At 45.3% G+C, this 72089-nt stretch overlaps 3 protein-coding genes across 3 annotated transcripts; 2 read left to right on the top strand and 1 right to left on the bottom strand.

The window, feature by feature from the left end:
* The first annotated feature begins 37268 nt into the window (after window positions 1–37268).
* On the top strand, window positions 37269–41666 carry LOC109779349 (plant intracellular Ras-group-related LRR protein 4). The gene is made up of 4 exons (XM_020337967.4): window positions 37269–37558; window positions 37719–38591; window positions 39040–39953; window positions 40050–41666. Exons 2-4 carry the CDS (start codon window positions 37940–37942, stop codon window positions 40197–40199), a joined length of 1716 nt encoding a protein of 571 aa, XP_020193556.1. The 5' UTR covers window positions 37269–37558; window positions 37719–37939; the 3' UTR covers window positions 40200–41666.
* LOC109779346 (uncharacterized) lies at window positions 40647–41551 on the top strand. Its single transcript, XM_020337964.1, has 2 exons — window positions 40647–40685; window positions 40970–41551. The coding sequence occupies exons 1-2, from the start codon at window positions 40647–40649 to the stop codon at window positions 41549–41551; spliced, it is 621 nt and encodes a 206-aa protein (XP_020193553.1).
* Window positions 41667–50379: 8713 nt separating the features above from the next.
* On the bottom strand, window positions 50380–52100 carry LOC109779350 (probable histone H2A variant 2). Its single transcript, XM_020337968.4, has 3 exons — window positions 51949–52100; window positions 51719–51862; window positions 50380–50910 (listed from the first exon to the last, which is right to left on the bottom strand). Exons 2-3 carry the CDS (start codon window positions 51839–51841, stop codon window positions 50614–50616), a joined length of 420 nt encoding a protein of 139 aa, XP_020193557.1. The 5' UTR covers window positions 51842–51862; window positions 51949–52100; the 3' UTR covers window positions 50380–50613.
* Between the last annotated feature and the right edge of the window lie 19989 nt (window positions 52101–72089).

Below are 72089 nucleotides of genomic sequence, written 5' to 3'. Positions count from 1 at the left end.
TTCGGCTGCGGTGTGAGGATGCCGTCGCCGCAGAATAATAGGGGGTGTGGGTGAGTGGAGGGATGGCCTGGCCAGCGGTGGGAGTAGTAGGGGGCGGTGAGGCCTCCACGGCATCGCAGCCAGCCATGGGAGGGAGGAGCACGAGGCATGACCGGCGCTAGTTTGGGCGGCTGGAGCAAGAAGACCAGAGGTTGAAGAAGCACTACGGTCGTTGGATGGACATCGTACAGTCACTGGAGCTAGAATCGTGCATATTGACTAAGTTTACAAAGCCCTCCGTCCCCGTCAACTTAGTAGGCCCACAAGTCAACCTCCCACTACACTGGGTCCCAGCTAGCAGGGGAGTATTCGTTTTTTTTGTGCGTAATAAGGAGGCACTTCCGGTGGGTCCAAGTTGACAGCGGGGGGAACATTTTTTTTTTGCGAAATACGGTGGCCCGTCCGGTGGGTCCCAGCAGTCAGGGGGAAAACGTTTTTTCACCAAATACGGTGGCCCGTCCGGTGGGTCCCTGCTGTCAGGTGGAGGAATAATTATTTTCCGCGTAATAAGGAGGCACTTCCTTGCGGCTGCCGTGGACCCAGCTGTCAGCCTCTCCACGACAGTACTCTTCCGATGGAAGTCGTTCCTTGACCACGTTGACCACGCCGCGCCGAGAGCACCAGGGCGGTGGACGACGGCGAGGCCTAGGAAGGGGACGACGCGGAGCCGGGGAAGACGCGGCAGTGGATGCCCACGCGGAGAGGAGGACGAGGGTTCACTGGTTCGGCTGCGGTGTGAGGCTGTCGTCACCGCAGAATAACACGGGTGTGGGTGAGTAGAGGGATGCCCTAGCCAGTGGTGGGAGTAGTAGGGGGCGGTGAGGCCTGCACGGGAGGAGGGAGCAGGCGGTCCCGCCGGCGCTGGATTTGGCGGCTGGAGCAAGAAGATCAGAGATTGAAGAAACACGACAGTCGTTGGATTGACATCCAACGGTTACGTCTGCTAGAATCGTTTGTTGACGTATATAATAACTAAAAAAATCTTGCATACGCGTCAACTTAATAGGCCCATAGTTAGACCATTCCGTCTTTTTTTAATAATTTATATATAGCTCATTGCGACTTCTTATGCAATTTATTGCAGTCTGTTTTTTTTGGTTGGCCAGGGCCAATTTCGCATATTTCTGTGGGTTCCAAACTATCTTTAATACGAAAATGTCGAGCCAGATTTAAAGTACTTTGAAGATATATTTAAATTAGGTTAATGCCCAGTGAAATAGGAATCTGAAAATATGAAAAAATTCAGAAATTATAAAGTAATTGCCAATTTATCATCTGTTTTTATATTTACAACCAATTTCATATTACTTTCAGGATTTGCAGGCGTCTTGAAAGAGCTGCAGCCCATCAGCGCGTAGAAAAATAAATAGGCCTTGATTGGGTATTCTTCAGAAAAAATAAACTGGGCTCATTTTCACAAACAAAAAATACCTGGGCTGGTCACATGGTGAACATAAAATATAAGGCTGGGCTAGACGGGCCACAGCCCATATCAAACCCTGCTCCGTCTCAACAATAACAAAAAAATACTGCTCGAGCAGCTACGTCCCAGGTGTCAGCCGATCTTGTGCTGTTCTCTTGTCTATTGACTATATACGCTCACAATGCCGTGGGTCCCAGATGTCAGGAAAACAATAGGAGGAAGCATTTTATTTTTCCATACGCTGACATGGTGGGCCCGTACTGTCATCCTCTCCACATACTTCTGCCGATTCCAGTTGTTTGTTGACCATGTTGACAACGCGAGAGGGCGGCGCCGCGGCGAGCGCACCAAAGCGCGCGGAGGACGACGGCGAGGCCTCGGACGTCGGCGTTAACGATTTAGGAGACGGTGGGGCGGCAATGCATGCGCTGAGGCGCAGCCAGCCATGGGAGGCGGAAGCAGGCGGCCCCGTCGGCGCTGGTTTGGTTTTGGCGGCTGGAGGAAGACAAGACTGAAGAAACACGACAAAATGTAAAAGCAGCTGGAGTACTTAACAACCTTAACTGAAACCAGCAGGGGCACTTAACAACCATAGCTGAAAGCAGTATGAGTACTTATACAGGTTCAACCGTACAAAGCACGCCTCGAACAGTGCTACTTTGCCTACAGTTAACCAAGGGTGAGGTCTCCAAGCCCCAGGACAAGGCCCAGGCGCCACCCCGCGCATCCACAACCTTCTGAAAGCGGCTTCATCTCGCAATGTGGTCAATAAACAGGATATTCGCTTTAGAGCCATTGAAAAGCAGGAACATAATCTTCTTTCCTATTCTCCAAGATGGACGGGCCTTCATTATTTGAGACCACCCATGAATAAGTATCTTTTCGCCTCCAAGGCGAATGGAGTAGGTCAACATAAACATCATGTTGTGACCAAGCGCAAGTCTGACCCGGCCATGGTCAGGCATCTGTATAGGAACAATAGAACTGGGCAGTTTCTGTTTCAAGAAGATCACAGCTGTAAAAATGTGTATAAGCAATAGTTTATGAACAACATATATAACAGAAAATAGCTCGTACCATAAGTTTCTCGACACAGTTGGACCTGTTCAACGAGTGCAGCAGTGGCACACATATCCCACGTGGCCTTCCACCATTGAAACGCCCCACAAGGACATCAAGACAATCAATAAAGTGTAGGAACTTGTGGATGTCGTCCCAGTCAACTTCAGTGCCATCAGTAACAGCCGAGTTGTTACAGAATAACAAACGAGCAGCCTGCTTAACTCTGAAAAAACCTACACGTGCCACCAATTATAAGAAAATATTAGTTAGAAGTAGCATCTTCGTGAGAGATTCGTTGCTACTTCTAAAGTTAAATTGTGATTAGTTAAACAGAATAGATGGATTAAGAAGTAATCGAGGCAACAAGCAAGAACCAGATACAAAACTAACATGGATGAACAATTGGAATGACGTCGGGGTGGAAGATCGCAGTGAAGATGAGACCAGGTTCTGCTATTTCCATCAACATTCGTGCTCCAACTTTCAGTCTGTAACACTTGAGAAAGTTTATCCAAGTTCGGCCATAAAAAAAGCAGCGATCTTCTTGGTTCATGAACCCAACTCGGAACTTATATCCATGGCTTGTCTTCACTGTGACCATTAAACTGGTGTATTCAGTTATGGCAAGGCCGAGCATCTTGAGTACATGTGTTCTGGCAGAGCAAATAATGCACTGCAGGAAAAATAATATGAGAACACAATGTATTCCCTATCCAAATCTAGAAATAACTTCCTCCTTCACGTCAGTGTTGACCATCGTACTGGTAGTACCTTTTATCCAAATATAGCAATCCTAATTTCCAAATTAGTCGACGGGATGTTCAAAAAAAAACCACCCTCCCGGATAGAAAAGAGGATTCTAAGAACATACTATGCGCATTTTAAAATCCCGTGTTAGGATGAGAAGGAACAAGTGTGGCGTCTCGCCGAGGGCGCAGAAACCTGTAGGGTCCTCGCACTTTGGGCACTGCAAATGAAACACACTAGATTCAGTAGGAAGAAAAATGCATCAACGGCGGCGGCTGCCATCCTAGGATTACCCGCGACCAAGGGACTCGGATTTATCGGGGATGGATGAAGAATTCGTACCTGGTTCTCCATGAGAAAACCCTATGCAATCGCCGAGAAGGGGTTTTCTCTGAACAAGCAGACGAGGGAGAAGGGGATTCAGGCCCAGTGAAATATTGCCGCTTCGTCCGTCCAGCTTACTACTAAAGCTGTAAAGGGGCGGTTTGTGATTTGACGGCTCATTGGGCATTACTGCAGCACTACGACTGGGGTGTGTCTACCGTGCAATTGTGCACTCTAATTTGTGCATATGGCACGTGGACCCCGTTGCCGGATGCCCCACATATCAGCGAAAGGAAGTAGAAAGACAGGAGTAACTAGTTACACATACTCCCTCTGTAAAGAAATATACAAATCTTTTATATCACAACTTTATACATAAGAAAAATCAAGGGGAATATATATAACATATATAATTATAAAAAATAGAGTTGTTTTTAACACAGTATAGACGAGTTGCTGATGATGGTGTGCCTGCCATCCTACAATATAGGTCGTCCGATTTATATCTGACGGATAGGAAGGAAACTATGGAAATTTTGCAAAAAGGTACCCGCACACCTCTCCACATTTGCAAATAAGGCCTTCCCTCGTTCATCCTTTTCTCTCACAAGAAAAAATACTCATACAAATGCATCTTGATGTTACGTGCAACGCACGGGCATTATGGGGGTTCAGCTGAGAATATAATACTCAGACAGGCTCATGGTTCTGGACTTTGGGCCGCAGGCCCACCCTGCATGTTTGGGGGTCCATGTGTTCTACCTCAGCGCTTTTCATATTGCAAGCGATCGGTACGGCGCTGGTTTTAGATGTTGTCGCAAGGCGAATACACAAAATTGAATAAAGCACGGCAGCTGTTGGAATGAAGTCGAACGACAGTTCCTAACCAGCAATGAGAGTTGCAATTCTATCAACGATATACCATGTGATAAATAATATGGTCGTATTACTTATACACACAGGACACTTGTTTCACCATGCCAGATTATTACATCAAAATCTCTCGTAGGATAGATCAGTTCGGCAGTTGCGTGCTGCTACTGAAGAATTTCAAAGTTGATTTGGACCAGCTCTCCTTGCCGAGAAAGTTCGATTTTGAGATCATCCCCTACCGCAAGATATGATTTAGATTTGAACCCTGACCATCCTTTAGCATCAATCATCATGCGACCATCCTTTGTACTTACGGTATATTGAGCAGGTTCATGCACACCAAGGTTGCGCATGGTAAGAGAAACTTGGTCGTTGTCGCCCGGATTGTTGAACGACTCCCTCGTTGCTCTAGGCATTCTCTGTTTGCAAAGAAGAAGACATACCCAAACAGTTAGATCAACACAGTGAATCATGCGAAACAACATGGAAAGAAAAAAGAACGAAACACTTGGGGAGCCAATGCTTACCAAGAAGGTAGACATGTCGGTTTTTGTAAGGACTTTGGTATATGAAGTGCGAACTGCAGCCCAGTCTGTTGCCGGTGCAACTGCTCGTTCGGTTGCCGTTGCACGGGCCGGAGCAGATGCAAGTGCAAGTGTTGGTGCAGGTGCCAAAGCCGCTGCTGCTGCCGGAGATGGTGATCCTTGTAGAGCTGGTGCCGGTGTCGGAGCAGGTGCTGGTGTCGATGCCCGACCCTCCGGTAGATCAGCCTGATCTGCTGACGCGGTTGGTGCCCAATCCTTAGTTGGATCAGACTAAGCTGCTGCCGCTGCCAGTGCTAGAGCAACTGTCGGTGCTCGATCTGTTGCTGAAGGTGGTACCGATGTGCAAGATAGTGGCGATCGTGTCTGGTCTGCTATGATCAGCTTTCTAACTTGACTAGGCTTCGTGACCGTGATCCGGTTTTTTTCTTCATTTCTTTTAAACGTGAGAAGGACTAATTGTGGCGTTTTTGTTAAACTAAACTGCAGTTCATCATAGGGATTCAGCTTGTACTGAGACAACAGATTGATCCAATTTTTTCCAGTAATATAAGTGATGGACAGTGCCTTCGTTGTTGACACGACATAAGAAGTGAAACCTGCAAAAATAGCCGTCGTAGAGCAAACCAAACGGTTTATTCTGTGATGAATGTCACATGGCAAAACCTGCATCGTAAAATTGCAGGAAAAGAAAGAAAACATGACATTAAATCAATAAGATTTAGACAGTAAGTCAATAAGATTTACTTGATGTGATACGAGTGAATCCTTACCAGGAAATCACTATGTTGAAGTACTAAACAGAAGATTGATCGTCCAACTACGGGTGGCATGCAGGGGCCCCGCTTACTCCCACAAGCAGGACAGTCCAAAGGTCGTGACAAATCGTATGGACCGAACATCCATGGGACTGGAAATCCTGGTGGGTGCGATAAACCCTACAATGCATACAGATATTGGAGTGTAACCATAATTGATAACCGTCCTCACAAAAAAGATGATTTGGATACTTCAAAATATACAGACTGAATTGAGTGGACAGACATTAACATAGACCGTTCTCAGGACTGACCACACACCAAAAGCGGCAGTACTAATAAAAAATACAGGGTTCACAAACACAAATCAAGTACTGAACAATAGTACTTACTACAGACAAGCAAAGTTGCACTAATTAAACTCTGCAGACTATTCCTTGCCACCGACCTACGGGATGAACCCCGCATAACTGACTAGGCCATGGACTTCGTGAGAGATGTCTACATGCACCATCACCATCTCGTCAACCTTGGAGAACCTAACAGAGTGGTCTTTCCACTCATAAACATGATCATGAAGACAGGCCGCATCAGATTTGTTGGGAAGCTTTACAAGAACCACGCCCTTCGTAATCGAAGGCACAGCCAGGAAATTGTTGTGGTCAAGTACAGCCTCGAGAACATGCCTGGCAACAATGCTACAGGAAAACACTAGTTCAGGACACGTGGCGACAAGGACACAGCAGTTGGATAGTTTAGCAGTAGAACTCATCCTCAGGTCTTCCAGTTCACACGGCATGACTTTGAGAACTTCATCTCCACCGCGGACCTGGTTCTAATTCAAACAGAAACCATATTTTATTACTACCTCCGTTCAGAAATATAAGATGATTTTCGATATTATACTCCATATATGACTACATATACGCACAGAAATGAGTGAACAAAGACACTAGAACATGTCTTCAAGGCATGAGAGCAGAGGGATTACTTGCAATATCCATAACACAAGTTACTGAGGCAAATATACCCTCTTCAAAGGTAGCATTGATGTTCATAAAGTACTCCCTCCGTCCCAAAATTCTTGTCTTAGATTTGTCTAGCTACGGATGTATCAAGTCACATTTTAGTATTAGATACATCTGTATCTAGACAAATCTAAGACAAGAAATTTGGGACAGAGGGAGTAGTTGAAAGTAATCTATAAGAAATCAGTGTCAACCTCTCGCATGTTTTGGTCAAAAGAGGAATTTACAACCGTCATTTGGCACACAAAAATCACATGCAAGATCACCCAGAAAGTTGTACTACTAGTAATAGTACTGTGTGTTAGATGAAAAAACACGATCAAGATCGAGAAAAATATTGTCAAGAAGAGATATTACCTGGACTTGCTTAATGAGGGATCCCGGAGAGGGGGGCTTGGACAGGGCGATGGCTTTGAGCTTGTCTACGGTAGTCTCGGCGGGGTGCTTGTGCTTCTTCGTACCATGAGCCTCGACGGTTTTGGCCAGAGCCATAGACATCACTTCGGCCGATGCTCCAGCGTCCATCAAGAAACTGTCAAATAGAAATAAAAGAAAAGAAACCATAATCACAAACCCAAAAGAACAAAAGAGAGGGAGTTATAGGATCAATCTCGGGGTTGCAAGACCGGGCCTTGGCCAGAACCAACACCATTGATTCACTCACCTTTCCTTCTTTGGGAGAGAGGAACAATGGCAGAAGCAGGTCGGGGTTTTCTTGAAGAAATGAGGAACAACATGAGGAAGAAGCGAGTTGGGTAGAGAGGAAGTTGAGAGAGAAGAGTGAAATGATGGTTGCTTCGTCCGTCCAACTTACTACTGGAAAGGAGGGGTTTTGTGATTTGACGGCTCATTGGGCATTACTGCGGCGCTTCGATCGGGGTAGTCTACTGTCACTCTACTACGGAGTAATTTAGTGCATGGCTGGTGGACCCCGATGTTGGCTGTCCCACACGTCGGCAAAAGTGAGTAATTTAGTGCATGGCTGGAGGAGGATCCGCACAGTAGAGCGTGTCCACTGTTTTCTGAAGAAAAAAATGATTACAGCAAGCGTTCCACTCTTACGATGGAGGAGTGCGAAACACGGCCGCCACTTGAACATACACAGTGCTCCTACTACTAGGCATGTGCAGTGGTTCATACGTCAGTACTACATAATCTTGTTGCTAGTGTAGTAAGATATGACGACAACAAATGATGTTGTGCGCATGTCAACTATATGAACAGTAATGTAGTAACATAGTACCGCTTTCTCGTCTGTCCGGTCGAGAATGAACGGTGAGATCAATGTTAACAGAACTAGGTCTACAGCGCACGGAGAGTACGGTGCTACAGTACTCCACGAAACATGAACCATATGAAGCACGAGTAGTGTTAGGCAGGGTGTATGAAGGGTGCACGGGATGGGAGCAAAAGTTCCCTTCTCGACCCACTTTTGGGTGTTTGGCAGAGTGCATGAAGGGTGCATGAGTCCACACTAGTAGGTTAACACAAATACACGAAGAGGAAACAACTATATTGAGATGAGAATGCAACCAAACACACCTGCACGCTTTGTGCTACAGTGACCGATCTGCACCGTCTGAGTTTGATCCAACGGTCATGTTGTGCACTGCGACCAAGCCAGAGAGGAAAACGAGAACACTTAATGTCTTTTTGCTAATTAATAGCATTGCATGCAATGAACTAACCACTTCATGTCATGTTTATTAGTCTCAAGTCATTGAAAGCATGTGCGGCCCACGTCTCTTATTGGTTGATATGTCACAAAACAAGAAACGGGGAGGGAGTTAATGTACCGTGCCTAAGTGTTTTGGGATTATTTGGTTTTCATAAGGTGACTTACGCACCTAGACAGAGGAGTATATTGAGATGAGAATGCAACCAAACACACCCACACGCTTTGTGCTACAGTGACTGATCTGCACCGTCTGAGTTTGATCCAACGGTCATGTTGCACCGAGACATGGACATGCCCATGCAGAGGGCGCCTAAACACCACCGAAGTCCCTCTGCTTCTCAAGGCGCACGACGTTGGTGATGCAGGGGGCGAAACGGCTGAAAGGCAATGCAATCTACGGGAAGGCGGAGGGAGCCAGCCGAGGAGCGGGGAATCTTTTAGTTTTCACCATGGTAAAACACCAGTCGACGACTTCTCACATCAGCAAGCAGTGGGTTTTACAGGCGGAGTCATCGTGACTAATTGCTGTTGTGCCTGCTCCCGTCAATCAAAAAATTAAAAATCCTGCCGCGCCTGCTCCCGTCAATCAAAAAATTAAAAATCCTGACGCACTCAAACACCAGAGCAACGCCGCGGTGGATATTTAAATTTACCTGTCGGCAAGTAGATAAAAAAAGGGGTGAAAAAACAAATGTGGCGGCGGCCTAGCTAATCGGTCGAACTAGCCCAACTAGCTAGCCACCGTGCTTCACTGATGTACTCGGCGGGAAAAGTGGTCTTTCGTGATTTGACGACTCATTTACTTGCTTCGGCGAAAACGCGCGGTAGGGCATCCCACGTCAGGAAGAATATATGTGTGCACCACCCGGGAGGACCTCGAAACCGTGCGGTAGGGTGTGCCATGTCTCGGCACGAAGGAAAAATGTGCATGTAAAAATTTACTGTATCAGACGTATTACCTATGGTTCGACCTCGGGACCCAGCCAGTCGGTCGAAAACACCGCACTAGCCACACAACTTTACCATGCTAACATGGCACGAAGGATAGGTGTGGTTAGCTCCATCTCAACCAGCCACAACGTCTCTTGTTCTAGGCGATTCTTCTATTTTCCAAGCTTTTTTTTAGTTGTAATAACACCACGGCAAGCTAGCACCGCTCTTCGTGTGTGCCCGTGCAAAGGTTAGACGATGGAGAGAAAAGAGAGATCGCAGACCTGGGACCCACCAGTAAGTGAGTCAACGGTCATGCACGTGTTAACGAGGCACTCCCTCTACTCTACTCAACGTAATACTGTATAAAATCAAGTTATGGCATAAAGCCAACAACCGTTGTTGTTTCAGGCTATCGACTTACGCTTTGTAGTCCAGGTTGCCAGTTCGAATCTCGTCTTTCAGATTTGTTAGTTTTAGGTCCAAATTTGATTAATGACAAGTGGGACCCCCGTGTGTTGTTCCGATATTTCAGTGTAGGATGGTTTTTTTGAACAAACACTTTGTGCGGTTAGACAAGTAACGGCACAAGTTACACGTATTTTGCAGGTTTACGAACAAAAATGACAGCGGCATAGAATATCACATCCACCCCGCAGCTTAGATGCTATGGTGATACGAGTTTTTACACCATTGGAAGTGAGATCCAATGGCTTGGGAGCAGTCTTTGTAATTATGCACAATTTCCAAACTCTCCAAAGGTTTTTTGCAAATAAAACATTCAGGCCTCGTGTGTGCCGCTGCATCTTGGATCCAACGGCTGCCCGTTGCTCATATTAGGTGCTCCCCGTAGCTTAATTACCCGCTACGGTGATATGAGCATCTAGGTCGTATGATCAGTGATCAGATGGCACATGCGTAGTACTTGAACTTTCTGCGCCATTCCCAAACTCTCTCAACCGTATATTGCAAAAACATTCAAACCTCCTACTGTGGGCCGTTAGATCTCCGTGAACTTGTATCACCATAGAATCTACGGTGCGGGAGCACCTCATATTCTCCCATGCGAGAAAACATAAGGTGCTCTCGCAGCTTGGATGCTACGGTGATACGAGCTTCGAGGTCGTTTGATCTGAGATCCAATGGCACCTGAGCAGTCTTTGTGCTTGTAAGCAGTGGCCGAACTCTTTGGGGGCTTTTCTGCAAAAAACCATTCGAACCATCGAGGAGGTGTTGGGTCACAAATCCAACGGCTCCGAAGAGCTTGTATCACGAAAGCATCTAAGGTGTGGTAGCACATGATATTCTTACATACAGGAGAATATGATGTCCTCCTTCATCTTAGATGCTACGGTGATACGAGCTTCGAGGTCGTTGGATATGGGATCCAAGGGCATCTGAGTAGTTTTTGTACAAATTGTGTGCAATTCTCAAACTCATCAAGGTTTCCTGTAAAAATATTAAGACATCATGTGAGCTGCTATATCTCAGATCTACAAGCTCCAAGCAACTCGTATCGGCATATAGCATCTAAGGTATGGGGCACATGATATTCTCCCGGGGAGGAGGGGTGGGGGTGCACAACCAATCGGTGGTTGGGAGGGTGGGGACAAATATAATCTAAACAACCCTAAACAGAGCTTCGCAATTTTATCTAAGGTCGAGGGGGTGACCCCCAACAATCATAACTCTGCCTAATTAAACACAACATTTGCATGTACTGTAGTACTAGACTTATTCATGTTTCAGTTTCATGTTCGTTTTAAATACTGAATTGAGGACCATGCATGTCTTACATTTTACTCCCTTCGTTCCTAAATATTAGTCTTTTTAGAGATTTCAAGTGGACCGGCACATATGGATGTATATAGACATATTTTAGAGTGTAGATTCACTCATTTTGCTCCGTATGTAGTCGCTTGTTGAAATCTCTAAAAGACTAATATTTAGGAACAGAAGGAGTATTTTTGAATTCGTGTCATACATGCATGGTTTGGAAAAATAGATGCACTATACTTATTGGATTGTTGTTCTGTTCGTGTGTGGGTGTCTCTCTGTGTGTGTGTGTGTGTGTTCATATGCTTGATACATACAAAGTTTTCTCACCTCCATATTGTTCATCTTTTAAATTTGAATTTGCATTGAAAAACTTACCAGGGATACCATGAAATGTGAAATCCACGTTGAGATCACTATATCACAAACTCACTCTAATTCAACAACTCCTCATAAATCAATTACCACGTTGAGATTAGTATTTGCAAGGAAAATACGGGCATTGTAATACACATAGATTCGTTCGGCAATTTAAAAGGTTCCTTTCGTATTCTCGAATGGTAGGACCCAACGGTGTACCAGCCAGACCTTGGCTCGTGTTGATCCTAAAAAAATAAAAAAATAAAAAAATCGGGCTCGTGTCCTTCTGGTGGCGTGCGTGGTACGCACATTAGGCAACCCCAACCAGTCGAGCCTCCGCGTTTTGAGTCGAAATATCTGGCGGCCAGAATTCCAGCCCTAGGAAATTCCCCTCATGTCCCCGGTCCATAATGACTACCGATGAACAACGGAGGGATGCTTTAGTAACTAGACAGCATTACCTACCATGCCGAGCACGGTTCAATTCCCTCGGTCGCCGCTCGCCAAGGTCACGTGTCAACTGCATTGCCTAGTACTACTACTACTACACCAGGATGAGCACAGAATTGAGCCCGTTTGTTCGTGCCTAGTACTTGAGTTAATATATCAGGCAATGCACTGGTACGGAGGGATTATCCTTTTGCTCTGCATATATAACTTGTCTGAAGTCTAACTAAGCAAAATGTTTGACCAAATCCTTTCTTAAGAAATACAACAGGACAGATGTATGGCTTGAAAATTTACTGCATGATGCAGGTTATGATATTGTTTCGAATCCTGGATCTTAAATTTCAGAAAATCCAAAAGTGACCATAAATTCTTGAAACTGAGCATGGTCACGTGATATGGCACAAATATTACTTCGTAATTTTTTTCTTCAATTTGAGACAAGCTGCTTATGACAAGTTGCACAAATGAAGAGCCAAGGTATTTTGGAACAAAGACCTGTCACGTTTAGGCGAACGCTTTCACTATTGAAACCGTGGGCGTTTACGTGCCGCCACGAGTCGTGCTTCTCATCGGCAGGTGTCGTCCGAGCAAGCGTGTGAGTCGACGGGAGGCGTGCGAGCAGACCGCTGCGCCGGCTGACAGGGAGGCGTGCGAGCAGACCGCTGTGCAGGCTCACCGGGAGGCGAGCCCTTTGACCAGGCTCCGCCGCCCACCTTCGTCCCAACTGCTCCCACTTTTAATGTCGCCGGCGCCGCAGTTTAAAATCAACCCCGCACTACCCGGTATCGCTATCTTCCTCTCCGATTCTCCTGCCGTCTACCTCCAACCAGCCTAACCTAAACGTACGCCATGCCGCATCACGATGGTCTGCCCTTAGTCTTCCAGTTTCCTGAGGAAGACACCCAGCCGGAGTCTCAAGAACATAAGGCGCTTTGGGACGAGCTTGAACTGGCCTTGCGGGAAGACGCCGCGCCTGTCCCCGCTCCCGTTCCGGCTCCCGTCGCCCCGACTGCGCCAGCGCCCATACCCGTGGCATTGATGAGCTGGGAGCCGCACATTGTCGCCGAGCTTGATGCCACGGGGTTCCACGAGGTCCCCGTCGACTTTCATGCGCCCGTGCACCTGCCATCGCATGCGCCTGCGCGTGCACTGACGCGCACGCCTGTGCCGGTGCCCGTGCACCTGCCAGCGCCTGCGCCTGCGCGTGCACTGACGTGCGCGCCCATGCTGATGCCCGTGCACACGAATGTCTCCGCCGCGTCGTTGACAGCACCTGTCCCCGCGCGGGTGCCAGCGCCTCCCTCAGCGGCATGGATGGCCGTCGTCGACCGCTTCCTTGCACCATCGCCAGTTGCCTCCTCCCGCCAGTTGACTCACTCCGAAGTCCAGAACATTTTGGCCTTCCTTGAAGCTAGGCCAACGCCCAGGAGTACGCCAACAACGGTGCAAGGTGCCGCCGTCGCCGTCGGTCAGTGGCGCGACGACACACAGAGCACGGCAGAGGAGCCGCTTCCCACAGCAAGACGCCGCCGCCGCGTAATCTAAATTTGCGAAAAAACGTTCGGATTGCCATGCTTAAAATCCGAACGTTTATCATTTCCGTTTATTTTAGACCGATCGTCGTATAATTTAAAGTCGGAGTCAGACTGAACGAAATCTATGGTTTGATCGATTGAATGTTCTGCTAGAGCCGTATCAAATTAAATATAAAACGTCATCAAGCCACATGTATTCCTTGTCATCCAACGACCTAGACTGCTTCAATGTCGAGCGCTCAACACGTTTAGCGTGCAGTTAATTTCATGCCAAAAATAGTGCTAATCACATAATAACACGCAAATAATATCCTACTTAATATCCACATGCACTTAATATACTTCCAAATTAACGTGCATTGCACGTACACACTGACTAGTGCTGCTAGCACGTGAAACTGGTGCCGTAACTTGTGAACGCGTCCAGATATGGTCAACGGCAACATCGCCCGCGAGTTCTTCGTGTTTGCCCATGCGTCTAAACGCAGAAGGGGAGGAGAGAGAGAGAGCACACATGGAACCCACCAGTAAGTGAAGGCGAATAGTACTAAAAATAATATTACATGTTATCAATTAAATAGGCTGTGGTAATATAAAAACATTATGTGAACAAAGGGAGGTACAACAAACATTGATGTTCTACGTATGTTGCCTATTGACGTGCGGCTTGAAGGCCCTGGTCGCATGTTCGATCCTCGTCCTTTATTTTTTAATTTGTATATGGGTCCAAATTTGTTTCATGACATGTGGGCCCATCGGTGTGTAGTTTGTAACACTTTAATTTGTGGGTCGAAATTTGTTCCATTCCAAGTGGACTATCGGTGTGTAGTTTTGTAGCTTATTTATAATAACTAAAGAGAACAACAGAGTTTTTTGCAATAATACCATGGTGCGTTGTTGAAGGCGAGAAAGGACGCGAGAGAGCAATGACGGAGCCAGAGGGAAATCAACTAGGGGAGTTGCGGGGGTTGCAATGGTGTTTTGAGTAGTTGTGGGCCGAATACTACGAAAATATAATCTAAACCGACCGGAATAAATGCCTACACAAATTAATCCAAGGTTGGAGTGCCCCTCGCAATGTAAATAGCTCCGGCTTTGCGAGGGATGGAGAGGTAGCTTCAATGTGTGGAAGATACGGCGTGAGAAAGCGAGGTCATCGAGAGACATATAGATAGAGAGACAAAGTGAGTGTGGTCCGACATTCATTGAACAAATATATATGCTCTGGAGAGATATTGTCTGATTGAGCTTTTGGCAAGGGTGAGGGCTGTAAGATAGAGCTTGAGAGATGATCCAGTCACAGACGTGCAGATATATTTTGTGCGTGGGAGGAAGCAAGGTCAATCGATCACATAGGGTCGTCGTGCGATCGAAAGAGTGAGACGGGTTGGAGAGAGTGACCTAGATAGACAATGTGCGTGAGAGAGTATACAATGTGAATATGTCGAATTGGGCTCAAACATGGTGATATATCGTTTTTGTCCGAGAAAGAGCGAGGTCAATCGAGACATACAAAGAGAGAGAGAGCGGGCGTGGCCCGCCATGAGGTCGAAAGAGTGGGGGCGGCTTCGATGGACTGACCTAGATAGACAATCTGCGTGAGAGAGTATAGAGTGTGTCGATCGAGGCCCGGACAGGGAGATATATCATTTGTGTATGAAAGAAAATGAGGTTAAATGAGACTCAGATAAAGAGAGCAAGGTTGAGCGAGTGTGGCCTGCCGTGCGGAAGAAAGAGTGAGACAGTCTCGAGGGAGTGACCTAGATAGACAACGTGCGTGCGTGCGCACAAGAGGTTGGGGGCTAGATAGGCAATGCATGTATTAAGCGCGAGAGGGTGAGAGGGAGAGGGGGAGAGAGAGAGATCGGCATGGGGTGCAATGGCGGGTGTGTGAGGTAAATACATTTCGTAACAGAGTGGGAAAAGGGGGTTGTGTAGTTGAGAGAGTTAGAGATCGAAACATGGAGAGAAAGAATGGATGTGTGTTGGAAACCGATAGCTTCCTAAGGTGGTTAGGAGAGGAATATTGACCGATACAGGAAGTATGTAGCGTGTGTGCGGGGGGGGGGGGGGGGCTAAAAACAACATTTGAATGTAGATAGTACGAGACTTAATATCGATGTTTCAATTCGGTGTACATTGTAAGATTTGAGCTGAGGACCATGCATATGGGTAATTATTTCGAATTCGTGCCATATTAGGTTTCGAAAAGTTGACATTGACTCGATTTGTTGTGCTATTTTGTAGGTCATATGTTTGAATCCATCCAAAAGTTTTCTCACTACCATGGTGTTCATCATATACATATGAATTTGTATTTAAAAAGTAGCATGGATACAGTGAAATGTGAAATCCACGTTAGGATTGGAGATCGCTATGTGACACATACTCTAATTCAAATAACTAATTATGTGACACACACTCTAATCCACGTTAGCGTGGATACCGTTTAATTTTTTTTCAAATAACTCCTCATTAATTAATTTATAGTATATCGTTCCGAATGACTAATTATTGCAAGAAAAACACGGGCATGGTAATACATACAGATTCGTTTGCAAATGAAAGAAGATTCGTTTGCATTCTCAAATGTAGGCTCACCAGGCAGACCAGGGTCGTGTCGTGGTGGTCGCGTGTGTCGGACGAACACTTAGCACCCAGCCACCCACCCCCTCCCTCCCTCCCCCCCTCCCCCCCCCCCCCAAAAAGGACGACGACAAAATAAGTTCGCGCTTCCACGTTTCGGATTGAAATATCTGGCGGCCCCAATTCCAGCCCTGCAAAATCTCCCTTCTCCACCGTCCCCTTTCGCGCCCAGATTGCTCAAATCCCTAATTCGCCGCCAACCCAAGCAAAGTTAGAATCGCCCCGCGTCTCGTCTCTTTCCCCACCTCTGTGCCGGACGACAACGACGAAGACGACGGTCGTGCTTCACCACCGCACCGGAGCTACCTCATCTACGCCCTCGTCCACCGCACCGGGTGGTCCACCGACAACGCCGGCCGCCGCAACCGACGTGCCTCACAGACACCGACTTCCACCGCATCAGGTGCGCTTCACCGACGCCGTCTCCCAACTCACCGGGGCTACTTCACCGAGCACATCGTCGCGCCTCCGCCCCCGAGGCCGTTGGGGCTTCACCAACGGTCTCGTCCATCGCATCGTAGCGCTCCGCTGCCACTCAAGATCTGCATCCGTGCGCAGCCAGCCAGCGCATCACCCTCAATGGCTCTGAAGTGACCCGCACTCTAGCTAGGCGAGCATGCCCAAACGCCGGCCCGAACTAGGTATCCACACATCACTCCCTTGTGCACTGTTCCGACGATGTTTGGATATCCTTTCACTGTTCTCTTAGCTTACACGCCTATCCAACTCTGACTTTAACTCTTATTTCTTCTAGAGATATCTGAAACAAGCAAATCCATTTTTTAGCGAAGCATGACGTCGCTACAGAATCTGGTACACATCCTGCACCCGTATAACCTTGTAAGTATATGTCCTCCGGTGCAACAGCAAGGTCGATTCCTCTTATTTGATCAGCCATTCGCCATGTCAAAAATGTAGAGGGGGATGCAAGGCCTGCACATCCAAGCAAGTGGTAACATGGACTTGTACATGGAACATCCCAAGCGCAAGCAAAGCTGCAGTGAGCCTGTACAACGAGCTAGCGTAAGTCCCTGCATTTCATTTAATTCGTACTGGCATTCGTGTATGATTTGTGTGCAGTGGCGGATCCACGAATTCAAGTTACCAGGGCGAACATTTAACTTAAAAAATACGAAGGCACTTGCACACCGGAAATCAACATAACTTGAGAAATGTGAAGCTACATGCACTTTGAAAACCAGCTAATGATCCAAAGTAGTTCAGATTATAAACACTAAATGATGCAAGCACCAAAAAACACAAAATGCAACATGGTGTACAAGGATTACAAACATGGTCTGTACCTGCTTGAATTATTCGTTCTCTGGCTGAAAATGTCGAAGTGTAATTGCACCTATAACCAGTGCGCAAACTGCATATCAATATATCTATCCTGCACAAGTATGCCAATAGTTTCAAACAACATATTAGAAAAGTATTTATGCTACGTTGTCATGATACGGGGACTTTCTGGTAGATGGCCTCGATGTTTCCTCAAGCCATGAAAATGCACTATAATTTGCTTGTCATCAATGCCTGCAAATCTCTATGTCTCTCTCAACATAGCAGATCATCATTAGACACTAAATCCTTCAATGGGAGCTTGCAAAATGCTTGCATTAGATGCCTCATTAGACACTATATGTTCATCACCAAGAGCATGTAAAATGTTTGCATCAAATCCTTCATTACCAGTCTGTTCATTAGGCACTTCAGGCTCAAGAACAACATGAGCTTGGATGTTTGCACCGGAAACTTGATTAGATTCATCAGATTCAGTCAGTTCAGTATTGATTGGGGGAGTTATAAAATAAGTAGAAATTGGTTTCATTTTCTCATAGATTCCCTACATACAAGCAGTTTTACAACACCGTCAGGTTTAACTATTGGCCAGAAATTAAAGAGTTGAATTAGATATAATCAGGGATGTGATGTACCTGCTCGTTGCGCATGCTACTCTTGCAAGCTGCGACTACCCGTTTGCGCAAGCTCGATGTCATGCCCGTGCTGCCGCCGCTGCCTCCCACGCAGGCTACACCCAGGGTTGGATCTTCATCTTCTTGTCCTTCCGTTCGCTTGAAGCCTGGCGACCGCCCTCCAACGAGGGCGCGAGGAAGTGTTGTGTCGGTCTGTCCAGCGGCGGCTAGGTTAGGAGCGAACCAGACTGGAGGCTGGAGCGGATGAATTGGGATTTTTCCTGCTGTCGATCAATATGGGAGGCGCTCGTTTGTGCCGCGAGCCTGCTATAGGGCCTGCCTTGCACTTATGTTATTGGCCTATCCAAATTGAAATATTTTTCTTCATTTTTTTACATTGCCTGCTCGTGCGTTGGGACGAACAAAACTAGCCTGGGCCAACCTGGATGACTCAAACTAGGTGCAAACTTTCGAGCCACCCGAGGCGGCCGCCCATACTAGCCCCTATGGTGGCGTCGCCCCTTTTTGCGTGTATGATAGGGGTAGTGAAAAATATTCCAGTGGCGCTTTTGATTTACCCATAGAATGGTTGAATTGCTTGTTTCTATGAACTGAGTTCGCCAATAATGTGAAGGATGCCAGTCTTTTCATCCTATTGTAGATTGCTTAGATCTCGATATGCCAAAAGTAATCGCATGAAATATAAAGTAAAAGCCAGTGTGATGTGTGTGGCTACAACTAGTCTGACTACACGTCCTCATATAACATATCAAGGACGCACCATCTTACTAGATTAACCATTCGACTTACCAATGCAGTGTGGGAAGAAAGAAGTATTGGGACTGCGTATCCAAGCAATTGATGCCATGGACTCCTTCGTACAACCTTCTAAGCGAAAAAGAAGTTGCAGTGTGCCTGTACAAAGAACTAGCGTAAGTTCAGTTACCCGCTTCTCGGAATTTTAGTTAGCCACTTATTGCAAAATTGTTCAATTACGTTGCTTGGCTTAATTTAGTTTGCTACTGATTACATAATGCCACAGCCTGTTAATCCTATTATAGACTGCGCCTATCTATGTGTTTGATACTTACTGTTAAGAATTACCTGTTTGCCTGAACTTAAATAGCTACTTGTTTGTTTAACTGCTTTGCTGCTGCAACAACGGGTTACAATGATGTTAATAACTACTTTTTAGCATCAAATTGAAACTCTTTAATTCCTTGTTTGTTTAACTGGTTTGCTGTTATAACTCCCAGTTGAGATGTTTTGCTAACTTCAACTTTTCTGAATCCAATCGGAACTTTAATGGCAAAACAGGTTAGCCAAGATCAAGGAGTGAGGCCCCCATGGACGTTGTATCATCCCACAGTAGTGGCACCGGCCCAATCGTGCATTATGAATCGCCAACTCCTGATGCTCTAGAGGCTAAACTAGTGGTAGAAAGAGATTCTGCTTCTGCACTTAGATATGAAGTTGACATGTTGAGGAAGCAAACAGCACAATCAGTAGCAGTACTCAAGACAACCATTAAATATTTCGTGGATTTCAAAACGAAGCAAGTTGAGACTGGCCACATTGTTAAGGTCCTGAAGGAAAAAAGGAAATTAAATTCCCACTTGGTAAATCATAGGTGAAATGTTCTTTCCATCATTGAATAACCTTTGTGTTGTTTGTTCATGTAATCAATCAAACCATTTGTTTTAGAGATCATGTAATAATTGTTTTTGTTTTTTGTTTTTTGGTTTGTAATTTTATTTGAGCACAAGTCTGTATTAATTGATAAGACTCGGAGACATTTCATTTTGATTGCTGTGCCAGACCTACAAATATGCCAATCGGGATGAATGTGCATTCAGCAATAATAGTAGTATAGATGGACCATAAGTGGCACGCATCGGAAAGGGCCAAGATGTTGTAGTAGCTTGGCTAAAAAAGGATGCTATTGTAGCAAAGAAAAGTACAGCAGCCTGGCTTATGTATGTTAGTTGATATTATTGATCCATATACTCTATAAGTGTTTATACGTCTGTTAGTTCTATACATTCTTGGTTGATTGACTCGGTATTTGAATCTTGATACATCGCTTGTGTACATATCTAAATGGGAGTACACATTATGCTGCGTGTGACATTTGAGTTGGACATGAAGTGTTCCAAATATTCGAATTCACCTTAAACTAGATTCTAGCTTCTGAATTTGAGTATCGGCATTTGTAAACCATATTCATATATGACAGTGGAATACATCTTTGTCGTCCTTTTGAAGATATATAAAAACACATAGAATGATTTATAAAGATTCGTATAGGAATACAAAATGGATTCGAATTTAGTTGCCAGGGTAAACGTGGATGCTTATTGTCCCAAAATTCAAAAGAAGCGACAAAATGTCCACTCCCACGTCGGCTGCCCGAAGCCAAGTGTTTGGGAGATGGAAATTACTGTCTACCCATTACACGGACAATCCATCGGCCCGATTTCCACTGCTCTAAATAGGGTAGGATAGTAACTTCAATTAGACGTGACACGACCGCCTCTGAGCCCATTCCGACACGGTGGGCGCCAAACATGGGCGGCAAAACACATTTGATTCAAGCTCGTCCGAAAGACCTCTGTTTCTCCCTCCATTTCCCCATTCATACACGGTGAGCGGCAAAACAAACTCGACTCGGCCGAAATCGATGTAGGCAAATATTTTCAATAGGGGCAGGTTTGTAACTTCACTCAGACGTGACACAACCGCCCTACCTGTCAGCCCCGTTCATACACCGTGGGCGCCAACCACCCTCTCCTCGCCCGAAATCGCTCTGGGCAAATATTGGCAAGATGCGAGATTACCGTCGTATCCCCAACCGACGAGATGTCCAAATTTTAAACGGGGGCTAAGTTCGTAACTTTCCCATATTTCAGACAGGCACGTCCCAAAAACATGGTTCCCCGTACCTCTCCCTCCATTTTCCCATTCATACACCGTCCGCGCTAGAACACCATCCCCACACCAGCCTCCGTCCGCCACCCCATCCATCGCCGCCGTCCTCCACCACATCCATCTCCGCCGTCCTCCACCACACCCATCGCCACCGTCCTCCACCATGCCAGAGCACCTACCAAGACCGCGTCGTCCACTACTAGAGATGGACGTTTCTCATCCACGGCGACGGACCAAGAGCCTTGCATCACGTCCTCTCGCTTCATCGACATCGTCGTCCTCTTTGTCGGGGGCACTCACACGACCTTCTCTTCCACCGCAACGGGACTTATCCCCCGATGCACCCGTCTACCATCACAGATCTGCTTCAACACCACCGACAGCCATCGCACCCCCGATGCCTACACGGCGGCGCAAGAGAGGTGGTACTTCATATCTCCTCAACTTTTTGATCTCAACCAGAAAATAGATCTTAACTTGGTTACTCTACTTTCTTTTCAGCTCTTAGAATTTAGTTCTTAGTTCGAAGCAAACAATGGCAGCTAAATATCATTTCTCTGGTTTCCCCCTTTTATGATCACTATACGATCAGAATACGTGCTCCTGTCATAATAGCACTGCTCGACCCATCAAGCTAAACAAGCTTAGTTGTTCAAATACAAATCTGATATTATTAAAAACAGATTCGTTTAATTGGTCAGCTAAATGTTCCTAAATTAGCTGCCTGTCACTATACGTTTAATTTCTCTGGTTTCCCCCTTTTATGATCACTATACGATCAGAATACGTGCTCCTGTCATAATAGCACTGCTCGACCCATCAAGCTAAACAAGCTTAGTTGTTCAAATACAAATCTGATATTATTAAAAACAGATTCGTTTAATTGGTCAGCTAAATGTTCCTAAATTAGTTTCAAGAATGCATGTTCGCCGCTCGGGTGTGTATCTCTACGGGGTGCCCATGGTGGGCCGGCCCACCCTGGGATTTTGGGTCGTCCCAGGCCCCGATTCCCCTATGTTCTGCTGCGCGCTTCCGATCTCTACTCGCCCCCAGCCGCCTGCCTCGCCGGCGACTTGCCATCCCCGGACGGCATGACTCTAGGAGGAGACGCCGGACTAACAGGAGGTCAGGAGCCGCTCGCCCAACAGCGTCACCGCTGCCCGGGCGCGCCGCCGTGCCTACCTTCCCAGTCCATTCAGGGCTCAGGCGTGGCGTGCAGCACCCACTAAGCCAACCCGATTTGTCCTGAGATAAGTCCTCAACACTCAGCAGCCACTCCTCATCACCCATTTTCTAATTGATTCATTACTCATTAGGCAGGACTGTCATTAGGGTTTGTTGTGTGCTCAGTGCTACCTACACTTAATGGTGCAGATGTATTTCGGTAATCTTTAGTACCTGTAAAGTTCACAGGGTTTTCAAAATTCCGGCCCTAGGAACAGACACTAGTCATTTTGGATTGTTGGTCGTAGTGACATTGACCCAGATTACTACTGCAAGCCAGGTTTTTTGACAATTTTACTTGTCTTTCTTACTCATTCGATATAATATCCAATTATTCACGTCGATTAGTTGCAAACAATAAGTGCTAGACAAACTTCTTGATTCAGATTTTGGACGGTCTCTTACTGCAGTTACAATTCTGCATACTTGTCCTAGTAAGCTCACAAGTAAATGATTGATTCACTACATCTATGCTTGCCTTGTCATATTTGTTGTCAATATTCTTTTAGGGTGGACCACCCTGTTTCTAAATACTGCAACCATAGACATGAGTGAATAGTATTTCTCTATGTGATCTCTTCCATCATGTGTGGGCAACAAACACTGCATTGTATAGAAAGAAAGTGTCATTTCCAGCTTTTACATAGGCTTCGATCTTTTACATGGAATACAATCTGCCTACTTGCTTTGTGTCGCACTACCAACACTCCACCCTTGAAGCTAAACATTATGCCACTCATAATTCCTTAGTTTATTTGTTCAAATACGAATTTTATATGATTCTAATGTTCCTACTTCAGTTTTGAAATGTGTGTCTGCCTGTTATAGAGACATAAGTGGTTTGTATTTCTGTGTGTGGTCTGGTCAGCACGGTTGGGGGTGAACTTTGCATATGCAGGGGTTTATAGGGAGACACTCTTCGAGTTGAATCTGCAATGCATTCCATAGATAATCTGACTGCTTTTTATGTTTTCATGAATCTCATATTCTGAACAGCATCATAATGATTATGAGCTTGCGCGCATGAAAAGAATAAAGCAGACTGTCAAACTTGGCATTAAGGGACTGAAATCAAGTCTGGATGCAATGCAATGCAAACGCTCTCCACCTAAAGATTCATGCTCAGAATATGATCCTAACAGTGATTCTGAGCTAGAGGGAGACCTAAGTCAATGTAGCTCCCTAGTGGAGGAGTCAGAGGAAGATGCCCTATCTTATTCACCCATCAAGGTGCTTGCTCTAACTTTCCAAGGTTATATTTGTCGCACATATCTTGCAACTGATGATTTGCATTGCTTCTACTTTGTTGAACTGCCATTAGCTTAGTTTACACATCGTGTATGTGAATACGCCATGCCTATCCATTTTCAGTACATATTCCATCTGTCATCATACCATATTTATCCATTCAAATGTTGTTCTTGTGTATCAGACGTTCAAAAGGAAGAGGGTGATTGCTGATCGTGGAGGAGCACAAGCAAAGTATTTGGAAAAGGTAGTGGCACCTGATAAATCAAATAGCCCATTAGGTGTAGTTGCAATATCACCTGACCCACAAAACACCCCAACTCTAGCAGACTCTAGCCCTACTACACTGGTCATTTCTGATGCCCCAACTCAGCAGACCCCAACTGCAGCAAACATTATGATTATGCCAGTTGACATAGCACCAGCTCTATGATGCAAAACCCCCCTTCCAGCAAAGAGTACACCAAATCCAGTTGCCAAATCCCTTTTCGAACCAGAGAGAGCCCCAATTGCAGCAAATAGGACCCCTGTTCCATTTCTTCCCAGTTTTGAAGAGAAAGCTTATATTGTTGTCAGGAACTTTGTGCGCATCTTTCCTTCATGGAAAGATTATACCGCAGACACAGAACAATTTCCAGTCTTCCTCCGCAACTTACGCGTAAGTAATGTACTAATGTTATTCATGATCATTGTTGCATATGTTTCTGCTGACAGAAGACACAAGATTTTATTCTTTTAAATAGGCGAGGACCAAACTGGATTGTGAAGACGAGCAAGGGTTGGTTGCGCTTTTCAAGCACTTGTTGATGAAGTATCGTTCCTACCTGAGGCAAGCGCACTTCGATGGCAAGCCTCTAGACGAAATTTCTGTAAAGTCTCCGGTGCTACATTTATCCGACGGTGACTGGAATAACCTTGTTACACATTGGTCTCGGCTGCAGCGTAAGGTACTATCTATGATATCACATCACAATTTGAACTACATTTCTGCATTTGCCTTAACGTCTCACTTGTACAAACACTGTTAGCAGAAGAACATTCATTCTCAAGGGACTACAGAATCTCGCAACTATACTGCACACTGCATTGCTCTTGTGAGTACCTCTTGCCCTGTATCACCATACTTACTTTCATAGCTGTTTGATTATGTAGCATCACTGCACATGTTAGCCTCGTTATCGTCCATTTGGTGGACATTATAAGATCCGTATGGACTCTTACATAAATTTAGAATCAACTCAATGCTTTTGAAGAGGTTTAGCTCTGCAGTCCTCTTGTAAGGATTGAACGTCGTCTATCACTGTACTCACATTAACAGCTACTCCCTCCATCCCATAATATAAGAACGTTTTGTACAGTACACCAGTGTTCAAAACACTCTTGTATTATGGGAAGAGGGATTGGTTCATTGTGTAGCATTCTGCATCTTATCTCCCTCGCCCACCATTTACTAAAAAAGATCAGATCTATATTTAATCTTACCAAAAAGTAGAATACACAGACAATACCAGTGCAGAAGTGTAGCCCATTGCTCTTGTCAGTACATTTTGTCCTGTAATGCTTGTACTTCCAGGGATTGGTAGTTGATTATGTAGCATCAATCTTCATCTTATCTTCATTATCCTCTATCCCTTCCAGTATTATCATATCTATAATTACTCTCTACAAAATGTAGAGTACAGGCAATGCTTATGAAGAAGATTATGTGCTGAAATTCTTGAGTTATCCTTCCCTTGACATGGACAAGGGTATTATAAAGCCGGTGTTAACTGTTAATGTAAGTCAGTCCTTCTAAAGCCTTTATCCTCAACTGCTGTTTAATTTTCTCATACTCCCTATCGTTTACTGTTGTTTAGTTTGCTGTTTCTACCAAAATGCATGTTCGCAAGAACCATAAGTTCTAAGTTTTACTTGTAAAACCAAATTCCTTATTCATACCACGCACATTACTCAATACTCCCTATATGTATGCTTGTTTTTGTGGATCTATAATCCAGTGTGTGGTGAAGCAACCCACGTTTGCACCTTGTCATCTCCTGTTTTATCTTAATGATGTGGCTGATGATATGAACAACATGCCATGCACATTAACCAAAATAGATACAATGATTTTCTTTGCCCTTCATCTATGCTTGTTATGTTGACATGGTAATCCAGTAGTGTGGTGAAGCTCCCCGCATTATGAACAATGCCAAATTATGCTATTGATATTTTGAACTTACTCTTTATTTTCTAATTTGAAATTGGATGGAATTGACAGCACAGTTATCATCTTTGTTTATACACATGCAAAACCTGTCATCTCTCTGCTTTGTTTCAGGGCGATATGCCTGATGGCATGCACAAGTCTGCTGAAGGCTGTGAGACAAACCCAACATATATTGCAGCAAAGAAGGCAAAACATCTTGAAGATAGCGAGACAACCCCAAAGTCTTGTCTTGATGCAGTGTTCAAGTTACTTGAGACTAGCAGTCAGACAAGCTCACAGAATTCGTTGTCTGAATCAGTTCGACTTCTTCAGTCCCAAGTTCTAGCAGAAAGGCATTCTGCAACTCAACTTCGACTTGAAGTCCTATCTCTAAGAAAGATTGCGGAGAACACCAATGAGAACCTCATCGCTAAACAGCTACACCTGGAAGCTATGACCAACATGCTAGGCCGGTCTCACAGCCTTGCTCAGCATCTTGCGCAGCAGTTCCCGCGCAAGGCTAACATTTCTTGAACTGTCTTGGAAGTGGTCTCGGTTCAGTATTATTTTGTTACGCTGCAATGGTGCCCAGTTTTTATAATCTGCTTCTTCGTTGCGCGTTATGATCACTGGTGGCGAACTTCGATGCCCAGTGGATGTAATATACCATAAATCCTTTATTGTATAGTGTAGGTTTATTCTTAGTTACTATGCCGTAATTTCTTTATTGTATAGAGTAGGTTTGTTCTTAATTCCTACTAGTTACTGCCATCATTCGTTATCTGAAAAAAAATCAGATGTAGTCGACCGGGCCGAAACATTCGCCTCTAACGGGCCTGGTGTTTAGCGGGCCACAATTGGGCCGGCCTGCATCTTTCTTGGTCCCGAATCATTGGGGCCTTCACACTTTGCACGAGGCCCACAACTTACACCGGCCTATATTTTAGTTGGGCCTTTTGTGGACCCAGCGCTTAGTTTGGCCCAGGTAGCATTGGGCCATTAACAGGCTGAATATTGTACTGGCCTGTTGCGGCCCAGATGAAACCATGGGCCTTTAGCAGGCCGAAATGCATATTGGGCCTCAATTTTCACTAGTCGTCGACGGGCCTTCAGCAGGCTGAAATGTAGACCGGGCCTTTTTGGGCCCAGTTATATCACGGGCAGTTACCAGGCCGAAACATATCTCGGGCCTTAGTTGGCCCACTGATATCATGGGCCCTTAAGAGGCCGAAAGCTTAGTACAGACATCAACGGGCCGAATTATGCGGCAGACCTTTAACAGGCCCAAAGTCACGTTGGGCTTAACTGTTGCCACCTTTATCACGGGCCGTTAGTGGGCCCGATGTCCTATCGGACCATATATGGCCCATGGGCAGCACGGGCCATTCCCAGGCCGAAAGTCACACCGGGCTGAAATGGGCCCATGTCTACATCGGGCCTCTAACAGGCCGAAAGTCACTGGGCTGTAATTGGGCCCAAATATTCGGCGAACAATTAACGGGCCAGATCTGGCTTTGGGCCGTAAATGGGCCCAAATATTCGGCAAACAATTAACGGGCCAGATCTGGCTTCGGGCCGTAAATGGGCCTTTATTAAGCAGGTTGTTATTGGGCTGGCCCACTAGTACCTGAGTAAGTACTATGGGCCTTTGACTGGGCCGGCCTTTTTAACCTATATGGTCCTCTGTTGGGCCATGCCACGTGTCGACGTATCATAGGCGCTTTGGGTCCAATGAGTGGATGACATCTGTCCCAACAGTGAGCCGACACGTGTTTCCTCCAGCCAATGATGATTTTACACGTGGAAAATCCCCATTGGTCGGGGCTGTTAACGGGTTATCGGATCCAAAACCGGACCCGATAGCTTAACGGCGTTCCGTTACGGTGGATGCCATGTGTCGGTCACCCTTGACGAAAGCACTTATGTGACGCACGATTTATCGTCATGGAAGTGGACACTTCCGTGATGATAATTTTGGTAATGTCATGGAACACTTCTACGACAGCACAGGTATGACTATCTTGATTCTGTCATAAATTTGTCATGGATGTACATGCATGACAAAAAACGTGACCTACTGTGACAAACACGTATCATCACGGAAGTGTATATTTTTGTAGTGACACTCGTCACCGGGTTCCACTTCCAAAAATCTCAGACGACTGCCCAGAGGTTGAGTACACCGGTATTCTACGTGAGTTCAAATACGATCATGGTGACTGTCGTCTACGGAAGATAGCAATTTGTCGAGTTCCCAACCACTCTTGGGATTACACAAACTATGAAGTTGTTGCTATCTTCGACAAGCTTGTTGCCTTCCTTACTTCCACGCCTCGATGGATATTGCTCAAAAATCAATTTCTGTACACGGATGAGTACTGTGATGCAATTCAATACGAGGGTCTTGTGTTTGCTGCCACCACTCGTGGCACTGTTTTTGCATGGAATCATCATGCTTTCGGTACGTTTGTCTTCCACCGTAATTATAATTGTTTCATCCACATGCATGTGGGTTAGCTAGTTTTGCGTTACTAATTAATTAACCTTCTTGTGTTTCCAAAGTCCTGTGAACATTCCACCACCTATACTTGAAAAAAAAATTAACCAAGGGGGATGGCGATGCTGATGATCACGAGCATGAGGACGAGCAGGACCCATATACTCAGTGGCGCCTGGCAACTTATTCCGATGGATCACCTCTTCTTGTCTGTATACAGGGCATTGCTGATGTTACTAAGGAAGCAGGTGTTGTCTCGCATGGTCGCACTCTCCGGACCTATTCCAACATCCGTTGCAGGGTATTCGGGATGGATACTAGTGTACTAGCGCCAACACCTTCTCCCTGGTTCAGTATTGAAAGTCTTGGAGGAAACTCGCTATTCCTTGGACAAAAATATCCAATGATGGTGGAAGGCGATCCAGCTGCTGTTGACACAACATTACTACCATTTATGAGAAGCAACTGTATCTATACCTCGGACATTGCTATGCTTCCCTACCGTCCCAATATGGGTCTTGACATAGGCCGCTTCAGCCTGGATGATCAGTCATGCGTTGGTCTCGAGATTGACAGTAGCTGGCCCTTCCTAGATAATCACTTCTGGTTCAAAGCAAGTGTTTCCAACGCTGACGAGTGGTTGAGCTGAAGTTCATTTCATCACTTTGTTATTTGTTGTGTGAGAAAAACTTTACTTTACTAGAATGTTTTGTTGGAAATGATCTATAATCCAACGTGTATCCTCGTTGTCGTTGTGGGTTGATGACTTGTTGTATGTAATCAATGGTACATTTGCATATGCGTCCATCAACTCACGCCTGCTAGTGGTGTCCATATGAACAGTGCTAGTGATTTTAGTTGCAAAAATTAGATAGTGCTAGTGATTTTTAGCTGCATATTTTGACAAATCGCAGTGTTACAAGGTTGACAAATGGCAATGTTACTAGATAAACAAATGTCAATCTTTCCAGTTTGACAAATGGCAACATACCCAAAATGACAGATATGCAAATCTTACCCAATTGTTTGTACGTGGTTCCACACGGGTCATGCAAAACAACCATTTGCGTTGAAGGGATGCAGAAATCCTGCTCAGCACATTTTCCCTTGGCTTCCTGGGGAAGCTGTCGGTTTGCATACGGATGTTCTAACTAAAACGTTTGCGATGAGTGTTTTATATTTAAAAACCATCGACGTTTTTTTTAAGAAAATCGTTTGATAAGTCTGTACATTAAGAGAGAAATACGCAAGTTCGTTCAAACCATATCTTTCATTCAGTCACACTGCGAATTTATATTCATATGATCAAGAATTTGAGATACAGTATTAAACCCCAAAAAAACTATTTCCGACGGCGGCGGAGGCGGCGTGCCGCGCCGTCGTTGTCCTTGTCATACTCTGGGATGCCGTCGTTGAAGTCTCCAAGGCAGCACAAAATGTTCTTCACTAGTAAATCAAACATCATGTCGTCGCGCGATCGATGGGCGGGGCGCGGGAGGACGGCAACTGGCGCCGCTGAGAGGTAGCGGTCGACGGCAGCGTCCCATGCCGCTGAGGGGGGCGCGCGCACGGGCACGGGAGCGGCGGGTGCAGCCAAACGCACGGGGACCGGCGCCGTGGTGGGTGGACGGGCGCGCACGGGCAAGGGAGCGGCGGGTGCAGCCAAACGCACGTGGGCCGACGCCACAGTGGGTGGAGGGGCGCGCACGGGCACGGGCACGGGCGCTGGTGCTGGCATGTACACGAGCTCGCGCGGGTCCGCAGAGACCTCGCTAATGCCCGCGGCTTCCAGCTCTGCGATAGTGCTCGGACTAGCCCGTCAATGCTACGGGGATGGTCGCTGGCGCGGGCGCGGGGATGGGAGCTGGGACGGGAGCAGGGTCAGCAACCCCCGCAGCCAACTCGTTCTAGGCCATGTCCATGAGGCCCCATTCCTCCTTATTTTCTATCTCCTCCGGCTCATAGTCGACTTCACCAAACTTGAAGACTAGTGGTAGATGATCATTCTGCGCCATGGCGTTGGTGGAGGTCTGCGGGAGGGAGGGGAATGGGAGGTGAACAGTAAGGCCGCCCGTATTAAACAGCGGCTTGGGCGCCATTAATGGAGAGGAAGGCGGGCGGCCATGGAAGTCAAAGAGCTCGCTTCCCAGTGAGCCTGCGCATTGGAGGACAGCTTGCACGCCTCTCGGTCACCATTCACACCGGACTGCGCTCGCACGCCTCCTGTTCAGTCAAGGTCAAGCAGCTGTCTGCACGGCACCTCCTACAACCATTAAAACCAAGACACATGGCGTCACATGAATGGTTAACAGAACGCACATGGTTTGAATTATACAAACGTTTGAGATATTAAAGTGGCAGCTATTTTTTCAAAATGCCTTTGTTGGCTGTCATTATTCGAGTGCGCCTTCTCTCAAAATGGACACGAAAAATGCCACAGCATGTCGGGTGCCATTCCATGATAGCATGCCAAGTTTCATGAATTTCAGACGAGTTTTGGATTTACTAAAATTTAAAAACCAGGCATCTCAATGTTTTGCCGGCAAACAATGGTGCCCTGGTGTTTGAAAATCATTCCCATTTCTTGCATGGGACCTAAGCATGCACCCAAGGACACAGATTTGATTTTTCAACCAATTTATATGCACTAGAGCATGTGCATGTAGTTCAAATTTGAATTATGCACATAAATGCATTGAAAACTCAGTTAATGCATAAAAATGTCCAAAGGAACCCTGAAAAATCCCAAAATTGACACAACACTCCTGTTGTTCTATGCCAACACGAGAAAAAATTTGAAAGCAATAAGAGGATATGGATATCATTTCGTCCCCAAAGGTGGGACGTTCCCTATCAAAACCATCATGCTTGTTGTGAGAAGCTCTGGTTTGTGAGAAGCATATACCCGAACCTGCCCCAAATGGGACAATTTTTTTACCACGGCATGTTGATGCCGCTCCATGATAGCATGCCAACTTTCATGAATTTCAGACGAGTTTTGGATTTACTAGAATTTAAAAACCAGGCATCTCAACATTTTGCCGGCAATCAACAGTGCCCTGGTGTTTGAATTTCATTCCCATCTCTTGCATGGGACCTAGAAATTCACCCAAGGACATAGATTAGATTTTTCAACCAACTCTTGCATGGAGCATGTGCTTGTAGTTCAAATTTGAATTATGCACATAAAATGCCTAGGAACCCCAGTTAATGCACAAAAATGTCCAAACAAACCCCGAAAAATCACAAAAATTGACACAACACTCCTGTTGTTCTATGTTGACACTAGAAAAATTTTGAAAGCAATAAGAGGTAATGGATATCGTTTTGTCCTCAAAGGTGGGACGTTCCCTATCGAAACCATCATGCTTGTTGTGAGAAACTCTGGTTTGTGAGAAGCTTATGCCCGAACTTGCCCCAAATGGGACAAATTTTTTACCACGGCATGTTGATGCCGCTCCATGATAGCATGCCGAGTTTCATGAATTTCAGACGAATTTTGGATTTACTAGAATTTAAAAACCAGGCATCTCAACGTTATTTTAGTACGAACTCTTGAATAGATCGAACGGAAAGAATAGCTTTGAGGTGGTTTCTTACCCTACAAACAATTTATTCTTATGTTCTCCGCTAGATAGGAACTTTGGAGTGATTCTTCATCGTACTTTGAGGGGTGGTTATATGATCCAATTATATTAGCATTATTGAGAGGTTGCACTAGCGAAAGTACGGACCCTAGGCCTCATTTTCAAGCATTGCAATACCGCTTTTGTGCCCGTTTACTATTTGCTACCTTGCTGTTTTTATTTATTCAGATTATAAAAATATATTTCTACCATCCATATTACACTTTTATCACCATCTCTTCGCCGAACTAGTGCACCTATACAATTTGCCATTGTATTGGGTGTGTTGGGGACAGAAGAGATTTCTAGTATTTAGTTGCAGGGTCGTTAGAGAGAGACCATCTTCATCCTACACCTCTCATGGATTGATAAACCTTAGGTCATCCACTTGAGGGAAAATTGCTACTGTCCTACAAAACTCTGCGCTTCGAGGCCCAACACGTGTCTACAAGAATAAAGTTGCCTAGTAGACATCAGACCGTCACTTGATATATCTGGCTGAGCTCTCGAAGAGCCTTTTTTCCTTTTATTGTTTGAGGCGAGCGTCTCGTATACCGTAAGAACATTGTGGTCCTGTGGTGAAGCCGCGGACTGCTCTCTGGAGGTGTAAGTCCCAAGATTGGCTCGCCATATTTGGCCACTTGTCTTACCACCCAACAGGCTCGAAGTCTGTGGGTCGGGTTTGCGTCTAGCAAGACCGAGTGTATTGGGCACGGTTTATCCAGCAACTTGTCCACCACTGATCTAGGTCCGGTTTTCTTTTCGTCGGGCTCGCGTTCCACCGACCGATGTGTGTATGCTCGTTTAACGTGAGATTTTTCGTGCAGTGCGGCCGGCGGTGACCCCATGCTCATCTGTTGTGCCCTCCACGTGTTTTCCATGGCGCAATACTTGCGTATGTCTGATAGTCTGGTGAAGCTTTGGACTCGGCGGCAAGCGAGGGCGTTCAAAAGGCCCTCGTCCTTGAAGGTGAACTGGAAAGCTTTGATTACCTCTTTGTCGCAGCAAGATGCCATCTTGTTTTTTGCAAGGAAAAATCTAGCCTAATAATGACGGATTGTCTCGTTTGGCAGCTGTTTGACATTCATGAGGTCCCATATGTCCGGATTTCCCGAATCCGGGGAGTATTTCGCATGGTGGGTGGGTGGGAAATTTTTCGGGATTCCCACCTGCGGTGGACCCGAACTATCCTCAATAGGAGGTTGAGTTGCGTCCAGTTTTGACCGCGCAGGGTTCGGATCCGGACTAATGTGCGAGGCCGGATCCTGCTTTAGGGCTCCAGTCCGGATGTATTTCTGGGCTGGTGCTTGACTCTGAGCTAGAGACTCGAGTGTACATTGTTTTTAGCTTATAAGGTTGTGTACCTTCCTGGGCCTCTTCAACGGTGGCGACGAGGTGCGTGACCGGAGGGGTGTTGATTTCTCGGTCGTCGGGTTTAAGCCCAACCTGATCATAGGCCGTGGGCCTGGTACCGGAGATTCCCATTGCGCGGAATAGACTTGCAAGGTGGTCTGCCGGCTGGGCACACGGGGGTGCCAAACACTCCAGAGATTCGGCGGGGGGTCTTGTGGACGGTCTGTCGGAGTCAGGCTTGAAGGTCGGACCCTCGGAGACATCTGATTCTTTTGGGTCTACTGGCCCCGGGGTTGATGCCCCCGAGCTGGCGGGTCGCTCCATGGGGGCGAAGCCTTCAATCTGGTCGAGGCGACCAATGTGATTGGCGCATAATAATACACCACCGAACACGAAGAGATAATCTGGGGCGGGGAAGCCCTTGGCACAGGTGTGGTCTCTAACGACCGGTTGAGCCATCGATTCTTTCGGCAATCCAACAACGGACCTCTCAATGAAAGCACCAATGTCAGTGTCAAAACCGGCAGACCTCGGGGTAGGGGGTCCCGAGCTGTGGATCTAGAATCGATGGGGAACAAGGGACGATGAACACGGTGTTTACCCAGGTTCGGGCCCTCTCGAAGTGGTAATACCCTACGTCCTGCTTGATTGTATTGGATGTATAGTATGGTTACAGAGTAGATCTACCTCGAGACCAGCATGAGCTAAACCCTAAGGTGATGAGGTGATGAATATAGCACTAGCCCTAAAGACTACAACCCTCGGTTATATAGACACCGGTAGGGTTAGGGTTACCGGAGATAGATTACAATAAGGGGTAAAGAGATCCTGCCTATCCTTGACTTGGAGGGTACACCGCAGCTTCATAGACCTCCTGTCGTTGTACGACTTCACCAGTCCGGCCCATAGTCAATGGGCTGACACCCCGAGGACCCCTTAGTCCATAACTCCCTCACCGGGCTTGGCAAACACGGCGCGACGCGTCGTCAACAACGTCTTCTTCCAAGGACACCACTACTTCGACACCACTGCGCCCATGACTAACTTGACGCCTCCTTGCGCCCGTGGCTCCACGGCGACTTCCTGGACACCAGCTACCCCGACTCGACATCGACCACGGCATTCTTCGCACGGCTACATCACCCTACGCTCTCAACTAAATCGACAAACGGCACAAAGGGCTACCGCCTTGCTTGAGCAACCTCGTCGGTTTCCTTCCAGCCACGACTTTCGCGATGCATCGACCATTACGACTGTGGGGGGTGTCCGTCGGCTTGTCTTCGGATTCTTCTCCAGTCTCACTGTCTGTGTCGCTCCCGTTGTAACTGCGGGAGGATGTTGAGTATTATGATTATTATGAAGTATAGGATAGACTAGGATTTGGTCCTGCCTTGTCTTGTACTCCAAGTTGGTCATTCTACTCCTATATATATGCCCACGAGGCTCAAGCAATAAACAACGATTCCACCAATCCCTCTCTATCCCTTCTAACACTTAATAAGCTCATTGCACGAGATTGAGTTGGGGTTGCCGCTTCTCCATTCTTCCTTTGTCGTCATGGTGAGGGATGGGGACACGATGAGTGGCTTGAGCTTGGCACACTCATATGATGTGTGGTATCGTCGGGTCTGCTGAAGAACTCGGAGCAAGTATTACTACTACTTGAGCAGAACATCAGCGATGCCCGTGGAGGAGCTGCGGAGCTTGTTGGTGGTGTCTTCTTCTTCGAGGAGATTTGGCACTATCCCACCCTTTCATTGACTCTTTAGTCGAAAGGCGGCCTCCTATTTCTTCGTCGCCTAGTCATGATGCCAAAAGAGAGGCACCTTGGCTTTGGCTTCGACGTATGCATCCTAAGCTTTCTTCAAGCATTCGTGCATGAGGTGGAGGTGGTGCAGCAGCGATCTCATTGCCCCATGTGGTTTGTGCTGATGGCGGTGGAATTGACTCATCGCTCAAGCCTATCATTGCAGGACTACATTGCAGTTTGGATGTTGCTTTTGGGAACCTTCTTGCAATGTTTATGGACCTAATTATGAATTTCATTTTTTCCCGGGGAGGGGAGGGCCAGGAGGAGGGGTCGTCGAATGGTTGCATTGTATTTTTTAAAATTAATGTTTTTCCTTTATTAAGGCGGCTCTGGGTCCTTCGAGACCCTTCTCTTGGATATGTTGTATTGTGTTGCTTTTTAGTTAAGGCGTCTCTGGGCCCTTCGAGACCCTTCTCTTGGATGTGTTGTATTGTGTTGCTATTTAGTTAAGGCGGCTCTGGGCCCTTCGAGACCCTTCTATTGGATGTGTTGTATTGCGTTGCTATTTAGTTAAGGCGTCTCTGGGCCCTTCGAGACCCTTCTCTTGGATGTGTTGTATTGTGTTGCTCTTTAGTTAAGGCGTCTCTAGGTCCTTCGAGACCCTTCTATTGGATGTGTTGTATTGTGTTGCTCTTTAGTTAAGGCGGCTCTAGGCCCTTCGAGACGCTTTTCTTGGATGTGCTATATTTTGTTGCTCTTTAGTTAAGGGGGCTCTAGGCCCTTCAAGACGCTTCTCTTGGATGTGATGTATTTTGTTGCTTATTAGTTAATGTGGCTCTGGGCCCTTCGAGACACCTCTCTTGGATATGTGCTGTATTTTGTTCCTTTCTAGTTAAGGCGGCTCTGGGCCCTTCGAGACCCTTCTCTTGGATGTGATGTATTGTGTTCCTTTTTAGTTAAGGCGGCTCTGGGCCCTTCGTGACCCTTCTCATGGATGTGTTGTATTATGTTCCTTTTTAGTTAAGGCGGCTATGGGCCCTTCAAGACCATTTTCTTAGATGTGTTGTATTGTGTCGCTTCTTAATTAATGCGGCTCTAGACCATTCGAGATCCTTCTCGTGTTAAAAATGACCGCTCTAGCTAGCTCTAACTATAGAAATAATATCGTTGATATTCATTGTCGAAACTACCTTTTAGTTGTGTAGTTTATTATTTTTCTCTTGGATAATTATAGAGGTGAATGAGGGAGAAATGGAAAGAAAAAAAAACCTCACCCTTAGCTAAGAGATGATATGATGAGAAGGAGATAAGACATTTTCCTTCCTTGTATGAGATGTCTTCTCTTATTCACACATTTTTAGTTTAATTTTAATCACTTTATAATTTTAGGATATCATAACATTAAACTCTAGAGATCACCCAAAAAACATTAATTGCCATAGATAATACTAAAAGATAATTTATAACATGTTTTATTATTTTCTCTAGATGATGTGGAATAAGAGAAAAATTGCCCGAAAGCGAATGAATAGAGTGTCCATAAAGTATGAGAATGGTCAGTGAACACAACTGAGGCTGGTTGTAATGGGAGTATCATAAGCGGTTTTATGTATGCCAACTAGACTTTTTGAATGATATGGCACAAAATTAAATAAGAAAAGAGAAGGTGTGGTATCATATCATGATACCGTATCATATTAAATATTGTACTACTTTGTGTCATGTATGACAATTAATAAAGCAACCTAAGATACTAACTTATGATACTATGCATTACGGATAGTATCATATACTAGTATCATACGCATGATACTAATATATGATACTCCCCATTACAACCAGCTAATAAACCCATCAAAGCTATTAGTGCTGCGACCACCTGACACTCGTGGTAAGCAATCTAAAATTGATGAAAAAGCTATTAGTGCTGCGTAACTTGTGCATGAAAGCTTTACCGCATGTTGAAGCTACATTGGCGGGTTCGTTTTTTTTTTCGAGTGAATGGCGGGTTCTGTTATGGAAGCTCTGGCACGAGAATGTGAGATTACCGAAGGATTCCGCGAGGACAAGGGGTTTTGTGACGTGTGCGCTGGTTCTGACCACTGATAATTACAGCTTACCATGTCGCGTAACCGCCACCAGTAAAAAAATCAGCATGGGATATTTTTACCTTAAACAAGTGTACGACACGGGTGTTAATCGGCGCATCTGAAACCCAGAGGTACGGGCAGCCAAATCAAGCGAAGATCGATCAAAAGCCGCCTGCTTTTCGCTTTTCTTTTCAATTTCTCTGGAAGGAAAATCATGGGGCAAATGAAGTGAAGTGGATCGAGTCGGGCGGTATAATAATGCCGAGATAGGCATAGGATAGCGCGCAGCAGCAGTAGCAGCCCCTCTCCCTCTCTCTCATCCCCAGGCAGGCTCCAATGGAGGCCACGGCAACGTGAAGAGTGGAGTTGGAGTTGGACTTCCCATTTCCCATTTCCCCACCCCCCCAAGAGACCAGGGCCACGCCAAGAACAACCCACGGCACCCCAGCTCGGTGCCCAATTCCCCGATCCCGCCACCGCCCGCCGCGCGTGTCCGGCCGGCGACTTCTTCTTCGCCTGGGTCGTTTCGTCTGTCCGTCGGTCGGAGCTCGGAAGGCAGGCAGGCAGGTAGGTGTCCATTGTGATCTGAGAATTTGCCGGCCTCGCCTTGTTGGATTTGGTTTACCGGGGCGTCGGCGAGAAAGTTGCGCGCTCTCCCTCTGCTTTTTCTCGCGGGGGGTCCAAGCTTTGATCTGCGTCACACACCTGTTGTTCTTCTTATCCTAAGGCATCCGAGGTGGAGGAGGGAGGGGCAGGCAGGCGGGCAGCGGACCACGGGCGGCACGTGACGAGCAGTTGGCGATGGCGAGAAAGAGCAGCGGCGAGGGGCGGGCGCGCACATAAAAGAGCAGGCGCCTGCGGCCGGGGGTCCCTCGCTGGAGAGGAGATCTGAATTCTTGGGCTTTTGGGTGGAGCACCGCGCGCAGAGAGAGAGAGAAGCCGAGAGGAATGGAGGCGGCGGCGGCGGCGGCGTTCGGCACGTTGGAGGGGGTGGTGGGGGAGATCACGCGGCTGCACCGCTCGCTGCCGGCGCGGCCGACGCTGGACGACGTGGAGGCGGCGGAGGCGCTCGCGCGCGCCGCCGACCGGGAGGAGCGGGCGCGCCTCGACGCCGTCGAGGCGCTGCGGAGGTCGCCGCTCGTGCCCGAGGAGCTCTTCTACGTCGCCCAGGAGATGCACCGCGCGCTCACCGGCTTCCACTGCCGGGAGCAGAAGCGCGATGCCACGCGGATCCTCGAGCTCGACGCGCTGCACGCCCTCTTCGACGACCTCATCCAGCGAGCGTCCCAGTGCGTGCCGTCCACCTCCACCGGCGCCGCGCCGCGCACCACCTCCACCGCCGCCGCCGGTGCTGCCTCCTCCTCGTCGGCCTCGTCAGCGGGGCCGTTGCCTGCTGCGGGCCGCTCCTCTTTGGTCACCAACGGCTTCAGTGCGGAGAGGACTGTGGGCACGAGCATGGGGCGTGTCTCCATGGATGACAGCTACGTCAAGAAGGCCAAGGCGCCAATGTGGGACGGCGGACTCGTGGCAGCGAGTCCACGTAAGCCGGGAGGAACTGCCGCCGCAAACTCCGCGGCGGTTCGACTGGATGACAGTTATGGTGAGCCTTTTCTACTTTTTAAGTTTGCCTTATATGCCAAAATTGTGCTGAAATTGAGTGTTTAGGTGTACTGTCATGCAGGTTATTATGTGTTTATATGAGTTAAAATTACAAACTGGAAAAACTTGTGTTGTTCTTTAGATAAGTATCAGACGCAGTTGGAAGTTTCTTAGTTATCGACCAACCGATGTTTTGTAAGTGGAAATTAATTGAAACCCCTCTATGTTGGAGCTGGAATTATGTGCATATCGATTTCGTTAAAAAAATATGTGCATATTGATTGATTGGTTGGTTGGAAGTTTCTTAGTTATCGACCAATCGATACTTTTTAAATGGAAATGAATTGAACCCTGTCTATATTGGAGCTGGAATTATGTGCATGCTGATTTCTTTCAAAAGAAAGTGCATATTTATCGATGGGTTGGTTGGTTGATGATTTGGTTTGCAGGAGATGATAAGTTGAAAATGAGCCTCATTAAGCTAGCTAGCATGATTGAAGTGGCTGCGAAGACAGGCGCTCGGGAACTCAACTTCAAAGGAAAACTCATGGCCCAGATTGAGTGGATACCTGATTCAATTGGAAAGCTCAATGGGCTTGTTACCCTTGATATTTCGGAGAATCGGCTTGTGGCTTTGCCACCAACAATCGGGAAGCTTTCTTCTTTGACCAAGCTGGATCTTCATGCTAATCGAATAGCTCAACTCCCTGACTCGGTTGGGGATCTTCGCAGCTTGCTTTGCCTCGATCTGAGGGGAAATCAGCTTACATCACTGCCCTCTAGGATTGGGAGGTTGGCGAATCTTGAGGAGCTTGACGTGGGTGCAAACCATATTGTCTCACTACCTGATTCAGTAGGAAGCCTCACACGATTGAAGAAGTTACTGGTCGAGACAAATGACCTTGATGAGCTGCCTTACACAATAGGTCATTGTGTTTCACTGGTGGAACTGCAGGCAGGCTACAATCACCTGAAGGCTCTTCCAGAGGCTGTTGGGAAGCTAGAATCTCTAGAGATCCTCTCTGTGAGGTACAACAATATCAGGAGCCTTCCAACTACAATGGCATCTCTCACTAAGCTGAAGGAGGTCGATGCCAGCTTCAATGAGCTTGAGTCGATTCCAGAAAACTTTTGCTTTGTCACTTCTCTTGTTAAACTGAATGTCGGGAACAACTTTGCTGACATGCAATCCCTGCCTCGCTCTATTGGCAACCTTGAGATGCTGGAGGAGTTGGATATAAGCAATAATCAGATTAGGGTGCTTCCAGATTCTTTTGGAATGCTGCAGCATCTCCGTGTGCTTCGTGCGGAAGAGAATCCTCTACAGGTGCCACCAAGGGAGATAGCTTTAAAGGGAGCTCAGGTGATTCTAGCTAACTCTCCTTTATTTCCAATTATCCACCGTGGATGATACGTAGTTTAGTGACTGGTATTAACTTATTCTTGTCATGTTTTGTAGGCTGCCGTCCAGTACATGGCTGAACATGCTGCCAAGAAAACTACAAAGCCACAGCCAGCGAAGGCGAAGAAGAATTGGGCTCAGTTCTGCATTTTCTCCAGGCCCAACAAAAGAAAGCATGACCGGATAGACACTGACATGATCGATTGAAGCTAGGTGAAGAATTCCAATCCAAGGTCTGGCCTGTACCTGGCAATGACCTTGTTGAAGACATTGTTTTTGGGTGAACTCGAACTTTCTTCAAGGTGAAAACTCAAGATCTTCAATCGGGCAACGACAATGCTTGTGCATTGTTTCCTTCTTGAAGGTGTTGCTTTCAGAGAACCTTTTTTTATGCCGGGTGTTGTCTGTTGTTGTTGCTAGTGACTGATCATCATGGCGGGGGTTTTCTTCCGTTCTTTTTATTTTCTTTTTTTGGCTGTGTGTATCCTTGATGTCTTTGAACATCTTGTTGGTACAGAGGCCGGGTGTAATTGATATCTTCGTGATATTAATATATTCCCTTTCTCAAAAAAGGTGAAGAATTCTAGAAATGTTTTCTTTGTTTACTCATAGAAATGTTTCTATTGTGATGGACCCGATGCTTCCCCTTCGACAATGGTTGATGGTGCAGGTTTCTGTTGTAGAATCAAGATGGTTAGAGCATCTCCAACAACCGCGCCTTTTGGCGCGTGCGCGCGGTAAACCGAGTTTTTTGGACGCGCGGGACGTCTCGGCGTACTCCAGCGGTGGCGGGAAAGTCGCGCGCGCGGGAAAAGGTGGCAGGTTGCGCGCTTTTTTGGTGCACCGCTTTCGGCGCGCCTATAAAATGCGGCGCTCGCCACGCGCCTATTCCACACGCTTCTCTTCCTCTTCCGCTGCCACGCGCGCCTCCACCGCTTCCTCGGTTGCTTCCACTGTCACACGTGCCACCGCTCCAGCGCCGCCGAGGAGCGTCGGGCTACCGCGGCGTCCGCCAGCGCCCCAACGGCGGGTTCTACTCCGAGATACGGTCCGGCCAACTCCGGCTCGGCCTCGGCACCTTCGAGAAGGCGCATGAGGCCGCCCGCGCGTACGACGCGGTGGCGTGGCGCCTAGGCAGGCCGCGCCAGCAGATAAACTTCCACGACGTCCACACGCTGCAGCAGGCGCCGGACGTCGCCCCGCCGCCTCGTCTTCGCACGGCACAAGACCGTGCGTATCACGCTGAGAAGCAGAACCGCCTCCTCGTCACCCATGAGGACGAGCAGGTCATGGCGGAGTGGCGCCAGCAACATCCGGAGGACGTCACCTACGAGCAAGCCTACTGGGCAAGGCGCCTCGAGGAGGAGACGCAAAGGCGCCGCGCTGAGCGGTTGGACAGGTGTCGGCGGAAGGCCCTGGCGCTATCCCAGTGCGAAGTCGTTGAGAATGGTGGTGAGACGATCTTTGCGTCTGATGATGATCGTTGGGAAGACATGTGGCTCGATACCTCGAATCAAACCAGCGAGGATGGCAACGATGACGATGACGACGACGACTGAGAGTAGGTTGTAGCTGCACTATCTAGTGGTTTTTATCTATGTCCTTGCACTATCTAAATAGTTTTTATCTATCTATGCTATGGAACTATGTAAAATATTTATATATCGTTTTTTCTATCTATGAATTTTATTAAAAAATGTACGCACTGTTTAGCGCGCGCTGCATTTTAGCGCGGCCGCTGGAGCTACGCGCGCGCGCTCAATTTTGACGCGTCTGCTAGAGCCACCGCTGCCGGCCGCGCCAAACCAGGCTAACGGCGCGCGGCAAATGCCTTTTTTGTGCGCGGCGCGTTGCGCGGCGGTTGGAGATGCTCTTAGATTACATCAGATTTCTCTACTTATATATATACTCCTATAAAAATCTTGGTTGGTGGTGATGGTATGTCTGCCTCTGGATAACGTGAGCCGTTCGATCTACCTGGAACCAACAGCTGAGATGTGTGTACATAGAGACATGGCCTTGCCACCGAAGGTAACAGATATTTACCCACCTCTGCCATTGTATAAAATATGAAACTACTCATCCCAGCCTCATATCCTTTCTGGTTGATCTCCTTGCATTCTTGCCGGCGCAAGGTTCCTAAAGATGGAGAACCCACTGCAACATCCTTCTGTCAGTCCGGTTGTAGATGTTCATTACAGCCTCAAAGGCCAAGGACCACTTGATGCGGAGCATCCTACGATCATCACCATGTACATTACGACTTCTCCCCAAGCCCCAAGTGCCCTCATGTTGAGACCTCAAGCATATGCTATTGGACCTAAGGTGAACTCGCTCCTTTCCGAATCTTCCCTTTCCGCATGTAAGACATGGATGCTACTTCAAGCGCGGACCTTGTGCATACTCAGGTACACCCGAGGAGACCATGGAGAGCCCAAGGACCAAGGCCAAGTGTGTGCGGGAGCGAAGGAAGGAGAAGGAAGAAGAGCCAGCTGCTACAGGCCCCGGACATCCGGCCCGACCCCCGGAAATCCGGCGCCCATCACAGAACGCACCCGAAGTTGAACCCCATCAGCCCGGACATCCGGCTCTTCGTGAGCCGCCGGACATCCGGCCCCCAGCCCGGACATCCGTCACCTGTCTGTGCGCAAAGAACGGGCCAAGGGCCCATGTATCCCCCCTCTCACTTACCCCTTCGTGGGCTAACACTATATATAGAACCCCACCTCCTCCTAGTTGGGGTTAGCAAAGTGATAGCTCATTTGATAGAGAGCTTTGCTCCATGTACCACTCTACTCTTGAGAGAGAGAGAGAGAGAGAGAGACTACTACTCCTTATGGAGGCCAAGACCTCCACCTAGGAGAAGATCCTGCGGGATATATCATCAAGACCCCCCTCTTGGGCGGCCCCCTTCAAGACCTCCTCATGGAGATGAACCTTACCTTGTATCTTTCCCTTTGTTGTTCATGTACCTTGTGGATCTTGTCTGTTTGATTGTCTAGTGGATGTGTGATTGGACTTGTTCTTGAGTGTTCCCCCTTGTGATTTCTCTCCGTTCTTCCCCGTGTTCATTGTGTTCTTCGAGGGAACCCACTCCAATCGTGAAAGATCGGCCTACACCGGGTTAGCCCCGTATCATATGGTATCATGAGCCACGTTGATCACGTATTTGAAGTCCCTCCCACCGTTTTCTAGCCTTCTTTTGCTTGATTTCGTCCTAAATTCGAAAATCCCCACCAAAAATAGCCCCAAATTTTTTTTGTGATTTGTTGGTTTGATGATGTTTTGTTGATTTTGATCCGTGGATTCGTTGTGTCTTGAGTAGATCTAGCTTTCCCTCAATTTTCCCCACTTTCCATCCACAAAATCCATCAAATTTTGCTCCCGAAATCATCCATTTCCGCCCCAAACGAGATCTGGAATCGTTGGGCCGGACATCCGGGCCATCTGGCCGGACGTCCGGGCCCCAAGCCGGACATCCGGCTCCTGGAGCACCAAATCTGCACAGTTCTGGACACTGACCCCCGGAAATCCGGACCCTACCCCCGGATGTCCGACCCCTGTAGATTTCAGCCTCCCGTGTTTCACCGTTTTGTCCATAACTTTCACATCCGGAGTCCGATTTTCGCGTTCTTTAGCTCGTTGAGTAGCTATTGACATCCCCCATCCATATAGATAGGTTTCATCACCATTTGACTCCATCTAAATTTTGGCATTTTGGCATCTTTGCCTAGGGCTTCCACCATAACTTCCGCATAACCACCACCGACTTCCGCAACCTAACCAATTTTGTTTCCCTTTGCATTTGAGGTTGTTTGAGTTGTGATTCAAGTCTCATAAGGTGTTTCGGCTACTTAGGGACGGTTGCTTCTTCATCAACCACCACCATAACTTCCGCATAGGCTTACCCACATTACACTTCCGCCAACCCAACTTAACCCAATTTTGTTTGTGTTGTGAGTTGTGTCTCCTAAGGTGTTTCGGCTACTTAGGGACCGTGCTTCCAACTCCCATACCGTGTATAATCCACCACCTTACCCTCCACTTCCGCATTGCGTTCTCCAAACCCCATCATTGCATTTCCGCACTCCCTTTGAGTTTCCGCAAAACCACCACCGCATTCCCGCTACCACCATTCGACATTTGACATTTGAGATTTTGAGTTTGCGGTTTTTCCGTTTCCTAAGGTGTTTCGGCTACTTAGGGACGAGTCTCCATCATCTTGGTATCTACATCAAGAACACTGCTACTCATCATCGCCTCGGACGGTAACCTCCATATCATCTTGGTATCGTGGTATCCCTCCATTGTATATTCCCTTGCACATTGCATTGTTAACCCCTAGCCCATTTTGCGTCACTTGCCTATCGAGACTAGCCATTTGAGTATTGTCGGCAATGTTACTTGTGCACATTATTGATCTACACCTTCCATTGCATACATACCATATCATATTGGTATCATCATATCATATCTTGTGTCACAAGATTGTTCCCGCATATACACAATTGCTATCTTGGTTTGTGCATTGTGCAAAAGTGGCCATACATACAAAAATAATAATAAGCTTTTAAGCAAAAGAAAAGGAGAGCAAAGAGCTTGTAAGCAAGTGCCATAGCATCATACCACATTGCATATAAGATTGTCATATCCGATCATCTTGAGAGGAACACCGGGAACCATACATACATAGCATACTTGGGATAGAAAGTTTATCCATTTTGCATATCATAGGTTGTGCACAAGTGTCGTATCCGCCTATTGAGCAATCGTGCTAGCGTCTCTCTTGAGTTATGCAACACGAGCGTTTTCCGTGGATTCCACATTTTGTGCTCACTCCTTGGTTGCACGACCCCATTTATCTATCTGTGAGTGTGTTTCCGTGTGCCATTCATTGCTATTGGTCTACTTGTTTCACTTGCGAATTTGTGAATCTCTTTCAACATTATTGACTCTTGCTAACATTTTGCATCAAATTTTTGTGCCACTATCCTCACCGAGCTCCACCATAAGCCTTATTTATGTAGGTGTGAGAAATCGACAAGAATTTGTACCAATTGTGCTATTTCCTTGTTACACATTGAGTGATCATTGATCCATCTTCAGCATCGGTCAAGGTACATTTGGTATAGTTCTTCTCTTTCTCCCACTCATATTTGCTCGAGTCTTGTGATGGATAGGCAAGTCATTTCATCTCCGGTCTTCGACAACAACGACGGCGTGAACAACTACATCACCAAAATGTCCATCTTCGGACTACAACACGAAATGCAAGGCGCACAATCTACCTTGCGAGAGCGCCTCGACAACCTCGCCATCGACATACGACACTCCGAAGCAAGGAAAAGGGACTACATCGACACCAAGTTGGGCGAGCTAAAGGATCAACTACGAGACATGGTGGCCGACTACAAGTCTTCTTCCCCTTCATCATCCTCAAGGCGGCGGCGAGCAAGTCGATCATCTTCGGAGTGCCCACGCGATGCAAGCGCAAGTCGTCCACGTCCACATATACATGGCGACCACCATCACATTTGTGATCAACATCGTCATGAAGGGCAAGTCACCTCCAAGCAACATGTGCACGACGACGACGAACGACATCTACTACGAGCTCAAGTACGACAACGACACCATCAACATGAAGATGCTCCACAAGCGCAAATGCACAAGTCCCAACAAGCACTACTTCACGCCAAGTCCAAGCTTCATGAGCATAAGAGAAGACCGCGAGACGAGCGCCACCAAGACAGAGCTACGGCTACACCAACCACTTCGGCATCTTCGCCAAGTGCTATCAAGGAATCTTCGCCTTTGGACGTACGGCATCTTCGCCTACTTCCCACGAGTACGCCTACAACGACTTCATCAAGTCCAAGGCGACCACCTACGAGCGAGGGCGACACTTCCATCTTCGGAAGCCCCTCAAGGAAGATGGCCGAGCATGGGAAATTCCCTTCGGTCATGGAGACGAGCTACGAGGTGCCACATCATATGGGCCTCCGACAACAAGACGGCGACAAGACGGTCGAGCAAGGGCCATCCCCTTCGACTACGGCGACGAGCATGAACCTCTTCAACAACACGAAGACGGCGCCCATATTGGACTCATACTCCGAGTCAAGCTACGAGACTGCACATGAGACCTTATCTTTGGTCTTGGAGGAGAGTGATGATATGCCATCTTCGGCCTTCATCCACGGCTACGACTACGACATGATTGAGCATGGAGACATTTGCACCAACATCTCTCCGACACCCACATATCATGAGATGACCCAATTGCCATGTGAGGAGAGCCACCAACCCATGAGTGAGATGAGTGACTCCACCATACGTGACATTGAGAGCATTTCCTATGAGAGGATGAGTGTGACCACCACTAGCCCCACACATGAGAGCATGCCACACATCTTATGTGAGGTTGAGCGCCATTTGAGTGACTCCACCAACAATATGAGTGAGAGCATCTTTGAGGGAGTGAGTGAGCCACAACACTTAGTGAGTGAGGTAGTTGACACGGCATGTGAGGCCACTATGATTTCTAACGACTTAACCTCTACTCCGAGTGTGTTTTGTTCTTTGGTGCTAGGTCTCCTACATGACGACATGCCTATCCTCGACGAGTCCATACCTCCAATGGAGACAACAATGGCCATGGTGGACGATGATGCACCCCCCACATGGTTCCATCAAGATGAAGATGACAACGAGTGGATCTTCGACACCTCACCTACAAAACATGAGCGACCTTCCAAAGGTAACATAGGTGACAATGCTTCTCTTGTCCCACTAGTGGACTATCTCACCAATGATTGTTTGCATGATGATGACACACCTATTACCATGCTTCATGCTAGTGCGACTTTTTCATGTCATGACTTACCCATTTATGATGAATATGATGATGAGCATGTTGAGTTGCCTAGTTGTGATGCTATGCTCCATAGGATATCTTGTGAAAATTCTATTGGTCACTTCATGTTTGACAATCCATTGAACTTGTCATATGATATGAGTGAGATCTCCCATATTGCTTCATTTCAATCTCAACATAGTAACTATGCATGCCCCATTAAAATAAATCCCATTTGCACTTATGGCATAGATGACGAGATGATGGTCATTGGCTATTGTTTTTCATGTGATGATATTGCTATGCTTCCTTTACATGATTTGCGCAATTCATCTATTATGCCATGCCATGATCACATAGAACCAAATATGCTTTGTTTTGGATGTTGTCAATATTCTCCATGTGATGTTTCCACTAATGCTCATGAGGAGACCCCCATAGTTTCCTCATACATATTAGGAGATTTTGATGCATTCCATACTTTGCATGATTCCCATGATTGTGTGCACCATATGCATTCCATGAATAACAATGCTCTACATATTTCTCATGATGCATTACATAATTTGAATCTCCATTATGCTATACATAATAACAAACCTATCATGATGGATGACATGTTTCTATATCACGCATCTCATTTATTTGAGCATTGGCTACTTTGTGCTAACCAACACATGCACGTGCGCATCATGATGGATGATGTGTACATCTACCACGCACACACAATTTTCCCTTTGTCTTTGTTTTGTGTAGGTACTCACGTATACTCGTCAACCTCTCAATCCCAAGAGTTGACGAAACGAGCTCTTGAGAGCAAAGATGACTTGGGATCCCGTGGATTGTCCTTCCCACCATTCCCTTCGCGCAACGACTTCGCGCATTCCTTTTACTTGGCTCTCACATGGCTTTGGGCTATATATCACTTGTTACGTTATGTCCATTTTCCCGTGTTCACTTTGCATGCTATGCCTCTTTCTATGATTTTGCCATGCAATTGTGACCCTTGCTTGCATCTACCCATGATTCACCATTATGCTACTCCTATGTGTATTTGCATGTTTGGTGGAGATCCTTATTGCTATTGCCATGTTTATCATGTGCCTCATGCTATTGTTGATTCTTGTGTTGGGAGAGTCATGATGTTCCATTGCTATTTACATAGGACTTCTTGCCAATACAATGATGATACTTTCCTCATATCTTGCTTTCATGCTTGTGATATGTCATGTGCTTTATTCATGCCCACTATTTGCACACATGACATGCTTGCCATGATTCCTTCTAGTATGTTGCATCTTCGCACTACTAGCTTGCTTGACTTGATCGCTATGATTGCTTGCTTTGTCGCATCACCCATGTTCCACTCTTACTTGCTTTATTGGGTTGATGACATATATGTTCACGCCTCTCATGTGACATATCTTGATCTTTGTCACTTGTCTCCATTAGTTGCACCTCTAATATGCCATTGTAGTGAGTGCACCCATGCTATGCTTATTGATCGTGGAGACTTGGACATATTACTTGTGATGCATGCTTGCTTGTTTAAGCCTATTGTCTTTGGTTGTAGTTGCATCTTATGCTTTCATACCATACCACACCTTGTCCTTTCTTATGATAAGAATGATGAGAACACTTGTTGGGTATCTTACCACTCGAATGATAGGTGATACATTTGCACTAACCTCATATGTTTTTTCGAGTGTTTGTCATGTTCTTTCATTTTGAGGAATTCATAAGGCGGTACCATCGCGAGACATATTGGTCATGTGAAGGCGTACATGATGTGCAACACCAACATTTTCGACATCCTCATAAAGGTGAACTCATTCCCTTTGAGCCATTCTCACATATGCATATTGGATGGGCCATACTTTCATTGTTGTTTCCTTCTTCTTGTCTACATGATACATATATTGGATGGAGGACCGACATTGGATATGGACCCTTTGGACCTTCAAGTTGAGGAGTGTCCGGACTTAGTGGATGCACCACCGGGCCAACACTTCTACCACAACATCGAGCTATGGTACAACACCACCCATGACAAATTTGCATCTTATGCATGGATTGACTCACATTATGATTGCCTTGTTGCATCTTGTATTTCTATGTCATCCATGATATATGAGCTTATGCACTTCTTAAGCAAATTTGTTGTGATCTTTCTTGATGGCATATTCATACATAATGATCACATTGCCTACCATCAATTGCATGATCACGTACTCACATTGAGCATCCATTGCCATATTCATGCTATTGATAAACCGTCTCACTATGACATCATTTTGCACCGTGGTTGCATTCATCATATTCACAACACATTTGTGTGCATAATGAATGTTTTTGCTCCCATGAATGCTTTACATCTCATTTCATATCATATTGCTAAGCTTCATGTGCTTTGTCATGAACAATCTTGCATCAAGGACTCATTCTTACATGATGGACACTTTGTGTGCGCTACCCATTGTATTTCCGAGTGCCGCTTGTGTTTTGCATGAATACCACTCCGGAGACACCTTGGAGTACTTGGATTGCGCCATGTCTTCCACTTCGTCCAACTACAAGTCCGTCCACGACAACCGTTTCCATGGTGATGAGGTTTTCGATCCGAGGTCGGATCTTTCCCAAGGGAGGGGAGATGATGCGAAGCATCCTATGATCATCACCATGTACACTACGACTTCTCCCCAAGCCCCAAGTGCCCTCATGTTGAGACCTCAAGCATATGCCATTGGACCTAAGATGAACTCGCTCCTTTCCGAATCTTCCCTTTCCGCATGTAAGACATGGATGCTACTTCAAACGCGGACCTTGTGCATACTCAGGTACACCCGAGGAGACCATGGAGAGCCCAAGGACCAAGGCCAAGTGTGCGCGGGAGCGAAGGAAGGAGAAGGAAGAAGAGCCAGCTGCTACAGGCCCCGGACATCCGGACCAGCCCGGAAATCCGGCGCCCATCACAGAACACCCCCAGCCCGGACATCCGACACCTGCCTGTGCGCAGAGAACGGGCCAAGGGCCCATGTATCCCCCCTCTCACTTACCCCTTCGTGGGCTAACACTATATATAGACCCCCACCTCCTCCTAGTTAGATCCTCATGGAGATGAACCTTACCTGTATCTTTCCCTTTGCTGTTCATGTACCTTGTGGATCTTGTGTGTTTAATTGTTTAGTGGATGTGTGATTGGACTTGTTCTTGAGTGTTCCCCCTTGTGATTTCTCTCCGTTCTTCCCCGTGTTCATTGTGTTCTTCAAGGGAACCCACTCCAATCGTGAAAGATCAGCCTACACTAGGTTAGCCCCATATCACCACTCTGCCAGGTACGGTCAACAGGATGTGTGGAGCAGATTATGAATGCACACGAGATGAGCACAAATAAGTTTCAACATCCATTTTGCTCTTGACAAGAGAAACTATACATAAACATAATCTAACAAAGCGTCCAGCCGGCAGGCACTCCAGTTGCAGTGATCTTGAGCGAAACCAACAAAAATAAAAGAAAGTTAAACCTGGATATCCATGAAGACGAATAGTAAGGATTGTCTGGTCTTCAGGAAACCAAATATAAGTGGTTCCATATCACGATTACATTTGCCAAGTCTTTCCCTAATAACAAGTTACCGAAAGCTAGCCCCATCACAAATTCAGACAACCTATTCAGGTTGTGATAATAGCAACACATCACAGATAGCACAACATAACAAGGGATCACGAAGATACAAAGCACAACTACCCGTTATTGCGTTTCATTCACTCCTTGGAGGTCTTGTTGATGAGGGACTTGTGGATGTGAGGGATGACACCACCACCAGCGATGGTGCCCTTGATGAGGGTGTCCAGCTCCTCGTCTCCACGGATCGCGAGCTGCAGGTGGCGAGGGGTGATACGCTTCACCTTGAGATCCTTGCTGGCGTTGCCGGCCAGCTCAAGGACCTCGGCAGTGAGGTACTCAAGGATTGCTGCAGAGTACACAGCGGCAGTGGCACCCACACGGCCATTAGCCGAGACCCTCTGCTTGAGCTGCCTGTGTATACGGCCCACCGGGAACTGCATAGTGCAAACACACGAGCAGGTCATGATCGGTAATTGATGAGGTCATAATTTAAACATGCAAAAGATATGAACAGTAAATACATCAATTCTGATAATGGATGTCCCAAGCTGAAACTTAGATCAAACACATATTATCTGTGCCAGATACAGAACAAGTATCAGTATTAAGTTGATAACATGGAAGAGTACATCCCCTTGAATGGTGCAAGTAACCAAGCAGAGAGCAATGCTTGCATCACAAAAACGCATGCCTGTCTCCAGCAATGTTATTATTATATACTCCCTCCGTCCCATAATAGAAGAGCATTTTTTACACTACACTAGTGTAAAAAACGATCTTATATTATGGGACGGAGGGAGTAGAAAAAATCATAAACGGATCCCACAATAGTACAGTACAAGTGTGGGTAGAATTCAAAAGGTACAGCTACAAGTTAATAGATCAATAAAATACGGGACTTTTGCCAGTGCATGGCACTGAAGCCTGCAATCAGTATACTGTCATAACATTGCAGGAGTGCAAAACATAGATCTGGCATAGTTTACAACATAACAAACAAACTCCGACTAGGATGGGGGAGACAACCTAAACGAACCAGCTAACCGATAATCATTACTACAAATCGATAATCAATACTGACAACGGAGCACAATAAGATTCTACAACAAATCTCGTACAAACATAAGGTGCAGCATGGCACCAGATCCGCGGCAGGAAACACTTGGAGATCTAACAATTCACCCGCGAGAACGGTCCACAAAATAGCTACAGGAAAGAGGGGGAATTGGGGAGCGGGCAAACCTGAATCCCGGCACGGGACGAGCGGGACACAGGCGCCTTCTTCTTGTCCTTGTCCTTGTCGGCGGCGCCCTTGGCCGCCGTCGTCTTCGCCGCAAGCAGCCCCTTGCCTCCCTTCCCGGCCATCTCCCTTCGCAGCAGAGCCCCCTACATGCACACCCAACGAAACCATCAGCAAAACCAAGCAAGCAAAAGAGATTTCAAGCTACAACGCCGGGGATCCCCTGCCTCACCTGGCTTCCTCTCGCCTCTCTCGGTCTTAGAACTGACTGGGGCTTGGGTGCTTCTCTCCTCTTCGGGCTATTCAGCGGTTTTGCTCCCTGTATTTATTTCGAGTGTGGTGGGGAGGCGGCGCGGGGGGGCGGGAGGGGGGAGTTGGGAGGGAAACCGGCGAAATTTCTGGCGCGCTGGTGTTTTGGGGGGGTTTGAACTACGCGCGCGGTGGGACTGACAAAACAATTGGCGGCAGTGTGAAAAAACTAAAAAAAAGGAAGCGGGAAACTGCGGAGCGTTTTGCGCTGGCGCGATATTACTCGAAGCTGCTGTCTATTTCCGCTCAACACATATGGGCTTTCAAACCACCATGGACCTGACCGCGTTTCTTTCGGTTGGGCTACGATTTTAACCACCAAACAACTTACGGCAGCTGTTTCTCAAAAAAAAAACTTACGGCAGGTGTTTCTAAAAAAAAGGCAGGTAAACTAACATAATCAACCGTAAAAAAAAAGGTAAACTAACATAATCTCTCAAAAAAAAGGTAAACTAACCTAAAAATATATGGTATACTATATTTCGCAGGCCGGGGGCCCTTAATGCAGCATGGAAATAGCAGTGAGCGTGCTTAAATTGTAGTATACGATAATCTTTGTCGAAAAACTTAAATTACTCACCGCAAGAAATATGTTACAACAATGTTTCACATGAGACGGAAGATAAATTTGATGTTTACAAACCCCTTCATCGAGTACAAATATATCATCCTGCATGTTGGGGTTTGATCAACCGGGACATGCTACACGAGTGGAGGTAGACTAGGATTCATAATTGTGTATTTCACTCGGACATACCTCCCTGAGATGAAAGCAGCCCAACGGGCAGAAGCATTATTTGTGGAGTATACACGAAAGCTTCATTCACTACGCCATTATTCCAAGAGTTACTAGTCAAGCTTTTAAATCTAAGTTGATATGACCTATATATAGGCTGATATATCAGTGTGGGGGCTCTACCGATATAAACATAAGTACATAACATATCATTTTGCAAATATCATTTTCACGTATATCATCTGATATGGACCAAAATATCGACCGATATGGCCGATATGGGACCTGATATACCCACTGACATAGACTGGTACGTCGATAAAGACAAATTTTTATCAGAAATCGGTGAAAAATAGATTATGTATTTTCAAAGTCATGCATAATGTTTCGTAGAACACATATATAATGTATTGTTTTAAATCTTAAAGTGAGGATTTTGTGAATCTATCATAAATAGTTTATTAGCGAACAAGTCATAAACAAGGAATTTAAATTTGTTATGCTAGAGTGTTGACACCATACTATTTTTTTACTTAAAAGACATTTTGAACAATAATATTGGGAAAATATAGATATATTTCCTTCGATATATATACATATCGTCCAATATATCACCCGATATGCTCAAGCCAAACTGATACGACCCCGATGTATGATATTTTGAACCTTATTACTAGTACCTCATTATGACGCATTAAACATAGTGATACGTCCATTTTGCATCATGCTTGTCCAACTGCTATTTATAATGCTTTTATCAATGTTTCACTTTATGATGCAATTCTAATGTCTTTTTGTCTTAATATGCAAGATCTATATGAAGAGAGAAATTGCAGACAGGTGGAATTCTAGACCTAAAAGAGATATGATAACCCGCAAGTATAGGGGATCGCAACAATTTTCGAGGTAGAGTATTCAACCTAAATCTATTGATTCGACACAAAGGGAGCCAAAGAATATTCTCAAGTATTAGCAGTTGAGTTGTCAATTCAACCACACCTGAAAAACTTAATATCTGCAGCAAAGCATTAAGTAGCAAAGTAGTATGAAAGTAGCGGTAACGGTGGCAAAAGTAACAGTAGCAGTATTGTAGCAATCGTAACAGTGGCAACGGAAAAGTAAAGTAGCAAAGATCAATATGTGAAAAGCTCGTAGGCAATGGATCAATGATGGATAATTATGTCGGATGGCATTCATCATGCAACGGTTATAACATAGGGTGACACAGAACTAGCTCCAATTCATCAATATAATGTAGGCGTGTATTCCGAATATAGTCATACGTGCTTATGGAAAAGAACTTACATGACAAATTTTGTCCTACCCTCCTGTGGCAGCGGGGTCCTAATGGAAACTAAGGGATATTAAGGCCTCCTTTTAATAGAGTACCGGACCAAAGCATCAGCACTTAGTGAATACACGAACTCCTCAAACTACGGTCATCACCGGGAAGTGTCTCGACTATTGTCACTCCGGGGTTGCCGGATCATAACACGTAGTAGGTAACTATAACTTGGAAGATAGGATCAAGAACACAAATGTATTCATGAAAACATAATAGGTTCAGATCTGAAATCATGGCACTCGGGTCCTAGTGACAAGCATTAAGCATAGCAAAGTCATAGCAACATCAATCTTAGAACATAGTGGATATTATGGATCAAACCCTAACAAAACTAACTCGATTACATGGTAAATCTCATCCAACCCATCATGGTCCAGCAAGCCTACGATGGGCATAATCACACACGGCGGTGAGCATCATGAAATTGGTGATGGAGGATGGTTGATGATGAAGATGGCGACGGGTTCCCCTCTCCGGAGCCCAAAACGGACTCCAGATCTGCCCTCCCGAGGAAGAACAGGGCTTGGCGACGGCTCCGTATCGTAAAACACGATGAATCCTTCTCTCTGATTTTTTTCTCCCCGAATATGAATATGTGGAGTTGGAGTTGAGGTCGGTGGAGGTCCAGGGGACCCACAAGGATGGAGGGCGCGCCCCCACCCTTGTGGCCAGGGTGTGGGCCCCTTTAGTTGATTGTTTCGCCAATATTTGTATTAATTCCAAAAATCATCTCCGTGAAGTTTCAGGTCATTCCGAGAACTTTTATTTCTGCACAAAAATAACACCATGGCAATTCTGCTGAAAACAACGCCAGTCCGGGTTAATTCCATTCAAATCATGCAAGTTAGAGTCCAAACCAAGGGCAAAAGAGTTTGGAAAAGTAGATACGATGGAGACGTATCAACTCCCCCAAGCTTAACCCATTGCTTGTCCTCAAGCAATTCAGTTGACAAACTGAAAGTGATAAAAAAACTTTTACAAACTCTGTTTGATCTTGTTGTTGCAAATATGTAAAGCCAGCATTCAAGTTTTCAGCAAAGATTATGAACTAACCATGTTCACAATAACCTTTAGGTCTCACATTTACTCATATCAATGGCATAATCAACTAGCGAGCAATAATAATAAATCTCGGATGACAACACTTTTTCAAAACAATCATGATATGATATAACAAGATGGTATCTCGCTAGCCCTTTCTGAGACCGCAAAACATAAATGCACAGCACCCCTAAAGATCAAGGACTGACTAGACATTGTAATTCATGGTAAAAGAGATCCAGTCATACTCAATATAAATTACTAATAGTGCATACAAATGACAGTGGTGCTCTCTAACTGGTGCTTTTTATAAGAGGATGATGACTCAACAATAAAAGTAAATATATAGGCCCTTCGCAGAGGGAAGCAGGGATTTGCAGAGGTGCCAGAGCTCGAGTTTTTGAGACGGAGATAAATAATATTTTGAGCGGTATGCTTTCATTGTCAACATAACAACTAAGAGATCTCGGTATCTTCCATGCTACATACATTATAGGCGGTTCCCAAACAGAATGGTAAAGTTTATACTCCCCCACCACCAAGCACATTCCACGGCTGGTCCGAAACAAGGGGTACCGTCCAACTAACAACAGTCCTGGGGGAGTTCTGTTTGCAATTATTTTGATTTGATTTGAGCATGGGATTGGGCATCCCGGTTACCAGCCATTTTCTCGTGAATGATGAGCGAAGTCCACTCATCGTGAGAATAACCCACCTAGCATGGAAGATATAGACAACCCTAGTTGGTACATGAGCGATTCGAGCATACAAAATCGATTATCATTTGAAGGTTTAGAGTTTGGCACATGCAAATTTACTTGAAACGACAGGTAAATATCGCATATAGGGAGGTATGGTGGACTCATATGGAACAACTTTGGGTTTATGGAAGTGGATGCACAAGCAGTATTCCCGCTTAGTACAAGTGAAGGCTAGAAAGAGGCTGGGAAGCGACCAACTAGAGAGCGACAACAATCATAAACATGCATTGAGATTAACCAACATTGAATGCAAGCATGAGTAGGATATAAATCACCATGAACAAAAATATCGTGGAGGCTATGCTAATTTTGTTTCAACTACATGTGTGAACATGTGCCAAGTCAAGCCACTTGAATCATTCAAAGGAGGATATCATCCTATTATACTACATCACAACCATTTTAATTTCCATGCTGGCATGCAAGATAAACCATTATAAACTCCTAGCTAATTAAGCATGGCATGAGTAACTATAATCTCTAATTGTCATTGCAAACATGTTTCATTCATAATGGGCTGAATCGGGAACAATGAACTAATCATATCTACAAAAACAAGATAGGTCGAGTTCATACCAGCTTTTCCTCATCTCAATCATTTCATCATATATCGTCATTATTGCCTTTCACTTGCACGACCGAACGGTGTGGATAATAATAATAGTGCACGTGCATTGGACCGAGCTAAAATCTGCAAACATTTATTCAAAGGAGAAGACAAGGTAATATGGGCTCTTTGTTAGATCAACAATAATGCATATGAGAGCCACTTAACATTTTCATCGTGGTCTTCTCCTCTCGACCCCCAAAGAAAAGAAAAGAATTTCAAAGAAACACACTGAAATGTTTTTGGAGTTTTTGTTTTTTTGAAGAAAGAAAAACAAGAATGAGAAAAACTATTTACACGGGAAAGCTCCCAACAAGCAAAAGAAGAACGGGAAATCTTTTTGGGTTTCTTTTAATACTACTACTGAGCATGCCTAGAAAGTAAACTAACTACAACTAATTTTTTGGTTTTTCTTAAGGTTTTTAAACACACAAGAAGAAAGCGGGAAAAATAAACTATATAATACAATGAAAAAGTATGATCACCGACAACTGAAATGAGTGTGTGAACATGAATATAATGTCGGTGAGAAATACGTACTCCCCCAAGCTTAGGCTTTTGGCCTAGGTTGGTCTAAGGCCATGGCTAGCCTGGTGGATATCCAAAGTTGTAGTCGGGGTTGTACTGAGATGCAGCAGCTACTTCCTGAAGGGTTGCAGCATGGAGGCGAGCAGCCTCCGCTGTTCTCTCATTCTCGTTTGTCTCCTCTCTAGTTATTAAATATCTCCTATTTACCTGAAATTTAAAGAAGGCAGGGGAAGGAAGAGTAACATGGAAGGCACGCGTCTATCAAAGATTATTCCATACTGGAGGAATTGATCATTCCTCTCAAGAAACCGGTAGCGTGCCATAGCATCATAATCTAGAAAAGCAGGTGGCAACTCAATATCATACCCACTTATGGGTACACCCAAATAATTAGCTAAACGAGTTGCATAAATCCCACCAAATAAATCTCCATCTTTAGCATTAAGATGTAACCTCCTCGCAATAATAGCCCCCAAGTTATATCGCTTATCACTCAACACCGCACACTTGAGGACACTAAGATCTGGAACACAAAGGTGGCAATGCTCATGCTTACCGTTAATGCATCTTCATATAATGAGAGCAAAATAATGTATGGCGGGAAAGTGAATGCCCACTATGGTAGCTTGTGTGATATTTCTAGTTTCTCCAAAGGTGATGCTAGCAAGGAAATCATTATATTCAGATTTGTGAGGCTCACTAAGAAGGCCCCCTTGTGGAATTTTGCATCCATCACAAAAATCTTCTAGGTCCATGGTGTAAGATTCATCATGAAGATCAAACAGGACAGTATGAGTATTAGACTTAGATGAAAACTCAAACCTCCGCACAAAGGAATCGGTGAGATAATAATATTGTAGGCACTTGTCTCATAAGAAGTCCTCAAGCCCGACATTTTGTACGTACACATAGAATTCACCTTTGAAACCTGCACGAACCATAAATTCATCTGATGGCCATTCACAAGGCTTCACTCAGGGGCGAGCCCACGTTGGCCCAGCAGGTAGCATAGGACACCGGGTAAAAAATCTTGTTACCTTGTAACCATGGAGCCCAATAGAGAGGGACACCGGTAAAAAAGAGTGAGGGACACCGGTACTGCTCCATGCGGCCCAGTAAGGAGAACAGCTGCTTGCGCGGCCCACTTTAAGGATGCGACTCGCCGGCCTCCGCAAACGAGCAGTTCGCCGCCACGCCAGGTCCTCCACACCACATCGATCGATCTGATTCATACCTGCGCCTCCGCCTCTTCGTCTGCTTCGTCGGGCTCGCTGCAAGTCATCATGAACGCTAAATCTTGCCAAGTCGCAGGAAGCCGGATCAGTGGGGAACTAAATTGGTACGTCTGCTGCTGCACCAAAGCCGCAAATCCCTAATGTGCGGTGCATCTATAACATCCAGAGTCCAATTCTTGATTGCTTTTCTACCATAGGGCACTAGGGCTACTGGATAGGGCTAGAGAACTTAATTGTATTTGGTATTATTGGATTATCTAGACTTATCATGCACTGAGTGGAGATTGGAGAAAAGCCTGCGATACTCTTGAGCACCTATAGGCTGGACGCACAAGCACAATGTCAAGTAAGTCTAATTATATACCTAGCAGTTCAAGTACAGTAATATGTTTTATAGTTCTTTTTTTCTTTATGCAAATTTTAATTATCTTAATAACGGCTAGGGAAAAAATCTTAAATTATAGTAGAAGCTCAGTTTATGCACTAAAAAATGGAAAAATATCAGCCAAAAAATTTAGTTCCCCAGTGATCCGGCATCTGGCGACTTGGCAAGATTATAAATGAAGCGGTAATTGATCGCTTCGGGGCCATGAAAAAACTTAAAAATATTTTTAGAGGTACTTGTCTTAACATATCTGTTTATTGCAGAATTATACTTAATATGTTACTAAGTGCTTTTGTTTCTTTTGTTCTGTAGGCAATCAAAGCGCTAATATTGCATTGTGTCAGCATCCTTCGTACTTATTTTCATAATTTGATGCTCTGCTATTGCTCCAATTCTACGATCAACTAATATTTCAAGCGAACCTCTTATATTTGGACTTCTGGTTAGCATATTCACTCCTATATCATATTCTATGTAGACTTTATTCTTATGTGTGTTACTATTATGTATATTACTACTTTTTCTTGAAACAGAGGGAAAAGACCCATTCATTAAATAAGAAGAGGTTTAACAAGGTTTCCAGGCACCGGCCAAAGGCCGAAAAGAAAATACAAGCCGTTATTCTTATGTATATTACTACTTGATATCCACACATGTGATGGACATGGGACACCGGGTCATTTTAGTCCTGGGTCCACCCCTGGCTTCACTTGAGCTTCCCTTGGTGGTTCAAGGTCTGGTTCGCATATCGCGCGCCTCAGTGCTTGCTTCCTCGAAGAACCACCTTGGTACATTCTCCTATACATTTTTCTTTCTCTGAAAATTTATGAAATTTTTAGGGACTCAAAATAAAAGTGAACTAAACTCAACAAGATTGATAGCAACTACTCCTACAAGTGCCTAGAGGCTATATCATGCATCAAAACTACTTTGGACCATATAAATTTGACATGCAACCTCAAGAACAAGGTCACCACAGCAGCAAAAATTTGCAATAAATAAACCATTAGAACAAAAAACTAATTGGACCATTGGAGGAGTCACATACCGAAGAACAATCCCCCAAAGCAGTTTGGTGAATGGAGCTTTGAGCAAGGAGATCGAAAATGGCAGCAAAATGAGCAAGAACACGAGTTTGAGCTATGAAGTGATTTTTTCTAGAGGAAGAAGGAGTGAATGGGTGCTGGAATAAGTGGAGGGGGCCATGTGGGGCCCACAAGAACAGGGGGCGCGCCCAGGGGGTAAGGCGCACCCTCCACCCTTGTGGCCAGCTGATGAGGCCCCCTGGTGTGTGTTTTGTGCCAGAAATTCTAAAATAATATATAAAAAATCATACTGAATTTTTTGGGCATTTGGAGAACTTTTATTTTTGGGACATTTTTATTGCACGGATAATTCAGAAAACAAACAGAAAAATACTATTTTTTGCTTCATTTAATCTAAATAACAGAAAGTAGAAAATGGGTACAGAGAGTTATGCTTTCTAAATTCATCCATCTCACGCTCATCAAAAGGAATCCATTAACACGGTTGATCAAGTCTTATTAACAAACTTCTTCCGAATGACATGAAACCGGAGAACTTTCAAATAACACTAGGTTACCTCAATGGGGATATGCATGTCCCCAACAATAAAAATATCATATTTCTTTTTGACAGTAGGAAGAGGGAATTCAAAACCTCCAATATAGTTGAAATTTTTCCAATAGAATTGATACTATGAACTTGAGGTTGTTTCTTCGGAAAGTGTACCGTATGCTCATTACCATTAACATGAAAAGTGATATTGCCTTTGTTGCAATCAATAACAGCCCCTGCAGTATTCAAAGAAGGTCTACCAAGGATGATCGACATACTGTCATCCTCGGGAATATCAAGGATAACAAAGTCCGTTAAGATAGTAACGTTTGCAACCACAACAGGCACATCCTCACAAATACCGATGGGTATAGCAGTTGATTTATCATCCATTTGTAGAGAGATTCAGTAGGTGTCAACTTATTCAATTCAAGTCTACGATACAAATAGAAAGGCATAACACTAACACCGGCTCCAAGATCACATAAAGCAGTTTTAACATAGTTTCTTTTAATGGAGCATGATATAGTTGGTACTCCTGGATCTCCTAGTTTCTTTGGTATTCCACCCTTAAAAGTATAATTAGCAAGCATGGTGGAAATTTCAGCTTCCGGTATCTTTCATACACTTAGCATAAGGAGGCATTTTAAGCATATCAGTCAAACGCATACGCAACAAGATAGGTCTAATCATTTCAGCAAAGCGCTCAAAATCCTCATCATCATTTTTCTTCGATGGCTTAGGAGGAAAGGGCATGGGTTTCTGAACCCATGGTTCTCTTTCTTACCATGTTTCCTAGCAGCAAAGTCTCTCTTATCATAACGTTGATTCTTTGATTGTGGGTTATCAAGATCAACAACAGGTTCAATCTCTACATCATTCTCATTACTAGGTTGAGCATCAACATGAACATCATTATTAACATTATCACCAGGTTCTTGTTCATCACCAGATTGAGTCTTAGCATCAAAAATAGAAATATCATTGGGATTCTCAGGTGTGTCTATAGCAGGTTCACTAGCATGCAAAGTCCTATCCGTTTTCTTTTTTCTTTTTATTACTAGGACTAGGTGCATCAGTATTAACTCTCTAAGAATCTTGCTCAACTCTCTTAGGATGGCCCTCATGATACAAAGGTTCCTGGGTCATTTTACCACCTCTGGTCATAAGTCTAACATCATTATCATTATTTTTACTATTCAACTCATTAAGCAAATCATCTTGTGACTTAAGTACTTGTTCTACTTGAGTTGTAACCATGGAAGCATGTTTACTAATAAGCTTAAGATCACTAATAGTTCTACTCATATAATCACCCAAGTGGTCAAGCATGTAAGCATTACGTTTCAATTGTCTACTAACATAAGCATTGAAGTTTTCTTGTTTAACAATAAAATTATCAAACTCATCCAAGCATTGACTAGCAGACTTATTATGAGGAATATCACCTTCATCAAATCTATGGAGAGAGTTTACCTCTACTACCTGTGTCAGGTTATCAAGACCATGTATTTCTTCAATAGGCGGTAAATTCTTAACATCTTCAGCCTTAATACCTTTTTCTTTCATAGATTTCTTTGCCTCTTGCATATCTTCAGGACTGAGAAATAGAATACCCCTTTTTTTGGAGTTGGCTTAGGAGTTGGTTCAGGAAGTGTCCAATCATTATCATTACTCAATATATTATTCAATAGCAATTCATCTTGCTCAACCGTTCTTTCCCTGAAAACACAACCAACACAACTATCCAGGTGGTCTCTGGAAGCATCGGTTAGTCCATTATAAAAGATATCAAGTATTTCATTTTTCTTCAGCGGATGATCAAGCAAAGCATTAAGTAATTGGAGAAGCCTCCCCCAAGCTTGTGGGAGACTCTCTTCTTCAATTTGCACAAAGTTAAATATTTCCTTTAAAGCGGCTTGTTTCTTATGAGCGGGGAAATATTTTGCAGAGAAGTAATAAATCATATCCTGGGGACTACGTACACAACCAGGAACAAGAGAATTAAACCATAGTTTAGCATCACCCTTTAATGAGAAAGGAAACAATTTGAGAATATAGTAATGGTGAATTTTTTCCTCATGAGCAAATAGGGTGGCTATATCATTCAATTTAGTAAGATGTGCCATAAAAGTTTCAGATTCATAACCATATAAAGGATCAGATTCAACCGAAGTAATTAAATTAGGATCGACAAAGAATTCATAATCCTTATCAGTAACAAAAATAGGTGAAGTAGCAAAATTGGGATCATATTTCATTCTAGCATTCAAGGATTTTTCTTTCAGCTTAGCTAACAATTTCTTAAGATCCTCTCTATCATTGCAAGCAAAGAAGTCTCTAGCAGTTTCTTCATCCATAACATAACCCTTAGGTACAACAGGCAATTCATATCAAGGGGAGAATCATAATCATCATAATCTTCAGTTTCAAAAATATCATCAGTTTCAGTAATTTTATTCTCTCTAACCCTAGCAAGTTGTTCATCAAGAAATTCACCAAGTGGCACAGTATTATCAAGCAAAAAAGGAGTATCATCATAAGCATCATGCATAGCAAAAGTGGCATCATCAATAACATGCGACATATCGGAATCATTAGCAGGTGTAGGTGTCGCAAGTTTACTCAAAACAGAAGGAGAATCAAGTGCAGAGCTAGATGGCAGTTCCTTACCTCCCCTCGTAGTTGAGGGATAAATCTTGGTTTTATTGTCTTTCAGATTCCTCATAGTGATCAACAGATATAAATGAAGGAAATATGCCCTAGAGGCAATAATAAAGTTGTTATTTATATTTCCTTATATCATGATAAATGTTTATTATTCATGCTAGAATTGTCTTAACCGGAAACTTAGTACATTTGTGAATACATAGACAAACAAAGTGTCCCTAGTATGCCTCTACTTGACTAGCTCATTAATCAAAGATGGTTAAGTTTCCTAACCATAGACATGTGTTGTCATTTGATGAACGGGATCACATCATTAGAGAATTATGTGATGGACATGACCCATCTGTTAGCTTAGCATGATGATCGTTTAGTTTTATTGTTATTGCTTTCTTCATGAATTATACATATTCCTTTGACTATGAGATTATGCAACTCCCGAATACCGGAAGAACACTTTGTGTGCTATCAAACATCACAACATAACTGGGTGATTATAAAGATGCTCTACAGATGTCTCTGAAGGTGTTCGTTGAGTTGGCATAGATCAAGATTAGGATTTGTCACTCCGTGTATCGGAGAGGTATCTATGGGCCCTCTTGGTAATGCACATCACTATAAGCCTTGCAAGCAATGTGACTAATGAGTTAGTTACGGGATGATGTATTACGGAATGAGTAAAGATACTTGCCGGTAACGAGATTGAACTAGGTATGATGATACCGACGATCGAATCTCGGGCAAGTAATATACCGATGACAAAGGGAATGACGTATGTTGTTATGCGGTTTGACCGATAAAGATCTTCGTAGAATATGTAGGAGCCAATATCACCATCCAGGTTCTGCTATTGGTTATTGACTGGAGATGTGTCTCGGTCATGTCTACATAGTTCTCGAACCCGTAGGGTCCGCACGCTTAACGTTCGATGACGATTTATCTTATGAGTTATGTGTTTTGGTGACCGAAGTTTGTTCGAAGTCCCGGATGAGATCACGGACATGACGAGGAGTCTCAAAATGGTCAAGAGGTAAAGATTGATATATTGGACGAAGGTATTCGGACACCGGAATGGTTTCGGGACGTTTTGGATATTTATCGGGGAACCGAGGGGTTACCGGAACCCCCCGGGGAAGTTATCACTACAAAAAAAATACACTTTCGTGATGATACGTGTTTGTCACAGTAGGTCACGTTTTCTGTCATGCATGTACATCCATGACAAATTTATGACAGAATCAAGATAGTCATACTTGTGCTGTCGTAGAAGTGTTCCATGACATTACCAAAATTATCATCACGGAAGTGTCCACTTCCATGACGATAAATCGCGCGTCACAGAAGTGCTTTCGTCAAGGGTGACCGACATGTGGCATCCATCGTAACGGAACGCCGTTAAGCTATCGGGTCCGGTTTTGGATCCGATAACCCATTAACAGCCCCGACCAATGGGGATTTTCCACGTGTAAAATCATCATTGGCTGGAGGGAACACGTGTCGGCTCACCGCTGGGACAGATGTCATCCACTCATTGGACCCAAAGCGCTTATGATACGTAGACACGTGGCACGGCCCAACGGAGGCCCATTCCTGTGAAAAGGCCGGCCCGTTTGACTTGGTCAAAAGGTGGCGGGCCGGCCCACGGCAAGCCTGTTAAAGGCCTGTTCGCATATAGCCCATTTACAGCCCGCTAACCCAGGGCCCGTTTACGGCCTATCCGAATTAGGCCCAGTAGCGTCATCTAGGCCGTCCAATATAATTCCAGCCCGTTTTAACTTCCGGCCCATGTGTGGCCCATGACGTCTTTCGGCCCATATGAGGCCCTTAGTAACCCTCGACCCATTAACGACCAGTGGTAAAACTGGCCCGTAATGAACAGTGTATCACTTTATACCCATTAACGTCCCATTATACCATTGGGCCGTTTCCAGCCCATGTTATCTTTTGGCCTTCTCAGGGCCCATTTATTCTTGGGCTCATTTCCAGCATTCGTTTACTTTCGGCCCGTTACCGTCATTTTCTGCTTGTGGGCCAAATTCAGCCCGTGGTTACAGTCGGCCCGTTTGTGACCCGTTAATACGTTGGGCCGTTTTCATAGCGTCATCAAATACGACCGATTAACGACGGCCCGTTATGGTCGGCCCATGAACGGACGATTTCAACTCTAGCCCATTTACGACCATAATGTGGTATGTTATTGGCCCATGTTTGGCCAGCCGATCATACGGCCCGTAGAAGGCCCATTGATGATACGGCCCGTAGAAGGCCCATTGTGTCTACGGCCCGTATAAGGCCCATTGTTTCTACTCCCTGTAGAAGGCCCATTGTTTCTACGGCCCTTAGAAGGCCCATTGTTTCTACGGCCCGTAGGAGGCCCATGTTAACTACAGTAAATATGTATCCCATGGTTAATGTGGCCTAGTTTTAAAAAATAGGCTATTGCGGCCACTAGCAAACCGCGGAAAAAGAACTGCACTGACTACAAGAAAACAAATAAATAAGACAATAAGGAAATAAATAGGCAAGCAACTTACGCTAGGCTATCACGACTATTACACATATTACATCCACTGGGCATCAAAGTTCGCCACCAGTGCAAATATAGGGAACAAAGCAGCATATAAACGCCGCAGCAAAACAAGTCCAGAACTGAAACCACTTCAGAAGAGCTCAAGAAACAATATCCTGGGTACCCATAATGCTGGCAAGATGCTTAGCAAGCTTATTAACTTTCTCTTGTTTGGCGCTTAAATCCTCTAGCACTTGCTGTTGCACCAGAAAGAATGCATCTGAATTCTGCAGGGACTTCCTCAGTCCTTCGGCTTCCTGTCGCATAACATCTGATCGATGTCTTTCAACTTGAAGTTGAGACTCAAGAAGCTGAATTGATTCAGGCAGCGAGTTCGAAGAGCTGGTGCCAGCAGTACTAGCCAGTAACTCGAACACTACATCAAGACAGGACTTTGGGGTTGTCTCAGTGTCTTCAATACAGTTTTTATCAGCTTTCTTGGAGACCAACAGGGATGTCTCATTATCTTGAACCTTATCTGCATTACTTCATGTACCATTGCATAACGGGGTACTCTTCTCCAATATTTTATCCGCATTCTAAAAGAGAAACAAACAAACACATCACAGGTTTACAATGTAGTATATGAAACTCGTTTTGGTAAACCAGTTCGGTAGTAAGGTGGACAGGATAACAGCATGAAACAAACATATATCTATGTAGTATGGTCACTGTATGGTCTATATCATTCTAGCTTATGTTGCCAAATCAAGATAGATACAATTCGAATCATATCTATTTAAGACAAAGCAGCTTAGACAGAATATAAGTGTGGGAAACTACACAGCAATAACAACACTTGTAAGGTGCATGGCATGAGAATATAATTGTTTATTCAATTGAAACTGAAATCAACATAGAGCAAGTTACAACAGCAAACACGTTAAAGAAACAGGTTTAAAACATACCTGTTGCGCCATTGGAGTTTCAATTGCATCCTTCAAATTTGAAACTAGTTGGTATGAGTAAATACAGTGATGCAAGAGTAAAGTAGTATGAACCATAGCTACGGAACCTGACCTGAGAACAATTCTTCTTCTGCTTTAAGCATTGACTTGGGGTTCGGAGTGGTGGTCCTTGTGCTTTGGGCACTGCAGTTGCCTTACTAACTGCTCGTGTTTGGGTGCTCTGTGGTGGAGACGGTGCTGTGTCAACGGGAACTGGGTTACTATCTGCTGGGGTTGGGGTTAGAAGGGGTGTAGCTGGTTCTCTGTCCAACTGGGTAGGGGTACAATCTGCATGAGTCTGGGTTATGTGTGGTGGGGCTGGTTCTTGGGCAAGTACAATCGTGGTTCTATCTCCATCGACAGGCAGCACGATCTTTTCTGAAGACCGTGTTTTTACTCCCACAGATACTGCCATCACCCCCTCCAATTGAAATGGCTGATAAACAAGAAAAGTAATTGAATGTACAAACATTGTAAGATAGACAGGTGCAATGGATAGTAGGGAAGAAAACAGGGCATGAAATAATTCACATTTATGTTGTCTAACCAAACAGAATAGTAGGACATAATTTCACATATATGATGGCTAATTAAACAGGATAGCATGACACAATTTCACATGTATGATGGCTAACTAAACAGGATAGAATGACATGCTTCAAAATATGATGACTATGTAAACAGGATGACATGATATAACTATATGATGTGTCTATTAAAGTGGTTGGCATGCCATAAATCACAAACATGCCGTCGATGGAAACATGATGGCATGATATAATTCACGGATAGAATGACATAATTCAAAATATGATGACTATGTGAACAGGATGAGATGATATAACTATATTATGTCTTTAGAAAATGGGTTGGCATGCCATAATTCAGATACATGCTGTCTATGTAAACATCATGGCATGATATAATTCAAATATATGATTTATATACTAAGGAAGTGAGCAGAGGGAAATCGCATATATGACGTGTCAACTAAGGAGATGGCATTCAATATCGTGTATATGATGTAAAAACTAAGCATTGCAATACAACATATGCATGATATGAGTAATATAACCCTGCCAAGTTTGAGCATACACCTCAGGGGGATAATAGGACTGGTCATCTGCCTCTGAATCCTCCTCTGAAGAGCTACCTGTAACCAGCAAGATATCTGCTTCACCAGGTAGCATTGTCTGCTCTGAAGACCTTGTTTTCACTCCAGATTTCTCCATCACCAATTTAAATGGCTGATGCACAGGAAGAGCAGTTGAATATACAAACATTGTTGACAAAAGCAATGAGAAATACAAAAAAAAGGACGGCATGATATAATTCACATATATGACGCTTGGCTAAACAACATGGCATTGCATAATTCACATATATAATGCCTTGCAACAAGATAACATTGCATAATTCACATATATAATGTCTTGCAACAAGATGGCATTGCATAATTCACATATATGGTAATTAGACACTAAACAGGTGGCATTCACACAAAGCATGTCTAAACTAAGCAAATGACATAGCAATACAAGATACCATACACACGATATGAGCATCATAACCCTGCCAAGTTAGAGCATGCACCTCGGGGGGGGGGGGATAGGACTGGTCATCTGTCTCTGAATCCTCCTCTGAGGAGCTATCTGTAACCAGCAAGACATGCGCTTCGTCAGATAGCATTGTCTGCTCTGAAGACCTTGTTTCCACTCCAGATTTTTCCATGACCGTGCCGAATGGTTGATGCACAGGAAGAGTAATTGAATGTACTAAAATTGTTGACAAATTTAACACGTAATAAAAAAATGATGTCATGATATAATTCACATATAAGATGACTGGCTAACCAGGGTGGCATTGCAAAATTCACATATATGATGCGTGGCTAAACAGGATGGCATTGCATGATTCACATATACGATAAAGAAACTAAACAGATGGCATTGACACAAATCATGTCTAAACTAAGCAGATGACATCTTTGATGTAGACAGTAAGCAATGCAAGGCACCATATGCATGATATTACCAACATCAGCATGCCAAGTTAGAGCGAAGACCTCATGGGGTAAATAGGAGTGGTCTTGTGCTTCTGAATCCCCCTCAGAACAGTTATCTTCCTCTTGATTACGATCCGAAATGGGTGGAGGGGGCTGCCTTTGCGCCCACCATGGAGCGACGTCTGCATGAAATTTTATTGCCACACAAGGCTCGTCTCTTTTGCTCTACATGTTCAGTTCCATTGTGTACAATAACTGACATGCATAGGAATAAAACATAGTGAGATTATGTAAGGAGTGCATGCACAAATCCAGAGTGATGGTAGCAAACTGTGGATAGACCCAAAACAAATGATAGCAGGCAGATAATAGCTTTAGTTAAAAATACAGATAATGGCTCCTTTATTGTTTGTTTGCACCCAACATGAAACTCATAGTAGACACCCGAGATTAACCAGATAGTAGACAGATAGTACTGATTGCTGCCCCAATATGTACCCCACAACCATTTAAAAACTCAAGTTTCAGCATAAGTTTGGACCTGAGTCGGAGTCTAATAGGTGAACACGATGATAAAGTAGCATGTCATCATATTAAACGATGCATAACGTAAGCAGACACGGAAGAGTGCGACCTCTCTTGCGGACCCGTGTAGTCCTCAAGGTCATCTGCTCAGTTGATGATGGTAATGCAGTTGTCGTGGCTGCCGGCGGCGGGGAAGAAGATCTGAGGCGGCGAAAGACAGTCTAGAGAGCGGATCCCTGCTGTGGTGAACCCTTCCGTCGTTGGAGCAGCTGAGTTGGGGTGGAACGCAACACCGCAGGAGCAGGACAAACCACACAACGTTTTCTTTGACACATATCTGTAACAGAAGTAATTGTGCAAGGGCTTGTTTGAATTTGAGGATTCTAACAATGCAGGGATAGGAAATAGACGGGAATAGGATAGGAATGCACGTGCAAAACAAAGAATTTAAAAACACAGGATTTCTGCCAATCTGGGTGTTTGGTTCACAAGAATTGGAAGATCACAGGATGCAAAGAAGCATGTTGAGATTAAGTCAAACCACAAGAAGTGTACAACCTCTTTGGCGAGGCCATGTCAATCTCAGCGTGATTGGGTTGGCCGGTGAGGATGCTCCGGCTGACTTGGTTGTCGGAGGAGGGGAAGAAGATCTTAGGCGTCTGTAGATGGAGCCCGAGGTACTGCTCCACTGTGATGGAGGGTTTCGTCGTTGGAGCAGCTCCGGTGAGTTGTACGACGCCGAGGCTGAAGCAGGACAAGAGAGACAATGTTAACCTGAGTGGAATTCTAATAGCATCTCCAATAGATGACGTAAAATACATAACCACAAAGTGCTAGATGTATACATCAGCCGCTCATCTCTGAACTTAACTGTCGAAACTGAATTTAACTGTCGAAACTGAACTTAACTGTCGAAACTGAATTTTGTTGTCGAACCTGAATTTTACTGTCGAAACTGAACGCACTAGAGGTGAGGCTACAAGTCAGTCGACTCACTTTTTCATCTCTGGTCAGTCGATTTTGTAGCCGTTGGATACGAAATCAAGGGCCTGCAGTTCATCTTCAACCTCCACCCCCCTGAGCCGCCAGCCACCACCGGCCAAACAGCCGCCCCCGCTGCCCGTGGCCGGTGGTGCGCCGCCCCGCCCGCCCCGAAAACACTCCCCACCACCGGTCCGCCGCCGCCCCGGCCATCCCTGTAGGCCCCCCCGTGCCGAGCTTTTTCTCCGGCGATCCCCACGCCACCGCCCCACAACCGCCGGTGACCACCGCCCCCACCCTGAACCCTAAGATAGGTAGTGGGGTACCTCTCCGGCGAGCCCTCCTCCCCGCTGCGGTTGGTTCTTCCTTAACTCCGGCGAGCCCCCCACCCCCTGAAAATTGACTGACCCAAAAGTCGATTCAGTCGACTGAAGTGTAGCTAAATCGGATCAGCATCACAAGCAAGAGCAAGAGCGAGAGCAGCAGCGCGATCAAGAGCAAGAGCGAGAGCAGCAGCAAGAGCAAGAGCAAGAGCAGACCAGGCAGGGGACCGAGAGCAAGAGCACAGCAGCAGCACGAGTGAGAGCTAAAGTAGCAGCAGCTCCTACTGATGTGGACGTCCCCACTGAGGGAGCGATGCCGTGGAGGAAGTGGCGGGCGACGCCGGCGTGGATGGAGCCGCGCCGTGTCGGCTCGGGACCGAGCGCCGGCAGCACCGTGAGATCGAATCAAGAAGAAAATGCGGCGATTAGTGTACAACCTCTTTGGTGGCGCCGATTAGGCCGCAGCTTCATCCGAGGAAACGGTGATGATGATGCTCTTCCGGTGGTGCAGGTGAAGACGGCAGTGTGGGAATGGAGGTGGCGCGAAAGACGAGGGGAACGTCGGGGCAGCTCCTTGGAGGTGGAGGACGGGGTGGCTGAACCGGCGGGACGACCAGATCGACGATGGATCCTCATCCGGTACGATGGATCCTCATCCGGTACGATGGATGAGGGACGTCGAGGTGTTGCTGTGGACGACGTCATCGGGGAAGAGGCTCCGGCTGGGTGGCGGACGGAGGAGGGTGTGGGGCTTCGTGGGTTTTGCCGGCCTCGGTGTACGAATGGGTGGGCGGATGGGAGTGGGGAACCATGGCTTAGGGACGCACTTGTCCGAAATGTGGGGTAAGTTACAAAAGTACCCCCACCGATTTGAGGCGGTTCTTTCGGTTCAGGGGTATCACGGGCATTTCGCGTGTCAGGATTTCACAGGAGGTGGGATTTTTCGCGCGCGTTGTAATTTTGGAATAGCAAGGCGTGGGTTGAGATGGAGGGAGTTGTCGGAACACAACGAGACAAAGATATATCTTAAATATTTCGGGCTAACAAGGCGCGGGTTGAAATTTCTGGACAAGCCTAACGTGTACTGTACCAAATCAATTCGCACTACAAATGTCATTCAAAACTTTGAATTCATGTTATGTTCAATTAAAATATTTCGCTACGTGTATAATGCATGCAACCTAGTACTCAAATGAACGTTTTAGTGCATTCCAAACGTATATACTACCGGTTCAATATGAACTAAATTTGAATTCGTTTCTCTATTTGAATAAGATCTACAATAATGATTGTTGTGAAGTCAAAGCGTTTGAATTCGTTTCTTTGTTTTAATAAGATCTACAATCGTCATTATTGTCAAGTTAAACCATCGTTTGTGTATTATCTTCACAGCACACCACATGATTAGTCTCGAGTTACGTATGAACTATGTGTACTATATGAACTCGAACTCGATTTTTTGAATCCACTTTATGTTGATTTCAAATCATAGTACATTTCAAGCTCTAGCTAGATCTTCACAAACTAAACCATGTCTCATATGTATAATGTGTTTATCACATTATGTATGGTGCCTCGCCCCCTACGCCTACAAGTATTTTGATGTGAGTTTCAAACACCACACATTACCACAAATTCAAATAAAATGTGAGAATGTTCGATATATAGTATTGTTTAGATTGTTCGATATTTAGTTGTAAGCTGCAAACGCCACACATTATCACAAATTCAAATAAAATGTGAGATTGTTCGATGTATAGTATGGTTTAGATTGTTCGACATTTAGCTGTGAGTTGCGAACGCCATGCATTATCACATTATGGTATAACAT

This window comes from Aegilops tauschii, chromosome 7 (genome assembly GCF_002575655.3).
Source record: "Aegilops tauschii subsp. strangulata cultivar AL8/78 chromosome 7, Aet v6.0, whole genome shotgun sequence".
Classification (NCBI taxonomy): domain Eukaryota; kingdom Viridiplantae; phylum Streptophyta; class Magnoliopsida; order Poales; family Poaceae; genus Aegilops; species Aegilops tauschii.
Note: the sequence above shows the minus strand (reverse complement) of the source record. Positions and strands in the feature narration are given on the sequence as shown.

Bases quoted from the DNA above. Each gene is read 5' to 3' on its own strand.
- LOC109779349 (XM_020337967.4), top strand. From the start codon at position 37,940: ATGGAGGCGGCGGCGGCGGCGGCGTTCGGCACGTTGGAGGGGGTGGTG. The intron at 38,592-39,039 runs GTGAGCCTTTTC...TTTGGTTTGCAG, and splicing joins TCGACTGGATGACAGTTATG to GAGATGATAAGTTGAAAATG. The intron at 39,954-40,049 runs GTGATTCTAGCT...CATGTTTTGTAG, and splicing joins TAGCTTTAAAGGGAGCTCAG to GCTGCCGTCCAGTACATGGC.
- LOC109779346 (XM_020337964.1), top strand. From the start codon at position 40,647: ATGGTTGATGGTGCAGGTTTCTGTTGTAGAATCAAGATG. The intron at 40,686-40,969 runs GTTAGAGCATCT...CCACCGCTCCAG, and splicing joins TCTGTTGTAGAATCAAGATG to CGCCGCCGAGGAGCGTCGGG.
- LOC109779350 (XM_020337968.4), bottom strand. From the start codon at position 51,841: ATGGCCGGGAAGGGAGGCAAGGGGCTGCTTGCGGCGAAGACGACGGCG. The intron at 50,911-51,718 runs GTTTGCCCGCTC...TGCACTATGCAG, and splicing joins CGTCCCGTGCCGGGATTCAG to TTCCCGGTGGGCCGTATACA.